The following is a 67,420-nucleotide window of genomic DNA, read 5'->3' on the forward strand; positions in this document are numbered from 1 at the left end:
CCAGCAGAGGGTAGGGTCGGTTCCAGGGGAGTACAGAGCTTAGCCCCCAGCCCTCCAGAAAAGCTAAAGGGACCCCGTCAGCTTTGCAAGCCCGCTACCAAGGTGTGGATCTCCTTTCTGATGTGGATATTTGTGGGGACGGCACCAGAGATTGTACTTACAGATCGCAACTTGTCGATGTTCACGAACTGAGTGTTAAAGGCCTAGGCAGAGAAGAGGGATGTCAGAAAAATTGCTAAGGAGCACGGAGGTGAAGAGATGGGGACAGACTCACGGCTGGAGTGTGGGGAAACGGGCCTTTACCTCGGGTCCTGCCGCGTAATTACCAACGGTGGTTTCTTCCTGGAAAGCGAAGGGGAGAAAGGAGCCCAATGACCACGTGGCAGCAAGTCCCTCTTCCCAAACCCTGTCAACTAGCTCTGCCCTCCCCCAGGGGCCAGCCCACGCGCGTATCAGCCGCTCCCCACCACGGGCCCCAGCTATCCCGGTCTGTCCCAGCGAGGCAGGTGGCAGGTGGCAGACAGAGGAAGGGAAGTGAAAACAAACCCAGGCCCTCATCAGGTGGGAAGGGTGGGGAAAGAGGGCTCCTCCCAAGAAAAACGAGCTAGTGTCGTTCTGCAGTTGACTTGGGGTGTTCCTGAGACACCCACACTTAGCCCAGAGAGCTGGGTGGGGAGACTAGCATGCCAGTGGAAGCCAAGCTGCTGAAGTGCCCTCCCTACCTTGAATTGATTGAGGTTGGTTTGCTTTGTGACATTACTGCCACCAAAGCCCCAGCCTCTGTTTTCATCTCCGTTTGGTAGCCGCCCCCCAGACCTCAGCTCGGCCCACCCTGCTGCTCTCCCAACCTGCCCGGCTCATGGTTTCTCACGCCCTTCCCACAGCAGAGGCCGCAGGCAAGCAGCCTGCAGGCCAGACCCCGATGTTTAGATCTCATAGGAGTTCGACTGGGTTTTATCCTATTTTAAATTAAACATTTTTAATTACAAAGAATTCATCAATCAGATTTCCAGTTTCAGATTTCCTGAAAATTTTAAAACTCTGACCACACTGGGTCCCTCTTCCCCCTTAGCAGCATTTAGGCGGAACACAGACTGTCCCCTTCCAGACTGGACAAGTTCACTCCACCTCCCCTGAGGCACCACCAGCCTTTGCTAGTCAGCATCAGTTGCTTGGATGCCAAGCAGTTGAGTTTGTGACCCCATCACAGGCTTTTAATCCAACATGTGCATTCTGCCCCCACCTTGGGGTGAGATGGGCATAGAGAAGCCTCAGGGCTCCTCCTGCCTAGGGGCTGGCTCATAAGGATTTTCGCCATGGCCTAGGCTCCAGAGAGAGTAGGGAGCTCCCAGTCACCTGGAAGCCATTCCCGGGACATGCGAGTGAAACCAAGGTGAAGCTGAACCCAGACGACCAGCCTCAGCCCCTGTCTCCTCCCAGGAGTCAGCCGTCCAGCCTCCACCCCATACTCCACCATCCCTTCCAAAAATATAAGCATCTCCATTCCTACAGGTCTTCTCAGGAATCCTTTGTTTCCTTCCTCCTTCCTTCCCTTCCTCAGAGCCCAAGCTTCTCATTTAGCCCCTGATAATAATCAAAAATAAGAACCACTGATCCAGGAATGGTTAGAAGGTAAAGAAATTGAAGAGCAGTGAGGTAGTAGGCACAAGAAAAAGAGAATCCAGGTGATGCGCTCACCTTGGAACTACCCAGGGCAGCCCCCCTCGCAGAGTGGAGCGCCAGGAGACAGAGGACCACCGCAGGAAGCACTGGGATCTTCATGGTGTCAGGTTTGGGGTGCTCTGAGGCGGGGCCTCCCCGCTCGCCCTTTATATTCCCAGCAAGGCAGATGTGAGCAGAAATGGGGACCCCACCCCACTGACTCACCCCCAGATCCTGTCACTTAGCCCTGGGGCTCTAGGAGGGGAGGTGTGGACTTCTCCCCACTTACCCTGCATTTCTCAATCCACACTCTGCCCTAGGCAGTAGGAAGGTGAGATGGCAATGAGGCGCCTCATGCAAATGGTGCCGGGATGGAGACAGGTCGGACCTGTCCTTCCAAGGGATTGGTCATGGCACCCAAGCACCTCTCCTTTTGTCTGTCTCTTTTCCTTACATCCTTCAGTCCTCTCTTATAATCCAGGCCTTTTCCACCTTACCCAGTTCTGCCTAAACCCCTTAGACTGGCGTTGAAGGCCTCCCATGCTCTGGCCTCACCCCGCCTTTCCAGCTTTTTCTCCTCCTGCGGCCTTTGCGCATCCCTTGCATTCTGGCCAAACTGGACTTCATAACAAATGAGCGCTTCTCTCCCCCTCCAAGCGTCTTCCCCTGCTGTTCCTTGTGGCTAAAATGCCCTTCTCTCATCTCCAGTTCTCAGAACCCCACAGCCACCTTAGGTGAAGCCTCCCTGATTTCTCCCATCGTCCCCTCTCCCCCCCCCCAGCCTGCCCTTCTTGGGACTGCCACTGTCAATTCATTTGTGTCTCTGACATTGCACCTACAGTAGCTTATGTTCTCTTATTTCCCTCTTTTTTTTTTTAAATCCTCACCCAAGGATATTTTTTCCATTGCTTTTCAGAGAGGGTGGAAGGGAGAGAGAGAGAGAGAGAGAGAGAGAGAGAGAGAGAGAGAGAGAGAGAAAGAGATCAGTTGACTCCCTCACGCACCCCAACCAGAGCCTAGGATGGAGCCTGCAACCGAGTACGTGCCCTTGGCCGGAATCAAACCTGAGACCCTTCAGTCCGCCGGCCACGTTCTAACCACTGAGCCAACCCAGCCAGGGCTCTTACTTCCCTCTTTTTTCTTTTTTTTTTTCTTTTTTTTAATATATCTTTATTGATTTCAGAGAGAGGAAAGGAGAGGGAGAGAGAGATAGAAACATCAATGATGAGAGAGTCATTGATCGAGCCCGCAACCCGGGCATGTGCCCTGACCGGGAATCGAACCCCGATCGCCTGGATCCTAGGTCGATGCTCAACCAATGAGCCACGCCCGGCAGGGCTCTTAGCTCCCTCTTAGAATATTAAGGGGTCGGGAACTACATCTTGGTCACCTTTGTATCCCCCGCACTGCGCCTTGCGCAGGGTACAGGGGGAGCCAGCATTTGTTAGGCTGGAGACGTTGGAACTCGAGCAGCCTCCCACCAAGCTGTACCCTTTCCTCCCCTGCTCGTCTTTTACTCTCAAGCCTTCAGAGGGGTGACTGTTTTGAGCTAAGACAAGGAACAGAGAAAAAAATGCAAAACATGTCTTAGAGCCAACCAGCTGGAGATGGTATCTAGTCCTGAACGTAGAGCGCCTACTCCAACTCGTTGACTTATCCCACCCCCTTCACTCCCCAAGCTCCGGAGCTGATCACCTCAAAGAACATAAACATCCTAATCAAGCACCCCTCCCCACAATGAGGTTCAGGTGGCCCGACCGGTTCCTGGCGTAACAGGGAGGTGCTGGGACGGGGACTGGCGCTGCCAGGACAAAGCAAGGCCTTATTTAAGAGCGGGCCTCTTTGTCCAACCTGATGCAATGCCCGCAGATGGCGGCCTAGAGTGGGAGGGCGACAGTCACCCATGAACAATCTTTCTGAACCCCAGAAGCACTTCAGCTCAGTTCTCACCCCGCTCCCTGACACCCTGTCCCTCTTTAGCCTTAGGAGGCCTCCTGTGTTTTTATAGAGCTGCCCGAGGAGACAGTGCTTAAGGGACACTCACTAAGCACAGATGACCTGTGACAGTGGATGTCATGTGCAGTTGGTGCTACTGGAGGGGACAAGCGAAAAAATGACTGCCGTGGGTGGAGCACCTCCCAAAAAGTTTTCTGGAGGACATAGTTTTTATGTGTAATGAATTCTTACTAATTAACAGTGATTGAAGGAGCTCGTTAACCACCATTCTGTCAGCATAAAGTCAACTCCAGGAGCAAAAGGAATGAAGAATTGACAAAAGAGACCTGCTACTATAAAATCATCCTCAATTACACATGCTAATGCAGGAACACTTCGGCATCTAAAGCAGCAGATGATCCAGACACCCCCAAACACCATCATCTGTTTGGCTCTAGAGTCTTTAGCAACAAACTGACTTTCCTGTTTTCCTCTCCACCTAATACCAACGCTGCTAATAATAATGTCAGCCGATTTATTGATGTCTTACTATGGGGCAGGCCTTGCACTAAGTGCTCTAAACGCATGATCTCACTGAAATGTCACAGTGATTCTGTGAGGTAGACACTATAATTATCCACATTCTTTAGGTATGGAAACCACAGCATAGAGAGGTTAAGTAATTTACCCAAGGTCGCACAGTATGGCAAGGCCAGCGTTCAAACCCCAGGATTCCAGAGCCTGCACCTGTATTGCCTCTTTGCTATCCTGTGGAGTAGTGTCCTACAAAGGGCCTCGGCCAGCCCAAGTGCCAGCTTGTGTGAATTAGATCCAAGCCCTGAGAGCTGGGGGGCAGGCTGCATTTAGTCCCCATTAGCCCCCTTGACCAGCTGTCCTTTGCGGTGTGCAGCCTGCACAGCCATAGGTGGCAGCTGTGAGTACTGTGTATTAATTTCAATGACTTAAACTGTACATTCTTGGCAAAATGAAAACAGAACTAAGGGGTTGGTGGCATCAATGAGCATATGCCCCAGAATGAACCTGCAATTGCCTCCGTTTCCAGATGCCTCATATAGTATGAGCATCTTGCCACACCAAGCATGTATTTAAAAATATTTCTAGCCTGACTGGGTGTGGCTCAGGGGTTGAGCATCGACCTAGGATACAGGAGATCGGGGTTCGATTCCCGGTCAGGGCACATGCCTGGGTTGCAGGCTAGGCAGCCTATCAATGACTCTCTCATCATTAATGTTTCTATCTCCCTCTCTCCCTCTCCTTTCCTCTCTCTGAAATCAATAAAGATATGTTTAAAAAATATATATATATTTCTAGTTCTAGTGTTTAAAGTTCTAGTGTTGAGAGATAGGTGCTTTTTAATAATGCCTCTAAACACAGGCCAGCTACTTCATGTGCACAACCAAAGAAATTCTGTTCTTGTACTGGAGAAAAAACTGGTTGTGCTAGACTTAGGTATTGTTTCAATTCGATGCCTTCCTGATGGAATTTTAAGGACAGTTTTGGCTTACATGACATATGCTGTAAGTACTGACTAGGGTGTTGGTATTTCCTGAATGTCCAGTGTCCAGTGGTCAGGCAGGTAGGGGGATTCTCACTGGGAGAGGATCCCAGTAATTCAGGTGATGGCTGGCAGAATGGTCCCAGGGTTCAGCTTTGCTTTGTATATATCGCATCGGGTTAATGGTCAGGCAGAGCCACAGAGCTGGCTCTGCACCCACCCATTTCCAAGTCTGGTTGATCTCCTAGTCCCCTCTCTGCGCGTACCAGTAAACCCCTGGTTTCCCACAGGCCTGCCCCCACCTTACCTCAGACTCTGCCAGAACTTGAGTGTGGGTAGGAGGTGAGGCCCAGCCCTGATTGCTACATTACGGACACACCTAGGAGCTGGGAGCTAGCCTCCTGGTTTCAGGAAATGAATGGGAGTTTGAAAGGATGAATGGGAGTTTGAAGGGATGGACACTGGGGCGTCAGGGCCCAGGTGACAAGCCTTGGAGAGAAAGGGGGCCGGGAAGTGGGGTCCTGGGGTACGTGGGGGTTGGCAGGCAGAGCTCAAGGCCTCCCTGTCCCGGCCTTTTCTCCCTGTGCCAGTGTATTTATCACACCCAAGAAAGCAGCCACATTGCCCAGCAGGTTTTTTCCTTTGCCACCCACCTTTTGTCCCTGTGTACCCTTTGCTTAAACTTCTCTCAGAAAGACTTCCTGGACTGATCCAACTTACTTCTGATCCCTCCTTTTTTATTCTCTAACTTGTGAATATTTATCGAGCAGCCACTTTGGCTCTTGGCGCTGGGAATTGAAGATGGACATGATACCTGTCCTGTGGAGCTTATGCCCTGGTGGAGGAAACCGATCACAATCTAACAAAAAAATTAGGACCCAAGATAATTTCAGAGAATGACAAAGCCTGTGAAGAAGTTAAAATAGGATGATCTGTTGGTGCTCATGTAGGTTTCCTTGGCTAAGCTGGCTTGGGGAGGGCATCTGAATTTAGACCTAAAGCTCCAAACTTCTGAAGATCCTGGGTTCCAGGGGCAGATAACAGCAGTGTCCCCAAGGGCCTTTCCCAGCAGGTCTGGGATGACACTGGAGAAGGGAGCCAGAGCCAGGTCACCCAGAGCCATGCCGAGGAGTTGGGGTTTTACTCTAGAGGTTCTGAGCAGGGGATCCTCCCTGGCTGTCATGAGAGAACGGATTCTAGGGGGAAAATGAACAGACATTGGAAAGCTGCTTCAGAGGCTGGCCCAGGCAGGAGAAAGGGGTGGCCCAGTCAATAAACTCCTTACACAAGGGCCTGCGCCTGCTTCAGGTGGTCCTTTAAACTGTAAAGGGGTGCTTTCAGCGCCAAGAGCCCAGAACCAGGTTGCCCACGTAGGCTTCCCCTCAGTCCTTCAGGGACCGGCTCCAGGAGACCGGAGTTCCAGCTATTTCTGAAATCTCGCCCACACTCCAGGAAGCTAGCTGTGGGCCTGCCAAGGTTGAGTGTTGGCCCTGGGGCAGCTGCGTTCTCCCCCGTGTGGCCGCAAGGAGGTACCGCAAGGCTGTCCCTGCACAGTTGAAACCCAAGACGAATACAAAGCAGTAGCCCCAACTCAGGGACATCAGTGAGAAGAGGGTGCAGAGCGAAGGAGCGAGTAGCCCTCCTCTTTCTCCCAGTCTGATGGATTTGATCAAGCCGGTTTCCCCAAGCCCACTCTGGGCATGGTTTCTTTCATTTTTTCATCAATACTTGAGGCCTGCCCTCCCCTGCAACCAGGTGTTGTGCTAAGCACTGGGGTAGGCGCAGGGAGCAAGGCAGGCAGGCCATGCCCTCAGAATACTTGCAGTCTCAGAGGGAGTCACCTGGGCTAGCAGGGTGTCTCATGCCCTCCTTCTACTTCCCGGGGTCCTGAAGGGATGTCAGGGATGGGCGATGGGGGCTCCTTAATTTGGACACACAGTGTGGCTTTGATGGAACTTTGGCTCAGAGACTAACTGGTGACTCTCCAGCCTTGTCCTCAGGGCTCCTGGGCTAATGGTGAGCCTGGCTGAGCCTGTGCCCTCTGCCTGCCTCATTGGTACATTACTGGGGTAGAGGTGTTCTCCTGCCCCCCTGCCCTCCTGGAGACACAGGGCCACCGCATGTGAGAAGATGCTGGATATGAGCTGCCCCCCATCTTCTTAAATGTGGCAACCCAACCGTCCCCTCATTCACCCTTCAGTGCATTTATGAGGCTGGGGCATATTCTGTACACACCCCTTGCTCTTGTTCATGCCCTCTCCCTGACCTCTGGGGCCTCTCTCTTTTCTTGATATGTCTTTATTGATTTCAGAGAGAGGAAGGGAGAGGGAGAGAGAGAGATAAAAACATCAGTGATGAGACTCATTGATTGGCTGCCTCTCTCGCGCCCCCTGCTGGGGATCAAGCCCAAAATCTGGGCATGTGCCCTGATCTGGAATCTCCTGGTTCAATCATTGAGCCACGCCCGCCGGTCTGGTCTCCTCTCTTTGAACAGGCTCTTTACTCCCACTTTCTGGCTTGAATAGCCCCCTCGTTGCTTGTTCAGGCTAGCAAAACCCCTATGGCTGCTTCAAGGGCAGTAAGCATGGTATTCCGATATAAGTTGGGCAAAGGTCATCTTTTACAGATGGGAAAACCGAGGCCCAGTGAGATCAGCTAGCTACTTCTTGTCAGGGCTGCCCAGGTCTTATCTCTCTCAGCCCACCACTGTGTATATCAGTGTCAGGAGGAAGGCAGGTTATCTGCCCCTAAATCGCTCTTCCATCCTCCCTGGTCCAGGCCATAAGTATAATGCTAAAGAATAAAATTTGCAAAAGTCTTAGAGAAGCAAGATTCATGTTTTATTTCCACAGAGAAACTCAAAAGTGGGAAGCTCCTCCTAAAAGACTGTCAGTGACTTCAGGTCATGAAGGGGGTAGGTAGAGGAAGTGGCTGGTTTATTTGATGAGGCTGGTGGTCAAGGAGACACCACACCGGGTGGGGAGAAACAAGGGACAGACAGACCAGGTCCCCAACCTAGAAAAAGCAGGTGTCAACACCCAGACTAGGCCTGGCATGGAGGGAGAGCTCGGGGAGGGGAGCAGTTGGGCTCCTTGATGACTGATGTTTTTCAGGTCCTCAGGCGTGGCTGGGAGCAATTTTCTAGAAGAAAAGAACAGAGCAAATGTAGCTGTGACTACTCCCCAATCTGTTGAAACCAGGCGTCCCTTCATCCAGCTCCTGCGATCCCCCAGTTCCTTTGTGTCTCACCTATTTCACCTGCCATCCCTAACTTCTGCTGTCCCCTAAAGCAGGTTGTGTGGTTCTGCCAAGTTAATCTATTACCTCTCCCCGAATAGGGACTCACTCCTGCCTCCTGTCTCCGACCCTTTACACCTGAAAGGCTCACCTCTCTACAGTTGCCTTGCACAGTTCCTGTCCCAGTCTCTCTCCTTAACCTAGTGTGCCACCTCCATGGTCCCACCTCCATCAGGCTTCACTCAGCAATCACGGGTGCTTTCTAAGTAGATCATATCTCATGAGTTTTTCGCCACACCCCCACACTGGGCTCACCTCCTCGATACCTTTAGAGTATCCATCCAGAGCAAAGCAAATGCCTGCCCCTGGGTGGTAGCGCCCCAGCTCTTGGATGCAGCCGAGCATGGCTCCCTAAACACTCACCTACCAGAACTTCACCCACTGCAGCAGGCCAGGCCGTGCCCGGGAAGCCTGCAGGACAGGGAGAATGTCTGAGTGGACATCGCACTATCCCCAGCACAGCCTCTGCCCTCACACCCTATCTCTCACAGGCCGGATTTTCTTTGCCCCAGAACTTACCGAGGAAGAAACTGTGACTCCCCCCTGCAAAGAGAAGACCAGAATAGGTGATATGGGGCTACAGTGACCTCTCTGGACTGTGCCATGTCCTTGGGCCTCAGGAAGGGCCCTGTGAAAGGAGCAGGCTTAGACCAGTTTATCTCAAAGGTCCTTCAGCCCATGGAATTGTTTTTCACAGCAGAATTTATTCTCTGAAGCACATTTCACCCAAGATGATGCTGAAAGTGGCCCCTTAGCACGCACTGCCCACAGGGAATGAATGAGACTAGGCAGGTCTCCCTCCGCCCGCGAGGTGGATGGAAATTGGCCACAAGTAACTGGCGAAGTGGACGCTGCAGGCAGTGTGAGCGGCCTCTCCTCCCATCAGCAGAGTTTCTGATCTGGTGGAGGCCTCTCCTTGAGCGCAGGGCCTTACTGTTCTGACCGGTGGGGGGAAATACCACCTGCTTTTGCCCCACCAGCCCAATTAGTATTTAGCACATTTACTTACTGAATTTGTAAGGTTGCTTTCTTTGCAACCAAATGCAACCAAATTCTCAAATGTCCTTCCTTTTACTTCCTTTGTGGAATGAAGCATCTATTTCCCACCAACCAAGAGTTCCCAGGCTGGCTTTGCCTGTGTGTCCATGTCCGCTCCCCCCCCCCCCCCCCAGCAGGCCAGCAGTTAAAGAGAGAGAGCGGATGCTGCAAAGGAAGGCTGCCTGTTCTACCACGTGTCATGTGACTTTCTGAGGAGCATATATTTCTCTTTGAGAGGATAGTGGTTCCCAGTTTTCTCCATGATGTCGCCACTGCTCCCTTGCAACCTTTTCTGAGCGTGAGTGTAAAGAGCCATGAACTGTCTTCCCTCCCCTTCCAAAATGCTCTTAGGGAGTAGAGGATACGAGGCATGGAGAGACATGACTTGCAGAGTGAGCAGGACTTGGCCTCAGCTAACCCACGGAGAGGACCCTGGCAGCGAAAGGCTCCCCCCACCTCATGCAGAGGCCCCAGTGGGAAACCGGGGCGGCTGCAAGGCTTACCTTAGCGGGCATCTTGGCTGGGTACTGCCCACCGGAGGCAGTAGGATACGCCTGCTGGTTGTAATTGTAGTTCTGCGGAAGAAAGGGGGCGGTGGGTAGTGGAGAGGGGCAGGGGCAGGGCAGGGGCAGGGCAGGGGCAGGGGCAGGGGCAGGGGCAGCACAGGAGGGATGAAGGCATTTTGCTCTGGAATAAACACCCCACCTCCCTGCCTGGCTGGACCTTTCTCAAAGCCCCTGCCTCCCCCCCCCCCCCCAAGCCTGGTGTCATGTGTTTTCCTTTCTAGAATCTCCTTCAGCCATCCACAGCCCACGGGCACACTCCTATGGCCCTAGCCCAAATGGCTCGGCCTCCTTCCCTCTTCCAACTCAAGCGTTACTGGGCGGTGAGGGGAGACCAAGGAAAGAAGTGAGGTCTAAGTCGGGTGGCCACGTGGCAGATTTCTTACCTTAGAAGTCACAGCTGCTGGCTCTGACCATTCTGCACCAGGCTGAGAAAATTACAGAACAGAGCGAAGGAGAAGTTAGATTGGCCAGAAGGAGGGAAAGGACTGAGAGGGACCCAGGGCCTCCAAGGTCAGCCTGAGGCAGAGCCTTACCTGGCCAGCACTGCCTGCCCTCTTCTGGAGTGATGATGATGGGTAGTCATCCTGTAAGAAAGAGGGAGCCGCAGTCAGAGCGTCTCGGTGGTCCTCGGGCCTTGCAGATTTGCAGGACTCCAGCATCCTGCCGCCTAGGAGCCCTCCCTTCAGAGCACCAGCATCCCACCTACCCCCCCACCCCTCTCAGTGGTCCAGAAGTGCTGCCTCCGGAGAGGGCAGTGAGCCTGGAGGCAGCTGATGGCCCAGATAGATACAGGCAGGTTTCCACACTCGGTGCTGGGGAGTGAGCGTAGAGAACTGGGTTTAGCAACACCATCCCCACCCAGGCACCTGGAACGCTGGCAGGCTGGCCTGAGGCTGACCTAGAATGACAAGTGTGTGGTGCCCACGCAGGCTCCCATGGGGGCAGACCCAGGGCCCTCCACCCCAGCCCACCTTTTGGTGACACCAAACCCTGCTCCCCTAATAGGCCCTTTATCCCTGTTCACAGATGCTGTTCCCAAAGTGGAGTGTGCAACATTAGCTCTGGGTCAAAGAGAAAGAAAGGAGGGAAATACAAGGAAGGAGGTGAAGCTCCTATGACAGGGGGCAGGCGCACCTGCCACCTGCCCTCCCCGCTTGAGACAAGGGGTCGTTTCTAAGCAGTGGGAGAGAAATTAGTTCCTTCCATCATCATTTCTCTCCTAGCAACACCACCACCCCCTCACACACACAGGGTTAGCATGTTCTTCTGAACTCTGGCTTAACTCTACCTTACCCTCCCCTGACTGACCTTCCACTCCACCATTAGCCCTAACACTGAGGTCGCAAACTGGTTGACCACAGGCTTCCGGACATTTTTTACTTGGTTTGCATCTTTTAAATTAATTTACTTGTGAGCAATTAAAAATCAGATTTCTAACTTTTCTTGAAGAACCAGGTGTCACACTGATGCTGCCTGGGAACATGACAATGCTCAGCTGGAAGGCCTTGGCCTCCTCCTTTGCATGGCCCCACCTGTCCAGCTTCAGGCGCCTGGCCCATGTGGACTAGTGAGTGGGCACCCTTGCCTCAGTGCCTAAGGGACCTGGTTCCTGAAGGCCACTGGTCATGCAGAATTGAGGTGTGGCTTTCTGGGAGACCCAGAGGCCCTGCCTATCCTTCCCGGAGCCCAGATAGTCAGACCCTGTGCACCTGCCTGCAGTTGACAATGACCTGACCCCCTCACCCTCATACCTACTCTTACCCTTTAACCTTCTTCCTTACTGCCCCCTTTCCAGTTGAGGCCCCTCCCTCTTCCCCGCCTCACGGTCCCCAGCACCTGCTCACCCTGCAGAGCCCACCCAGCTGTGGCTCCCCCGGAGCCAGGCCAGGCCCAGCAGGAGCAGCAGCGGAGCAGAGACAGAGGCCAGCTTCCTGTTCCTGGGCCTCTGAGGGCCCCAGCCCCCGGCCTGGGCTTTTATCCTAAGGAGGACTCGCCACTCTGCTCCTTTTTCAGTGACTTAGGAAAGTGGGAAAGGAGGGAGGCACCCTCCCTCAGCAGAGAGGATGAGGAACTGGGACAAAATCTGCCAGCCATTGCCAAGGACCCAGAACCCCGCATCCCCAGAGCCGAGCTTCCTGACCCCAAAGTATGTTTTGCAGCCCTTACCTCGATAATTGCTTTCCAGTTCAAGAAAGGGGTGTTGTGTTTGAAATCCTGGAAGGAGAGGGAGAGATGAGTGGGCCCCAGGGAGACACATTCAGAGGGTAGAGTGTGCAGCTCACTGGGAAAGTTTCCAGACCAGCACAAGAATGGGCTTTGGAGACTGGATGTGGTTGGGGTTAAATGAAGATAAGCTCAGTGAGGCTGTTAGAATTTCTGATGGTATTAGTGATGAGATTTGGGTGAGATTTCTCATCTCCAAAATAAACGGGGAACTCTGTGCCATGTGGGCTGGAGCTGCGGGTTGGCTGCCTTAAGGGAGGGGGAGAGAGGGATGACCAGGCATGACCAGGACCCCAGCTCTTCAAACAGTGAGAAGAGAATTGTCCTACCTCCCAGAGTCGACTGAAGTAGAGGAGGGCTCGGGTGCTGGGGGTCGGGACTTCACCCTGTGGATGAAAGGTGGGGAGCAGGTTAGCAGAGAGCCTGACCCTCTGGTCACCTAAGCCCCTACTCCAGCTCCCACCATTTCTCAGTCTTCAGAATTGCACTGTGACCAAAAGCTGGGTGTCTTTAAGGACCAGAAGACTGTTTCTGCGAGCAGAGGAAGAGAGAAGCTAGATCTCTGGAGCCATTAACCGTCCTCCTGGCCCCTAGCACACAGAGAGAACAGTTCTCTGCCCTGTTTCCCCTTCCTCTGGCTGAACACAACCGCAGCAAAACCTCAGGACCGAGACCTGCCGCATGGCTCCCTGACTCTTTCACCTGCCGTGCCACCTCCAGCCCATTTCCCAGAGCTGTGGGGCTCAAGTCATCCCTTCCAAGGCCCCCGGGATAACAGCTGAGACGGAAGAAAGGAGCAGAGACCAGGAGCGTGGGGTAGCTGAGGTTTATTTCAAGGGCAGGGGCTGAGATTAGTGGTAAGATAGTGCTGTTTTAAGAAGGGGTGGGGGGCTCCCATCCGTCTTCTTAAGCTCCTTGTCTGGAGGTCATGGGATGTGAAAGCTCCTCTCGTCCTGGGCAAAGAAATAGGTTCTAAGAGGGAGCTCAAGGAACAGGACTGCAGGGAGTGATGGACCAAGTCAAGGTTAGAGTGGACCTCTGCTCCAGAAGTCTGCAGGGGCCGTTTTGAACCACGGCTGTCGTCTAGTCAAACTCAGATATTTCAGCTTGGGCTATAACCTCACACCTCTCCAGGAATGTTATGTATAGCCCCCCATCTTCACTCCTCACAATGGAGGAAGTCCTCAGCCCCTCCCCACACTGTGAAGAAGCTGGGGCTCCCCATTCTCCTCTCTGCCCAACTCTGTCCTGCCCCTCTTCTGAGATCTGCTCCTCTGGGAAGTCACCCCAAATGAATGCTGCCTGACTGCAGGCACTCACTTCACTGCCCCCTAGAGGTGAGGAAGCACTCTGCTGTCCTGTCTGTCCTGGCCCTCTGGGAGGTGCCTGTCTGTGCCCTGGTTCCCCATCAGACCCCAAGGGCCCCATGCTCGGGGGCCTGGCCCCTGTGGTTCACAGTAAGGAGTCTTGTCCGCCAGAGACTATTCTCCTGAAACAGACACAGTCTCTTTGTTCATTTAGTTCGTGCAAAGCACACTGTGCTGCATCTGGGAACATCTGCATCTTCTATCTTCCACTCCTCCTTCCCCCCAAAGGGTGGCTTTGACTTTCCTGAGGTCTGGGCTGCCTCTTTGCTTCCCTCTCCCGCCACGCCCTCTCCCACCACCCTCTCTTCTGCACAAGGTTTGGGGGCCAGGATCCTGGTCTTCATTTTCTTGTTTTCTTTTTAATTCTCACCAGAGGACATTTTTCCCATTGCTTTTCAGAGAGTAGAAGGAAGTGAGAGAGGGAGAGAAGCACCGATGTGAGAGAGACACATCAATTGGCTGCTTCCCGCACGCGCCCAACCTGGGCCAGGGATGGAGCCTGTAACCGAGGTATGTGCTCTTGGCTAGAATCAAACCCAGGACCCTTCAGTCCTCAGGCCGATGCTCTAACCACTGAGCAAAACCGACCAGGGCTAATCTTCAGTCTTTTAAGTTAAGGATTAGAAACTCAACTGAACATAGACCAGTCAGGTGGCTAGAATGACTGATGGGCAGGGGAAGTCCGGCCACTGGAAAGCAAGTCCCCATGGCAAGAAGCAGCTGCCACTCAGCTTCAGTTTATTGTAGCCCCATGGAAAGGGGCTCCGTGTTGACAATTTTTTCAAGAGAAGTCAGGAATCCAAGTCATTTTGTGAAGTCTATCCATTTTTAAACTTTGGCAACTAATTTACATTGGTTGTTTTGCGTGTGTTTTTAAGTGTATCAAACAAAACACATAATTGGGCTGCCAGCTGCAGCTTCTGCCTGTGGTATTTGTTTGGGCCGTTTGTCTGCCCTCACCCTCTCCTTCCAGCCCACTCTCTCTACTATTCTGGTGTCGAGTCGGCCTGGCCAGGACTTTCCCTGAAAGAGGAAGGGGTGGGCAGGGAGGAAGAAGAAAGGGGTCCTGGGTTCCAAGCGTCCCCTAAGATTACGTATGTACAGGGCACCCACCAGGCCCTCAGCAGATGTGGCTTTCTCCTTCCCTTCTCTCTCCGTGTCAGGCCTCGTGTGGCCTTTTAGCTCCACAGGGCTATTCAGTCCACCTCCCCACCCCGGCCTCCCCTGCCCCTCTGGTTTCCTGAGGATTACATCTATGTACTCTCCCGTTAACCTCCAGGTCTCGAAGGGGAAAGTGAGGTTCAGACCTGTTGAGGTTGGCATTTTAAGGTATGAAAGAGGCCCATTCATTTCTCATCCCCAACTCCCAACTGTCTGCAAAGTCTCCCTCTCTTTTCAGATGTCTACTGTCCCTCCTCCTTGTTTTCGTTTTTTTTTGTTTGTTTTTTTGTTTGCTTTTAGCACTGGCCGAAATGCTCTTCATGGCCATCATCATCACGTCCCTGGCTCAGAGCTTTCACTTTCTTCCCTATCTCCCTCTCCCACAAAGATCAAATGGCATGGCTTTCCAGCCCTTACCTTGTTTATGGCATCCCAGTTAATGAAACCCAGCTTGGCTTTAAAGTTCTGCAGAGAGAAAGAGAGAAAGGAGACTGACCAAACTGGATCACAATAATGTAATTGGCTCAGGGCCTCAGGATGAGAGAGGTCAAGGGCCACCACTGACAGCTGTTATAGAAAGAGGACTTCATCCCGTGGGGTCAAGGGACAGGGTTTTTGTTTTCCAAAGAAGAATGAATGAGCAGAGCTGTCTTACTGAACTCACCTTCCAGAAAGTGTCGAAGTTGAAGGGCCCAGGAGATGTCTGAGAGTTCTAAGGAACCAATGAGAAATGGGGTGAGAGTAAGAACCCACTTTGTGAGCAAGAGGCATGGGTGTCTGGAGGATCCTAGCCCAAGGTGGGGTAATGCCTCCACTCACCAGGTTATTGATTCCACCGACAGCTTCACCTCCCCCACTGGACCCTTGCCCCTGGGTGGGGAAAGGGGGGCTCATGTTCAAGGCTTGTGCATCTTGTCATGGGTACCACCCATCAGCCTGCTCCTGGCCCCCTCATCTTTGCCTTTGCTCAACACCATGTACCCTCTGTAAAGTCACCTCTCTTCTTCTTTATGCAATACCTAAGAACCCCACCTCCAGGAAGCCTTCCTGGAATGACTCATTATTTGCTTCCTAGAATAACCCTACCCACTCCCTAATGTGTAGTCTCGCTGTGTGCCAGGCACTGTGCCTTATCCTGCCATGTTCCTTTGTGGAGACGTCTCCATTTGACAGATGAGGAAACACACTTAGAGCTGTCCAACAGCTTGCCTCAGATCTGTCTCCGTGTCAGACTTCAGTGTCTGCGCCCTGAGCCCCCTGGGTTGGGTTGTGATGCAGAAAACTTTGCAGTTACTGTGGGGGTGAGAAAGTTAGGCTTCACTGTCCCCGCCTTACCCAAGAGGAAGACCAGGCTCGTGGAGGTCAACTGACTTGCCTGAAGATTCACAGATGACAAATGACCCAGCTGGTGTTTGAACTCCCATTTCTAACTCAAAGTTCACTGCCTCCCTGCTTCTCAACACTTCCTCCTTCAGTATGATTTTTAAAATTTCCCCTTGGCCATTCTTCTGTTATTTTCATCTGCTTTTCCCTCACAGACATAATAGGACTGTGACTGCAGTTGGAGCAGGGAGAGAATGGATGGATCAAGGAGGATGCTGGGGACCCCGGGCCCCTGTCAGGTCCCCTGGTAGTCACCTGACACAGGTTCAGAACAGCTGGTAAGAAGAAACTGATATTTCGCTTTCTTTTCCCAGGCCCTTTGCATTCTGTCCCCACACTCTACCATCCCTTCTCCAAAAGCCATCCCTGCTCACCTGATAATTGCCTTGGGAGCCCCCAACGAAGTGGCCACCTTCCCTGTTTATTCCCTGAGGAGAGAAAATGGAGAAGAGTTGGTGGGATGTGAGGTGAGATGTAGGTGAAGGATTCCTGAATCAAGACTGAGGCAAGAGCATGACCGAGGACTTCCCAGGACCCTGAGACAGGCCCTTCTCTCTGGGCAGCTCTGTCTTCCCTGGTGAATCTTGTTTCACCTCCTTGTGGATCGGGCTGTTGCTCACTCATGATGCTCATGGGTACCATAACCATCTGTTTCTACTCCTGTCTGCAAGCTGTCCACAATTCACTAGGAAGGCCCTTTGCCACCAAGGAATTCTCCCCTGGGGTTGAAGCAGAAACCAGCCAGGCTGTTGAACTGAATTAATTCAAAATGCAGGACCCAGCGTGGGCTGAGGTTTTGCACTGGCCAGAAAGGTGATGCTAGCTGAGGATCGGCGGGAGCTGAGGTGGCACAGGAGTAGACTGCCTGCTCTCCTCCTAGGTACAGGTGAGTTCCTTTGAGTCCTGCTTCCACTCTTTGGCGTGGATCCCAGACCTACTGGCCCCTCTTCATTCCCAGAACTAAGCTCTAGACCAGGCCGGGAGGTGGGACTGTCTGCCCTGTTAGTATTGCTGCTGCAGAGCTGACCTCCAGCCCACTTCCTGCTGCCATAGTCCCTACTCTCAAGACCAGTCGTCTCCTTACCCTGATGTCACCAGAGCCACTGGGGCCTCTGAAGCCTTGAAGGACAAGACAGTGAAACCCAGGTCATTGTTTTAAATCCTAGGTCCATCCCTGAAAGTTTATGTATGATTTAATACGATCCCTCTTAAAATCCTAATGGAATTCTCTTTGGAACTTGTCAAAATCCTCTTGAAGTTCATTTGGAAGAACAAATGTCTAAGACTCAGCAAGAAAACACTGGAAAAGAGAAGCAGCAAGCGGGGACTCATACTGCAGATATGAATGTACTATAGAGCTACCATGAATAACACGGTATGGCTCCTGGCCCAGATCAGATGAATTGATTTAACAAAACAGAACTCCCAGAAGCTCTCCCCAGAGGTATTTATAAGTGATGCTTTAAATCAATGATGGAAATGATTCCATGCACAAGGCTGGGAATACCAGTTAAGGTTTTTGGGAAAAAGTTATCTATACCTGCCTGGCCGGCGTAGCTCAGCAGTTGAACATCCGAAACTATGATGCAGGAGATCTCGTTTCGACTCCCGGTCAGGGCACAGGCCCAGATTGCGGGCTTGACCCCCAACAGGGGGCGAGCAGGAGGCAACCAATCAATGACTCTCTCTCATCATTAATGTTTCTATCTCTCTCTTTACCTCTCCCTTCCTCTCTCTGAAATCAATAAAAATATATAGGTACTTTAAAGCTATCTGTCCCTCACCAGTTTCCTCCTCCTGTTTTTATCTGGCTGTCTCCTCCTAAGAGAGCACACAGATCTGATCCAAAGGGCAGGGTCTGCCTCGTTGGATCTAGGGGTGGACTAGACAGTACATAGTGAAATAACACCCAGATGGGTTAAAGAGTTAAATTTGACAATGAAATTACAGAAGTACTAGTAATGCTAGAAGAAAATAAAGACCATTATTTTCAAAAGCAGAAACCCTAGAAAAGGAGACTTTGGTGTGAAAAAACTAGAAATAAAGTTACAGGCTGGGAGAGGTTTTCTTGAAACCTGCCTACCCGTAAAGGGTTAGTATCCCCAATATTTTAGGAGCTCTTCAGAGAGCCTTGTCCATGTAGCACCACAGGGTCATGCCGCACTCACATGAGGACACAGAGCAGCAGTACCAGCCTCGCCCAGAGCTCGTTAGAAACCAGAATCTCGGCCGCACCTAGAGCTGCTGAACCAGACCCGCGTTCTCACCAGGCCCCAGGCGATCCGGGTGCACAGTGGTGTGACACTTCTTGTCAGCGTTACGGATACTTGACAGAGAACCCAAATTTCCAGAATGACTAGGAGGGGGACATATGCTTTCAAAACACCATTTCAAATTCTGCCAAAGGGGCCACCAAATTATGCTCACAGCCAGGTATTGAACTTTCAAAACAATTATGGCTCTAAAAGGACTGGCTCTCATACGATTTTTCACAGCCCCATCTGTGGGGTATGCCACCTAAGGATTCATTACTCCTTTGGAGATTGTTAGTAATTTTATGCTCTTGGTCTCTTCCCCTAAACTGTAAATTCCCCACAGACGGGGCTGGGGTGGAGATTAGCAGTAGGAGGGTGGCTGGACAGAGCTGAGTTAAAGGAACGAGGTCGAGGCACAGTGATGAAGTGTGGTCACAAGTTTGGCTCTCACCTGACCCCCAGGCCCTCCGGACACCCGGACTTCGTTTCCTGGGTTGTCACACTGTGGGAAAGAGAAAGCAGATTGCTCTCTGTCCCTCCCCAGACCCAGTTCCAGCCCTCAAGTTGCAGCTCTTTAACCCTGAAGCTAAGCCAGGCCAGCCCAGTTGTCACTCCCATCACCAACACCAGCAGCCCAGCTGGCTCCCTCCCGTCACCCGAGGGGCCTCCCCTTTTCCTTCCCGGGCTCAGGGCCACCGTGCAGGTGTGAACACCAGACACTCACCCCGGGTTTGCTCCCTCCACCGCCTCCTCCTCCTCCGCTGCTTCCCGAGGAAGAGCCAGCATTGTTTCCCTACAAGGGAAAGCAGGAGCCAGCGGGTGTCTTAAAAGGACCGAAGGGACCAAACAATTCCCAGCCACCTACCCCCGCCCCAACCTCCACACCTCCGGTCCTCAGCCAGTCAGTCGGTCACTGAGGGAAGCTACTCAGAGCACAGGGAAGGCCAGGCGTGGCCACGTGTGCTAGGGAAGGTGGGACAACTGGGGGATTCTGAGCTGCTGCTCCCCACTTCCCAGCACGTGCCGGGGGTGGCCAGGCCTCTGCAGCCTAACTGCACACAAGCCCCCTGACACCTGCCCTTGTCCCTCCTCTCCCCTCGCCCTCTCCTGGAACCTAGAAAAGGGAAAGGGTCACTGGAAGGGAGCCTGATCCAAATTTCTAGAATTGCCTAACGGTTGCCCTTAGCTGGAGTAAAAGCCGGTGGTACAAGGAGCAGTAAGTTAAAGCAGCTTATTGATCCGCTCGTTCTCGTCGCTTCCTTCCTCTTGCCTGACGCCTTTCCCTGACTCCCAAGGAGGCCAGCAGTGCTGTCTCTCTGCAGGTCCCCTCTCAGGCACCTCCCCCAATCCAGCTGCCAGGTTGCGGTCCCTTCCTGGCCCCTTCACCCATGGGGAGGGGACGCGTGTGCAGCATCTGTATCAGTTCATCTGCACCACAGCTGTCAAGGTCCCTCAGTCCCCACGTGCGCGCTTGTCCCAGACTCCCTGGAGCCTCCCTAAGCAGCGCTGTGCCTTTCCGCCCCCACCTCTCTTCCATTCGTCACCCCCAGCTGCTGTCAGATTTGCCAAGCGCCCCGACTGCAGGAACAGGGGTCAGATGGGACAGAAAATACCCCCCCACCGCGGAGGGGGCAGGGAGCAGGGAGCAGGGCTGGAGGGAGCAGGAATAGGGAGGGCACCCCTTCTGGAGTGTCGGGGCGCATACCTAAGGAACCCTGCTTGGGGGGGCTGGGGAGGTAGGGAACAGAAGCTGAAGGAGCCACAGGGTGCCACCTGCCAGTGATGCCACCTGCCAGTGATGCCACCTCCCCAGGGCTGGCAGCACTCAGGAAGACCCTGGAGTGCATCGCCTCGCCCGGGACCACCAGGGCCTCAGCCCCATCTCTGCCTTCAGCCGAGGAGCAGAACTCACCCAGCTGCCCCCAGAACTGCCGCCACTGCCGCCGCCACTGCCGCCACTGCCACCGCCATAGTGGTCACTGCCCCCACCGCTGCCCCCACCGCTGCCGCCGCCGCTGCTGCCACCGCCACTGCCTCCACTGCCGCCGCCACTGCCGCCACTGCCGCTGCTGCCACTGTTGCCGCTGCCACTGCCGCTGCTGCCACTGTTGCCGCTGCCACTGCCACCGCCACCGCCACCACTGCCGCTGTTTCCCTGAGGGACCAAAGCAGGACTAAAGAAGAGAACACGACGACTGCTTTGCCCTGTCCCCTTCCCCTCTCCAGGCGCGTCCCTGCCCAGCCCTGGGGGGCAGATCTGTCTGCTCCCTGTGCCGGGCGCCTCGGGTGGCCCATGGTCTTACCCAAGAGCTGCTGTAGCTTCCACCAGAGCCAGAGGGGGGCGGGTTGGTGCACTGCAGAGGAAAGGGGCCGGCGAGTGCTGAGAGGGCAGCTGGGCCATCGCCACGCGGGGCTCTCCTCAGGGCTTGGCTCTCTTTCCCAGGCCTCCCGCGTCCCCACGTCATTCACATCCTGCTCTCCCTTGCCTCCTCCCCCGCCCCTCTCTTCCTGGCCAAGCGTCCCCTTAAGCCCTGCCTCCCCATCTCGGTCCCTCTTTGTCTCTCCTACTTTCAGTCACATGCACCCTGCACCCCGACACCCTCTTCTTCCCCGGCTGTCCTCTTACCTCGACATTTGGGTTGCCATTGCCCCTCACTAAGCCATAACCGGGTTGGGCCACAGCTCCCTGCAGGGAGGGTGAGACTGAGTATGGGGCCGAAGGATAGGGGAGGCGTGGAGAGTGTGGCTGGAGGGGAGGGAGGTCGCAGGATCGGGGCTGGGCAGCTTCCTTTACCTGAGCATTGGTCCCCGGGTTGTATGGCCCTCCACTGCCTCCTTGGCCCCAGGAGCTCCCCTGAGAGTTGGTCCCAAAGCTGCCGCCTGGGCCTCCAGGGTATCCATGGTTCCAGGGAGTCCCTAGACCTTCAGGATTGCCCTGGATGTGGGCTCCATGGCCACCCTGAGAAACAAAGACGCCGTGGCCTCCAGATGGAGGCTGCCCATTGGTTCCCTGCAAAGACAACATGCGTGCACTTAGTGTGCGTGACCTTATCACCCTGTGATGAGGCAGGGTGGGCAGAGCAACTAAGACAGAGAGGAGCCAGAGCAGGGCATGGGGGAGGCAGGAGAGACCCCAAGGTGGCAGAGGAAGGGTGCAAAACATGGAAGGACACCGCCCCAGACAGCCACAAATAAGAGACTCCATCCCTTCAACTGATTCCCAAGATTCTCAGCCCAGCTGCCCGCAGTCTCCCATCCCCACTCCCAGCTTCCTTCCAGCCACTCACCCAAGCACCGTTGCTGCCAGGCATCCCCTGCCAGGAGCTGTGCGCACCATCTATTCCATGTCGAATAATATTCTCAGCCTGTCTGCCAGCCTCACTCCCAGGGTTTCCAAGAGCATGGGCTGCTTCCTCAGCCCCCCGGTGGATGGCCTCCCCAACCCTATGGTCGAAGGCATCACCCATCCCCGGGCCCATGGGCTCCCTGATTCCAGGGTTGCCCGCCTCTCTGGCCCCTTGGCTGATGGCCTTGTCGATTCCGTGACTAATGGCATCTCCCACCCCGCGTCCAATGGCTTCTCCGATATCTGCCGCAGCGCCTGCCCCTCCGTTTAGCAATGGGCCAGCCTCCCCACCGGCCAGGTACAGGGCCAGTAGGAGGCAGGCCAGGGCCCCCTGGAACTTCATCTCTGCCTGGCTCCTCCTCTCCCCTGAGTGTCTCCCCCCCCAAGCCTCCTCCTGGCCCTTTCTCTTCCTCTGAGGCTGTGCCCCCTCCGATCTCTTCTTCCTTCTGACTTCTCCTTTTCCCTCCTTCTAGGTCTGCAGCCTTCTCTCTCCTTTCCCAGACTCCCCTGCCTTCCCAGGGTTCTCCTCCCTGTCACTACTCCTTATACTGTAGCTTGGGAGAAGGTGACAGGGCTGGGCGGCCTGGAGTCCCTCCTCCCAGTGACTCAGGGCCAGCCAGCGATAGGGTAATGAGCTGTAATTGTGTCTGAGAGTCTGTGTTGAAACAGAGAGGGCCCATGCATCAGGGAGGGAGGCAGAAATGGAATGAGATGGCTGCAAAAGTGTCCCAGTTACCCAACCCCAGGAATTTGGGGCGCAGGGTGGGGATGGGGGCATCTGAGGAGATCGTCTATTGGTGTCTCCTAGAGGTGGTAGGTGGAGGGGAACCACCGGCCGGGCCCCACCAGTGGGGCAAGGTGGGGAACTCAGAGGAACAGGACCCAGCCTAGGTGTAAGCCAGCCAAGATAGGGGGCATCGGAATGGCAGTCAGGTGCCTGTCCTTGGCCCTTCGCTGAGTTTCATTTGGCCCTGGCAGCTCCCATCTCTCTGCTCTCCCATGCTGCCACCTAAAGGTGACTGCCCTCACCCCCCTCCACAGAGGGCCAGGGAGCTATGAGACTGGCCTCGGGTCTCAGTAGGGACCCCAGGCTTCCGGGAAGGAAGTGGCCACGACCCTGAGGGTGGTCATCAGGGTGTCTCAGTTAGCATCCTGGTGGCTCTTGGCTGAGAAAGCTGGGTGTGGAGCAGGGGAGCTGGGCGGGCCGGCCACCCCCAGGGAATGAGTGGGAGGGAAAGACCTTGGGAGGGAGCCGCTGACCCAGGCACCCATCCTGTTTACCTGTCATGGAAGGGACATGAGTGTGAGTTCATGGCCTCCTGGGAGAGCTAGGGCTGCACCAGCTCACCCCACCCGCCCCCTAACCTCCCCCAGGGGCCAGGATGGCATTAGCAAGGGAAAAGGGGTGAGCACAAGGGTAGGAGTCTTGGGTCAGCAGCATGACGCTCTCTGCTCTCCAGGGTCCCAGCTCAGGATGCAGGACTCGGGCATCCTCCCCAGGTCCCATCCCTGTTTAGCAAGCATGGCTGCCTCTGTACTCCCAGGAGCCCCAGCCCTCCCACTTGCCCCTGTCTCGTCTCGTATCATCAGGATTCATCGCCCAGCTAGGAGGGGCCAGTTTCCATGTGCCTTTCTCAACGCCTCACAGTCAGTCTCTCTCTCCACCCCAGCACCCACACCCCAACCTGTAACATTCAACACCTCTTACGGTGTAAAAACAATCCCTGTCTGTCCTCAGCAGCTCCTGCCTCCCTGTTATCCCATCTCTGGCTCTTTAATGATGATAATAAACGGTGGTGGTAATAACAATAGTGATGATGGCAGCTCCAGTCTGCCAGGGGCTTTCTATGTGTCCAGCCCTGGACTAAGCACCTTAAGGCTCAGACAACCCTGGAGGTCGGTCTTACTGTTACCCCATTTAGAGATGGAGAACTTGGGGTTCCGAGAGGACATGTGAATGTGTGGTAGGGCCAAAGCCCAAGCCCAGCCCACCCCAACCCCCAACGTTTTCTGTCACCTCTGTGTCTCAGGCCTCCTCCTGCTTTTCAAAGCCCCCCCGATCGACTTGGGTTGGGTTTTGCCCTGGCACCTTGTGGGGGGTGGGGAGCAGCAGTAAACTGAGGCTCCAGGCTTGGGGATGGAGACTGCTGCCTCCCACCTCCACAGGACAGCGCCCACTGACTCAGACTCCTGCCCACAGCTTCCTTGTGGGACGCCACCTTCACAACAGCACACACATGCCCTCTCCCTTCTCTATGACTCTGTTTTTCTTTAAGCTGGCTAACTTTCTTAACATATTTTAAGAGAATATTTTATATTGCTGCTGGAAGTGGAAAGCCAGAATCACTTGCCCACAGATAGAAAGTACCAGAAAAACATAGTGAGAAGCAAACAGTGGTATTCATTATAGATGGCTGCAGTTCCTCCATCCTCTTTGTGAGAAAGGGAGGTTGGCAAGTGTGAGCGAGCTGTTTAAGGCACACGGGCACAGAAATCGAGTCGTCCCCTTTATCATAATCAGAAAGCTTCAAAGACAATGGAGAAGTTTCTCACTGGTGGCTCAGAGTGATCACAGACCACCTACATTTCCCCTGCCACCCACAGGCTCATGTTCTACCTTCTGAGAAAAACTGCCCCCAGACATCTCTGGACTTGAGGGGTCACCTCAAAGCAGCCGTAAGGCATAGTTCTTCTACACCCACCTGATAGAAGCCAGGGTGTTTTTCCGTGCACGGTCTCATTTAGCCCTCACTGTAACCTCACGAGGGAGATATTATTCCCATTTTACAGTTGAGGTAACTGAGGCCTAGAGTGTAAACACATACACAGGATCACATGTGAAAAGATTATGGTAAAATGGAGTTGGCAGGATTTGACCAAAGGCTAGCTGACTCCAGCTTTTTCCCTATGTCACCATGCTTCCCTTGTTTTGTACCCACAAATGCACCCACAAATCCGACATGCCCACGTCATGTCTAAGACCCTCAGATTTCAGCTTTTCTCCCATTCACTACTTTATTCATTCAGCAAATATTTATTGAGTGCCTACCCTGTGCCACGCCTATTCCAGGCACAGGGGATACCACATGAAACAAGATCATCAAAATCTCCTTCCTTAGGGAGCTCACATTCACTGTGGGGACAGTTGGACAATAAACATGTCGGGCAGTGCTGAGCACTATAAAGAAAAACCCAGGCCCAGCCGGGCGTGGCTCAGCGGTTGAGCATCGACCCAGGATGCAGGCGATCGGGGTTCGATTCCCGGTCAGGGCACATGCCCAGGTTGCGGGCTGGATCCCCAATCGGGGGCATGCAGGAGGCAGCCGATCAATGACTCTCTCATCATTGATGTCTATCTCTCTATTCCTCTCTTTTCCTCTCTCTGAAATCAATAAAGATACATATTTTTAAAAACAATAAAATTTAAAAAAGAAAAACCCAGTAGAGTGAGGGAACAGAGAAGACAGAGTGGGTGTTTTAAATAGAGTAGTCAGGAAAGGGCTCTTTGACATGTGACCTATGAACTGAGACCCAAAGGAAGTGAGAGACTGAGCCCTGAGGCTATCTGGGGATAGCAAAGGCTCAGAGGCTGGAGCAGGGGGGAGATGGGAGGAGTTGAAAACAAAGAGGTGACCATTTTTTAAATTAAATTTATTGGGGTGACATTGGTTAATAGGGTCATATAGGTTTCAAGGGTACATTTCTATGATACATCATCTGTATATTGCATTGTGTGCCCAATACCCAAAGTCAAACCATCTTCTGTCACCATATATTTGACCCCCTTTAGCCTTTACCACTCCCCACCCTCTTCCCTCTGGTAACTACCATACTGGTGTCTGTGTCTATGAGTTTCAGTTTTATCTCCCACACATGAGTGAAATCATATGGTTCTTAGCTTTTTCTGACTGACTTATTTTGCTTAGCATGATATTCTCAAGGTCCATCCATGTTGTCACAAACGTTAGTATTTCATCTTTTGTATGGCTGAGTAGTATTCCACCGTGTACATGTCCCACATCTTCTTTACCCAGTCCTCTATCGAAGGACACTTTGGTGTTTCCATGTCTTGGCCACCGTGAATGATGCTGCAATGAACATAGGGGTGCATATATTTTGCAAATAAATGTTTTTGAGCTTTTTGGGTTGATACCCAGAGGAGGGATTACTGGGTCATATGGTAACTCTATTCTTAATTTTTTGAGGAACGGCCATACTGGTTTCCATAGTGGCTGTACCAGTCTCCATTCCCAGCAGCAGTGAATGAGGGCTCCTTTCTCCCACAGCCTCTCCAACACTTGTTATTACTTGTCTCATTGATAATAGCCACTCTAACAGGTGTGAGGTGGTATCTCATAGTAGTTTTGATTTGCATTTTCCTAATAGCTTGTGAAACTGAACATCTTTTCATATATCTGTTGGTCATTTGTACGTCTTCTTGGGAGAGGTGTCTGTTCAGGTCCTCTGCTCATTTTTTAATTGGATTGCTTGTTTGTTTGGTGTTGAGTTGTATGAGTTCTTCGTATATTTTGGAAAGAGGTAACCATTATGAAGACTTTGACTTTTACTCTGAATGAGGTGGAACCAGCCGAGGGCTTAGATCTGAGGAAGGCTGTGATCTGACTTGGTTCTTACCAGGGTTCCCCTGGGGAACAGGCTGTTGTGGGGAGAGGGGAGCACAGAGATCAGGGAGGAGGTTTGGTGGGGGGTGGGTATGGAAGTTAGACTCAAGTGTAGAGAGGAGATGGGGCCTTGGGTCTGGGCAGTGTCTCTGCTCCCTCCCAAGGGGTCCTGGGCCTCAAACTAGCATCTACTGGCTCAACCCTTCCACAGTGCCTGTCCTGGAGTCTAGGCTGAAATCCTAGCTCCACCACTAATTAGCCATGTACTAATCCATCTGTTCGGCAATTTCCTTATCTGTAAGAGGGGTGAATGTGAGGGTTAAATGAGGTAATAATGCAAAGTGCTTAGAGCAGTGCCTGGCGCACAGGAGCACTCGATGTGTGTTCTTGCTAGTGTTGGGCATGTTAATGCTGTTGGAATGCTTTCTCGGCAGTCGTTTCACTTTGAGGCATACACAGGCACCTCCTGAAAGGGCCAAATGTAGAAACGTATTTTTAAAGAGGACTTACTTTGAAGCAGCCCGCTCCCCACGGGTCCCAGGGAAGCATGTCACCTCACTAGCAGAGATCACCAGCAGGGAAGTGGTCTTGGATAGAGCCCGGCTGTCACCACTTACTACTAGCTGGGTGGCCTCAGGCAACTCGCTCCCTTCCCTGAACCTCAACTTTATCATCTGTAAGAGGGGTAATCAGGTACTTGCCTCATGGGGAGGTTGTGAGGATGGCGTGAATCATGTCTGTAAGTGCCCAATAAAGATGGCTGTGCGGTCCCGCCCAAATTCCTCTCCCAGCTCTTCCCCATCTGCAGAAACTGGGCCCTCCCGTCTTTGTTACTCCCTGGCCTGGCCCCGCCTCTGGTCTCAGGGCCCATTCTTGCCGACACTTACTCCACAGCCCTTGCCAAGGCGGCTCAAGCCTCCCTCTACCAGTTGCCAGCTGTTGGTACCTAGCCTTGACCTCTCCCTTTGGACCTCTTAGTCTAGGGGGAAACTGGACAGGAAACAAGTAAATATATAACTACAAATTGTCATAAGGGCTATGAAGAAAAAAATCAGTGCGCCACGGGGAAGAGTAACAAAGGTGGCCCTTTGTTCACTGGGTGGTCAAGGTAGCTGAGACCTGCAGGGCGAGGAGCCAACCTGGGGGACAAAAGGGACGTGGAGGTTTGTTCCTCTAATTCCCCTTCACCTTTTTCACCCTATGCTCCCACCCCACCCCCTCGCAACTATCAGTTTGTTCTTTGTATCTATGTGCGTTTGTTTGGCTCATTCATTTTGCTTTTTAGATTCCGTATGTAGTGAAATCATACGGTATTTGTTTTTCTCTGACTTATTTCGCTTAGCATAACACCGCGTAGGTCCACCCATGCTGTTGCAAACGGTCAACTATACTTTAGTAAACAAGGGGAGGTACAGAGAATATTTCTAGCAGAGGGAACAGCACACAGGGCCTCGAGGCAAGAACGTGCTGTGCCTCTTTTACTCTTCGAAACCGGCTAAGGTCCTTTCCAGAAGCCTCCCAGGGTTGACTCCCAGTATGTAACACAATGACTTATCCCATAGCTCTTGGGCAAACAAATCCAGCAGGAAAATGTGCATACATCCCCTTTTCAGAAGGGAGTCCTCCAGTCCATATGATACGACGTCCAGCAGAGTGGACTTGCAGTAACGTGTGCTATATGAATGAATGCTTCTTTATTAAAAATGCAGGAAAAAGTCTGGCCGGGTGTGGCTCAGCGGGTGAGCGTCAACCTAGGATCCAGGAGATCGAGGTTCAATTCCCGGTCAGGGCACAGGCCCGGGTTGCAGGCTCAATCCCCTGTCAGGGGCGTGCAGGAGGCAGCCGATCAATGACTCTCTCATCATTGATGTTTCCCTCTCTCTTTCCCTCTCCCTTCCTCTCTCTGAAATCAATAAAGATATATTTTTAAAAATGCAGAAAATAGATGTCTGAAATTTACTTTGAAATACATAATAATGTATTGATATATGGCTAGATGTAGAGATGTGTGATGGATGGATGTGTGATAAACCAAGCAGAATAAAATGTTAGTGGTAGACTCTAAATAGTGGATATGCAGGTATCCACTCTAAAGTTCATCTTTGTGCTAAGGTTGAAATCTTTTCAAAATAAAATATTGCATGGGGAGTGAAGGAACATAAGTGATAAAAACAATGATATTCTATAAGTAAGGGAAGATGCAATGAATATAAAGTGTCAGGAACATCACCTTTCTTGTGCACACCCTCCCTGGTGTGTCATTTAGTTCTTACTGATGCATTGCCTTGTATTTGCTTTCATGTTATGTGTATATGCCTTGTCTCCTCAGGAAGCCTGTAAATTCCCTGAGGGCAAGAACACTGTCTCTTTTTTGGCCCCACGATTGAGGGAATTTTGAAGCTGGAAGCCATGTTTATAGTCCTCCCCTGCCGACACGCATCCTGCTTTATATAGGAGGAAACTGTGGCCCCTAGAGGGGAAGTAAGCTGCCTACAGACACACGATCCTGATGGGAATGCAGGTCTCCCAGCAGGTTCTGGCAATAGAAAGTCCTGCTGCTTTCTCATGGGCCCCTCTGAGCCTCAGTTTCCTTATCCATACAATGGGGATCATAAGAGGACTTCTGCCTTTGGGTTGGGGGAGGTTTAAAAGGCTACAGAGCATGAACAGCTCTTCACAGAGGACCTGGAACCTTGCAAGAGCTCAGTGTACAGTAGTTGCTATGACAGTTCCACGGGCTTTGAGTCATCCACAGATCTGAAAGCTGGGCCTCCCGAGTCACCATTCCTGTCTTTGTGAAGCTCTCTCCTGTCATCGGTGTGCCTTTGGTCTTCCTCCCCGAGAGAGGGTCTCGAAGGTGCCTCTCTCCTCTCTTCTTATTCACCGATTCCCACAGCTACCGACGCCAACCAAGGAAAGACCTCTTTGTTTCCAGAACACCCCTTGCGGCTCTGAGGCTGTTTCTCCCTCCAAATACCAGCTATGTGACCTTGGTGATGTTTCTTAACCTGTGTGAGCTTCTACATGCTTCTCAATAAAATGGGGCAATCAGTCTTACCTAACTGCGTGGTTGGGAGGCTTCAGCGATGCCATGAGCGAAAAGCCCCCGTCAGCGAGCCTGCAGGCCCAAATTGCGGAACAAGTCCAAGTAGTTTATTGTTATTCCTATGGTGCAACGCCCCAAATGATGATGCTATGAGGCGGTTCCTGCCATCTCTCCCCTGGTGTTTTGCCCCCACCACTGGCCTGAAGTGGCTTTCCCTTCATGATGCTCCTCCCAGCGCTGACCACGACCCTTCACAGCAATGAAACTTGGTTTGTCCCTGTCACCACCTTTAGATCTGACCAGCCTGAAACCTCCAGCCCACCCTCCAGCAAAGACGCAAGAAAAGACAAGCCTCCCCGTCACGCCTCTCCTTAGGGAACATGCGGACCATGGTGAGAGTATGTTGTGTCACATTTATTCACAAATCTCAATACAGTTCCCTTAAAGGACTCCTGAAACCTACAACCCTCCCCCCTCCCGCCCCCCCATCCCCATGTCCTCCAAGTCATTTCAGCTGATATGACAACCAGAAAGCCAGTCTGCTCAGCAAGGCCAGTGCATCAGTTTAAGGAATGATGTTGGTGATGCTCTGGAAGAGAGGAGATGGGGAGTGAGTGCAGGGTGTGCAGTCAAGAGGGCACCGAGATCTTAGCCCTAACATCCCCCTCTTCCCCCCCCACACCTCCCCCCAGAGAAATGAGAGAGAGACTGGCTATATTGGTCTGGGAATTGCCTGTGTCCTGGAGAATATCTTAAGGAAGGTAGAAACTAGAGTGAGAAAGAACAAGGAGCCAGTACCCCCAGGCAGAGGTGGGGGGGGAGGAGCTCTGTAGGAACAGAGAAGCCTTGTCTGCTTTGCCTCAGAGAATCCCCTGCCACCCCCATAGCCCAGGGGTGGAATAAACAAGGTGTGCCTTTGGGTTCCAGGAGCAGTCTAAAGAGCTGTTACACCCCTTCCCCTTCTGCCCCAGCATCGGGCAGCTGAGGTACTCAGTCCAAAGAGTAGAGCTAGGGCTTTACTTTGGACCAGGACCCCACAGGAGCCTTTATACTACGAGGGGGGGGGGGTGCTCAGTCAGGAAGAGGACGGGGCTACAGGTTCCTGCCGCCCAGCATATTGCTGGGAGCCCACTGCAGGGGTGTTCACAGTGGGCTGAGGGCGAGAGGAAGTCACAGGGGAAATGAGGAGGGACAGTGGGCACATGGAGGGGGCGCTGCCGGCTTGTGTTTGCTTCAGTGGGAATGGAAAGCACCCAGAAGATGAAGGCAGGATGCGAAGGGCACGGAGCAGGTGAAGAGAGGGCCAAGCAGAGCTGGGAAATGGGCCGGCTGGTCGCCAAAAGGCTGAGAGTCTGTCCACAGGGAAGCTGACGGAAACTAAGCACCGGGGAGGGCGGTGCACGAGTATCTCCCAAGACTAGGGCAGGAATCTGAGACTGCGGGCACTCACCCTCCACAGAGCTGGAAAGCTGATGAAGGGCTTGTTGACCGAAGCCTGGAATTCAAGGACAAGACAGTCAGTGCCCAGCACCCACCCCACCACCGTCCTAGGAGGGCCTCCGCGCCCCCACCCGAGTCCACGCTTTGCTCCTGAGACTTACTCCAGATGTTAAGGTAGTGGTTGCGCCCCCTCCGTGATGGCCGGTGGATACGCCTGGGCGACCGCCCTGTGGACAAAGCCCAGACCATCATTACGACCCCTCAGACCTGAGGGTCTCCCAAGTTCTTTTTCCCTAGTTACCTGCGACCCCCTAGGGTGACTAACATCCTACCCCCTCACTGTCCAGAAGAAAACCCAAAGGTCATGTTGCTGTGGTAATTCTGTGGGAGGTGGGAAGAAAAGCCAGTAAGGATATCTGCTCCTACTGCCTGGTCTTCCCCTAATACCCTTTCATTCCAGTTAATGACATGCTCTCCGTCACTGAGAAGGGGCCTGACTAGAAAGGGAACCCAGGGGACCCATGCAAATACCGGCCCTGACCTCATGTCTACCCCTTTTACACACACTTGAGCCTGATCCCTAACTCGGGTTGATCCCTGACTTTAATCCTATCCCCAGACACTCAGCAGCGCCACCCTGCTGCTGCTGCCGGCCTGGAGTCTTATCACCAACCTCCCTCTCCTGGCCTCTACGTGGTGAGAGCTGCGGTCTATCCCAGAGCCCTTTCCCCTGCCCTGCACGCTTTCTACATAGTCCCCTCCTTCCCGCCCACCTGCCTGGCTCCCTGCGTGGCAGTCAGTGTGGCCATGGGCTTTGAGGCCTGGGCCAGTCCTCAAGATGCTGTCCCAAAGACTCCTGACAGATTGGAGAGTGGAGAATTGAGGCAGGCGGGAGCCAGCCTTCTATTGCCAAGTCCCCTCCTTGGTGCCTGTTCGGCTGTGTGTGGTGCCGCTTGCCTCTCCTGTCCTCCAGTCTCTGTTCCCTCTACATAAATGGGGATCAGAAATCCTCCTGGAGACCTGCTCTGATGGGGCAGCGTGGAGGAAGAGGAAGACCCCGGATCTGTGATATGCCGAAGATGTGTGCTAGCCACACGGCCCTAGCAAATCCCCTTAAAGCTCCCTGAGCTCGTTTCCTTATATGAAAATCAGAGTCAGGTCAGCCTCCTCGCCCTCACTACCTCAAAGGCTCATTATGAAAATTAAGTAGAAAAGAGCTTATCTCCAAAGCTATTGCTCATGCTCACACTCTGATGTTCTGCATGTTCTCTTTCTGCTCCCACTGTACTAGATCTTGGCTCAGTAATTGTTTCCTGTTCCCCAGGAGAGGCTTCATGTTCCTCCCTCCAGACCTCCTTAACTAGGAGGGCAGCTCCCTGACGGTGGGGCTGGGTCCTATTCATACTGTCTGGCATAAGGCTTTGCAGATAGGATGGCTTGGTCCAGCTGACCAGCTGACCAGCAGCTCCTTTGTAAAGGAGAGGAAGGAGGACACGGTCATATAGCTGCCTAAGCTTCTTTCACCACGTGAGGGCTACCTGGGCTCCCCAAATGTCTCAAGGGTTTACCCTCTCCCTCCCCCAGCCCCCTTCTCCCCACTTCCCCACCCCTGTTCACCTACATTCAGCAGCTGGTTGGCCTCCTTGCCGTCCTGGTTGACCCCATAATGAACATTCTGCTGCAACCTGTCCACCTCCTTCCCGGCCTGGCCAGCAGCATGGTGGACACCTTGGCCAAGTTTCTCCGCTTCCTTTCCAGCCTGGCCAGCAGCGTGGTTGACCCCTTGGCCAAATTTCTCTGCCTCCTTCCCGGCCTGGTTGACCCCATCGTGGATCCCTTGGACTACTTTGTCTGCCTCCTTTCCGGCCTGTTCAACGGCATGGTGAACTCCCTGGCCAAAATGTTCCACAGGCTTCCCAGCCTGGTTGACTCCATTGTGGACCCCTGGGATCACTCTGTCCCCCTCCTTCCCAGCCTGCCCTGCAGCATGGTGGACCCCCTGACCAAACTTCTCAGCCTCCTTCCAGGCCTCATCAATCCCATGGTGAACCCCCTGGCCAAACTTCTCTGCCTCATTCCCAGCCTGCCCAGCAGCATGGTGGACACCCTGACCAAACTTCTCTGCCTCCTTCCAGGCCTCATTAACCCCATGGTGGACCCCTTGGCCAAACTGCTCTGCCTCCTTCCCAGCCTGGTTGACCCCAGGATGGACACCTTGGACTATTTTGTCTCCCTCTTTTCCAGCCTGTCCTGAGGCATAATAAACATCCTGGCCAAGCCGCTCCACATCCTTCCCAGCCTGGTTAACTCCATGATGGACCCCTTGGACTATTTTTCCTCCATCTTTCCCAGCCTGCCCAGCAGCATGGTGGACCCCCTGACCAAACTTCTCAGCCTCCTTCCAGGCCTCATTAATCCCATGATGAACCCCGTGGCCAAACTTCTCTGCCTCGTTCCCAGCCTGCCCTGCAGCATGGTGGACCCCATGACCAAACTTCTCAGCCTCCTTCCAGGCCTCATTAATCCCATGATGAACCCCGTGGCCAAACTTCTCTGCCTCGTTCCCAGCCTGCCCTGCAGCATGGTGGATCCCCTGGCCAAACCTCCCTGCCTCACTCCCAGCCTGCCCGGCAGCATGGTGGATCCCCTGGCCAAACCTCCCTGCCTCGTTCCCAGCCTGCCCAGCAGCATGGTGGATCCCCTGGCCAAACCTCCCTGCCTCACTCCCAGCCTGCCCGGCAGCATGGTGGATCCCCTGGCCAAACCTCCCTGCCTCGTTCCCAGCCTGCCCAGCAGCATGGTGGATCCCCTGGCCAAACCTCCCTGCCTCGTTCCCAGCCTGCCCAGCAGCATGGTGGATCCCCTGGCCAAACCTCCCTGCCTCACTCCCAGCCTGCCCGGCAGCATGGTGGATCCCCTGGCCAAACCTCCCTGCCTCGTTCCCAGCCTGCCCAGCAGCATGGTGGATCCCCTGGCCAAACCTCCCTGCCTCACTCCCAGCCTGCCCGGCAGCATGGTGGATCCCCTGGCCAAACCTCCCTGCCTCACTCCCAGCCTGCCCGGCAGCATGGTGGATCCCCTGGCCAAACCTCCCTGCCTCACTTCCCGCCTGGTTGATCCCATGATGGGCCCCCTGAATCACTTTGTCTGCCTCCTTCCCAACCTGTCCAGCAGCGTTGTTGACCCCATGGATTAGCTTCTCTGCTTCCTTTCCTGCTTGTCCGGCGCCACTGTTGATCCCATGGGATACCTTGTCCAAGCCGTGGTTGAGCCCCTTGTCCAGCTCCTTGCCGGCCTGGTTCCCCATGCTGCTCAGTCCATTAAAAACTTTTTCCACTTCCCTTCCAGCTTGAGTGATTCCGTTATTGATGCCTTCCAGGGCCTTGCCCACCTCTCTCTCTGCATTGCTCAGCCCTCTGTTGATCCCTTCAATGACCTTCTCAAGGGGGTCATCGCTGGCCGCCCATCCAGGCAGGGCCCCCAACAGCAGTAGGAGGGAGCAGGAACTGACCACGCTGGCAAGATGCATACTGTTGGGAGGGTGGGGAGGATGCGGAGAGGAGCCAGTGAGCCAAGCTGCTATTTATCCTCTGCCTGCTCCCTCTTCTCCACCCCTCATGACTCAGCTACCCCCGAGAGGCACTGACTCGGTCTCCAGTCAAGGAGGTATTTCCCAGGAAGATTTGAGGTTGAGCAATGAAGAGGAGGAGGAAGAGAGGGTGAGTCATGAGTGGAGAACACTCACATGGCATCTTTGCTCCTTGCCCAGCTCTGGCCCTCCACCCCAGAGCCTAGGTGTCTGCCCTTCCACCTACCTCCTCGCTTCATTCCTCACCCACTGGCCATGCCTCCTCTCTCCCAACCCCACCTTCAATCACCCCCCACCCATGGTTCCTCAGCATCTTCACTCCTCTCAGGGGATCCAGGATCCAGCTTCCCGGCACTGAGATTCTAGAAAGATGGAAGGTGCAGTCAGGGGGAGGGGCACACTCTCAGGAAGTCGAGGGAATAATTCTTATTGTTCTTGTTGACCCCCCCACAACACACACACGCTATGTTCCAGCCACACAGGACTTCCCCTGGCCCTTAAACACACCAAGCTCATTCCTGCCTCGTGGCCTTTGCACATGCTGTTCTCTCTGGTACGCACAACTCAGATCTCCATATGGCAGGCTCCTCCTCATTCTGTTTTTGGCTCAGATTTCACCTTCTCAAAAAACCTTCCCTGGCCATCCTGCAGTTATACTCTGTAATATCATCCTTTGGGTTTTATAGCACTTACTATGATCCAAAATTTCCTTTTTTATTGTCTGTCTCACCTATCAGATTGTAAACGTCTAGAGGACAGGGCCTTTGTCTGTGTTGGTTACTGCCATATCCCCAACTTCTAGAACACTGCCTGGAGTTCAGTAAATATTTATAGATTGAACAAATGGATGGATTAGAAGAAGCCAAGGTAAGAAAGGCTGGGGCTGAGCCTGAGTCTCAGAGGGTGCTGGGGGAAGGGTGCCTAGGTCCCCAGAGCAGCCAAGGGTCCTTTGGGGCCGAGGAGGGGGGATGGTTGCAGATTTTGGAGCCAGGTCACATTCTCATCACAGAACCCTAGGCTCCTGCCTCCCAGCCCTTGGGCAAGGGCAGGGGGCTGATTGCCATGAGCTGGGACAGGACGCAGTGTCTCCTGAAAAGCCGGTTGAGGCAGCCACGGGGAGGGGCTGAAGACCCAGAGCAGCAGGAGACTGTCAGCCAGAACCTGGGCTGGGGGCCAGGAGCTCATTCTTCCTGATCTCCTCCCCCTGGAAACTCATAAGTTCTAACCTGAAGCCCAGGTGTTGACATGACAGCATGGGTTGAGGGGGAAACAGCTGAGAGCTTGCTTCATCGGGGGAAAGGCAGGTGATGGTTGTTAGATCTGTGGCAGAATTGTCTATCTGGAGCTAGTTTAGAGGGAGGCAGAGACCAGAAGGACCAGAGCCAGTGGGTGGGTACAGTTGGGTGCAGGGGTGAAAGATATTTGGGTTTTGGTGCCAAGGGGAGAGAATGAGAGAGGAGGTGGAGGTGGGATTGCTAGTGGGAAGGCCAGGCAGGAAGGAATGTGCAGGGTGTGAGCAAGTGGGGGTGAGAGAGTTATGTGTGTGGGTGCCCAGGTGTGGTGAGAATCTTCACATGTGTTCAGGCTTTGCTCAAACAAGGACAAGGCCCACTCCCCTGGGCAGATCCAGGGTTCCACCCCAGATCCTGGACACTTGGCTCTACACACTCCCCTGGGCAGACCCAGGGTTCCACCCCAGATCCTGGACACTTGGCTCTACTCAGAACCAGGCATCCCAGACCCACAGGCCCAGGAGCTTCTGCCTTCTCTGTGCTCTGCCTATCGAGGGTGACTAATTGTACTACCTCTCCATACTTGAGCTCATCAAATCTGTTTCCCAGTTTCACGCTCCAGGGACAAAGCCAAGTCCCTGGGCAACCTCAGGCGTGGCTTTTCTGCCCTGTCCAGTGCCTAAATGAGGGAGTTTCCCATGCGAGGAGATTAGTGGGTGGGGAGCTCCAGAATCCTAATCCTCCCTGAGATTGACAGGTGGGGTTTTTCCATTTCTCTTTCCACCCCTCTCTCTGCCCCACTCTACCATCTTCCGTCAGCCTCAGTCCCCCCTCCTCAGTGCCCCATTCCCATTGGTCACTATTTGGTTCTGGACTTTGGCATCTGTCTCTGTGAGATTGGCCTGCCATCCTCCACTGGTTTTGGTAACGTGGCTGTGCTGATTTCCTAGAGTGAGTGGAGTAGCTTTCAGTCACTCAGCCATCACAGCTCCCCCAAAGCACTCCCAAGAAGTTTGCCATGGAAGTACACACAGTGTGACCCAGGCGGTGTGGCTCACTCAGTGGTTGGGCATCTGACCTATGACCCAGGAGATCACGGTTTGATTCCCGGTCAGGGCACATGCCTGGGTTTCGGACTCGATCTCCAGCAGGGGGCATGCAGGAGGCAGCCGATCAATGATTCTCTCATCATTGATATTTCTCTCTCTCCCTTCCTCTCTCTGAAATCAATAAAAATATATTTTAAAAAAGAAAGTGCACATAGCGTGCCTGCCAATCCATGGGGCCCCTGAGCATCTGTCCTGCCCGGAGCCTCTCCAGCCCTGGTTAGGATCTGCAACACTTCCTTTGGACTGGCAAACATTTGTTCCTGATGCTCTGGCAGATCTTGCCATGAAATCAAAATCCGAAGCAGGCTTTGGGAGGATAGACCTTCACTCTGTCTCTTGCTATTGGCCTACTCGGATTTGCCATTTCTTTTCATATCAGTTTTGATCCTTTATGTCCTCTAAGAAATATTTTAATTTCATTGAGCTTTTCATATTTATTATTGTAAAGTTGGACAAAATCGGTCCCTTTTCTGTCCTGGTTTCGTTTATATGCTCTTTCCACCCCCCTTGATCATACATGTAAAGTTTGTCCCCCTTTGTTTAATTACTATCTTTTTTTGGTCTAGGTTGATTGAAATCTTCCTCTCTGTATGTACACCCAATTTAGTTTCAGTTCCACCTCTCCGGGGCCATCCAAGCAGGAAGGCCTCACCCTCACCCTGTCCCATGGCAGTTGCTTTAGCAAACTAAGTTCCTATGGAGGTTTGGGGAAGAGGTTATGTCAGTCACTGTGCCCCTTCTTGCTTCCACACCTTTCTCTGGGATGGTGACTCCTTCCTGGCCCAAACCCCTACACCCCTAAGTCTTGGTCATAGCTGAGTGTCAACTGGCCCTGCAGGTGAAGGTACCTGCCTGTGAGTCACAGGTGTACGAGCAAGCCCCCACCCTCGGTGCTTTAGAGGGAGCCACCTGTGCATTTGGTCTTTCCCAAATGTATATGGAAGCTTGCTGTGTGCCAGGCACAGTTCCAGGTGCTGGAAGACAGAGGGGACCCCATGCCTCGTGGGAGAGACACTGAGCAAGTAACTCATAACTAGACCATGGCAGGCTGCGTGGACGCCCCACGGAAAGGAGTTCTGAGAGAGGGCATGGCTGGGAGGAAGCTTTAAGATTGGGGGTCAGAAGAAACCTGAGGAGGGGACATTTATTCATTCATCCTGGTATTACTTATTGAGTGGGTACCTTTTAAGTGCCAAACATTCCTCTAGTCAATGAGGTATAAAACTGATGAGGTAGATGAGCACTCTGCTCTCCCAGAACTTGGTCTAGTGGGCAGACAATTGGTAAGACAACAAATGAACAAAATGATTTCTTAGAGACACATGCTGTGAGGGGAATAAAAATAATAGAGTGTAACCCTGGAGTAGTTTTGCACATTTGAACATCTAACGCAGGATGGGAAGTCAGACAGGCTTCCTGAAAGGTGAGTACATCGAGCGGGTGAGGCTGATGGCAGGTGGTGACTGAGAAAGGAGAGGACTTCAGATGGGGAATCAGGAGGATCTCTTTTAAAGGGTAACACCTGCCCTGGAACGGTGGGGCTCAGCTGGTTGAGCGTCAGCCGGTGCACTAAAAGGTCGCCAGTTCCATTCCACATCAGGGCACATGCCCAGGTAGTGGGCTTGGTCCCTGGCAGGGGGGGTGCGTGCAAGGCAACTGATCCATATTTTCTCTCTCCTTCCTTTCTCTCTAAAACCAATAAAAACATATTTTTTAAAAAATTTTTAAAAAGGGTAACACCTGAGGGAAACCATGAAGCAGCCAGCTGAGAGGAGGCCTCCAGGGCTCCCAGGCATAAAGGAACAGCTGGGGTAACTGGGGGGTGGGGGGGAGGTGTCAAGGCACAGCCCAGAGGCAGTGCGCTTAAGGAGAGAGGGAAGGGCGTTGAGGACCAGAGTAAAAAGTTGGATTCCACTCTAGTCGCCCGCGGAGGTCTTAGAATGCACAGCGCGGGGAGGGACGGCACACGCCGCCCCTGGGATGGGACGGGCTCTTGGAGCCACCGCCTCTGTGACCTCACGGTACTGTGACATCACGGCAGGAAGCTCGCGCGCCCCGCTGGCCCCCGCGCCCCGCGTCGCACTAACATCTCGGCCCCGCGTCGCAGTAACATCGCGGCCCCGCGTCGCAGTAACATCGCGGCTAGTCCCTGGGCTACTGGGCCATGAAACCTTAGGAGGCCATGTCGAAACGCGACGTCGTCCTCACCAATGTCACCGTTGTCCAGCTGCTGCGACAGCCGTGCCCCGGTGAGGGAGGCGGCGGAGGGGCCCGCGCAGGGGACGAGAGGGAGGCCGGGGAGCCGCGCTCGCAGGGTCGGAGCCCCCTCCTCCAGCGTCCGCCAGAGAGGGACCGCAGGCGCGGGCCGGCCGGCGGGGTCCTCACCCAGAGCCCCTTTCCCCCGCCCTCCGGCCGCCCCTCTCCCGTCGGCCACCGGAGTTTGCTGGCAAAGTGGTTTCTGTGGCCGTGGAGGAAGGGACGGGGGCCCCCAACCTGAGGGTGGGCTGTGCGCCTCCCGCGCGGCGGAAGGATAGGAGCAGGGGCCGCACCGAGGCTGGAGCGAGTTTACAGGGGGGCAGCTCTGATGACAGCCGCCGGGGTTAAGCAGCTCAGCGAACGGGGTTTCACATAAAACTGACGCTCCTGCCGACCAGGGCGGAACGGCCGCTAGAGAGTTGATGGGCTTTGTCCCTCCCTGTATTGCGCGAAGATAGGACATCTGCAACCTGCCAGGGCTGTGCCAAGCGCCTGACAAGCGTGCACTCGTTGAAGCCTCACAACCACCTGCTGAGGTCAATGTATTTACTGCCCCCTTTTCAAAGATCGCAAACCACGTCCCTTAGGTCTCTCACACTGGAATAGTGGAGTTGGGGCTCCGAGCCCCTGCTTGCAACCACTGGGCAGCCCTACCTCGCCCAGCCAGAGGTGCGCGCACACACCCCCAAGCGACGAACCCAGGTCTCCGGAGGAGGTGGGAGGGGCGCAGCAGGGAAGCTCCGCCCCACGGGGCTGGCCGTGGCCGAGTCTTAGGCTTGGCTCGAGCCGGGGAAAGCCTGCAAGATGCAGCAGCAGACAACGTAATGGCTGTGGGCCTTAACCCCCTCCCTGCTCGGCACCAGCTCTGTGACTCCGGGTCTCAGTTTTCCCTCTGTAAAGTGGATTTGTAGCGCATATCTCACAGGAATCTGTGAGCGGATGCACGTGGAGCTCAGCACAGCACCTAGTACTTAGTGGAACCCAGGTAATGGGAGTGTCATTGTAGTTGGGAGAGCCCGCTTGTGCGTGTTTCACCTACCAGGTGATGCTCCATGGATGAAGCTCCTCTGGGCTCCTCCTTCACAGTGCAGCAACTTTTCTACAGCCCATGTAACCCACCCCCTAGAGGAGAGGGGAGGGGAAGCCTGAGGGAAGTTGGGAGAGGAAGACTATCCAAGTTTTCCGGTGGTAGAGTGGACTCATCCCTACTCTTACCCCAGATGGACAAATCTCCTTTCCATTATAGCAGAAACAGAACCCCAAGGAATGCAAACATCCTTAAGGTCACCAACAATCACAGGGTCTCTGCCACCAATAAACACTATTACTTTTATGAACTTGTTCTGCTACTATAAACACCCACAGCCCAGCCTCAGGCCACGAGGTCTGTGGCAGCCCAGAGAGTTCAGGGAGACAATAGGCCAGCTGGCCCCTGGCATCTAGCCCCACCACCTCCCAGGCGCCTTCAATTCTAGTGCCAAACCCAACTCCCACCTTCATCCTCAGGCCTCTCTCTAAACCCTGCTCTCTCTCTTTCCTCATGAATACTTCGTATCGGACTTCCTCCCCTCTATTAAAATCAGCACCTACTGGGCCTTGAGATCTCAGTGAGTCCTCACAGAAGTCCCCAAGTGGAGGGTCAGATGTGATGACAGGAAACAAGCCAGAGAGGTTCATTAACTTGCCCAAGGTCACACACATGTCAGGTAGCTGAGCCAGGGCTAACCAGGCCTGATCCCCAGTATGAACCCTCTGCCAGGCAGGCCCCCGACTGCTATCTCCACATCTCCCCTCCTCTCAAGCCTTCACCTGCAACTCAGGTAGCACACCTCCAAGCACAGCATGGGAGTGGGAGTATGTGTTTAGAGAGGTGGAAGCTAATAAAGGTCTCCATCTGTTTCATGTTATAGTACCCGGTATTTTCTAAACTTCTCTGAGAATAAAAATCACCTGAAGTGCTTGTTAGAAACACTGGGGCGTCAGAACAGACCTATTCAGTCAGGTTTTCCTAGGAGAGGGTTCCTGGAGGATGTTTATCAGAACAGTTTGGGGATCACTGGGCTACATGAATTATCAGATCATTCAGGAAAAGATCTTTGAAATACTAATGTATGTGGAATGTTCCCAGACTCTTGTCATAAGCACTACATATATTACCTCATTTAATCTACACAGTGACCCTCTGAGAGAAGTACTACAGAGAGTGTCACCCCAAGCAACTGTTAAAAATATATAGTACCCACTAAATTAGAATCTCCAGGGAAGTGGCCCTGGCATTGACATTTTAAAGCAAGCCCATCCCCTGCTCATTCTGTGGATCAGGTAGGTTTAGGAAACACTGGGCTAGATGGTTGGCCACTAGGGGCCAGAAGCCAGCAACAGGTCCTGGGTGGCAACAGGTCCTGTGATGGTGCAGTTCATTGCTGCCCCTACTCCCTCCAACAGTGGCCAGACCACCACCCCCGCCACCACCTCCGCCACCACCCAAAGTTGAGTCCCCGCCGCCATCACCACCACCACAGCCTATCAAGGAGGAAGTCCCACCTCCTCCGCCTCCTCCACCTAAGAAGGTTCCTCCGAGTCCCGAACTGACTGTTGGCATCAATGGGTGAGTCAGCCCTGGCCCCTGAGCCTTCTGGAAGCCATAGGACCCAGACTTTCTGCTAGTTACTGGATGAGGCATCTCCACATTTCTCACCATCAATGCTTTCATTCTGTCCACCCTGGAGAAAGAGGGAAAAGGTACAGGGCATCACCTGGAACATTCGGTTGGGTGATGTGTATGAACAGCATGGAGTATAGTAAAACTGGAGAGGCCAGAATTAGCTGGGGTGTCAGGAAAGACCTCTGGGAGGTGACACTGGAGTGAAGCCTGAGTGGCAGCTGTGCAGCAAGCACTGGCTGTGGGGCAGAAGGGGCAGCTCAATGCGCTGGTGTGGAGCAAACAAGGCAGGAAAGGAAGGAGTGTGGTGGCATGCAGACGGGGGCCTGGTGGGCCCTGCTAAGGAGTTTGGATCTGGTTTTACTGATAGAGCTGTGGAGGTTTTCAGGCCAAGATAACAGGACCTGAAGTTCTACAGGATCTGTCCAGCTACACAGTTAGGAATGGGATAGAGGATGGATGGGTGAGAAAGCAGGTAAATCAGTTAAACTGGCGAGGTCATCTAAGCAAGATGACAGCGGCCAGCACAGTGTTGGCTGCCTTCTTCCCCCAGACTGAGGAGTCCCACCCAGTCCCCTTGAGGAGCCTCCTGTTACCCCTTCTCTCCCGTCCCCTCCTCTGCCTGCTGGCTGAGGATTCTGAAGACAACCCTACAACCCTTGTCCCTGGACAGATTTGGACGCATCGGTCGCCTGGTGCTGCGAGCCTGTGTGGAGAAAGGCGTTAAGGTGGTGGCAGTCAACGATCCATTCATTGACCCAGAATACATGGTGAGCAGCAGGTAGAGGGTGGGAGCGGGGTGGGAGGGCTCATGGGGGCGCTCTGGGAGGCTCCCAGCTGCAATGTGGAACCTTCCCCAAGGCAGGGATTCCTCAGGGATACCCGCTCTCCCAACCATGCCACCCCCAAGATAAGGAGCCATTCTGTCTCCCGCAGGCGTACATGTTTAAGTACGACTCCACCCACGGCCGATACAAGGGGACTGTGGAGCACAGGAGCGGACGGCTGGTTGTGAATAACCAGGAGATCAGTGTCTTCCAGTGGTAAGGGCAGCGGGCCGACACCCGCATGCAATGCATTAATGGAGGGTGCAAAGAGGGCAAGGACGGGGGTCCAGCCTCTTTCTCGAGGAAAGGGCCAGAGTCCCTGAGGTGCCAACTCTTTGCCCCATGACAACTTAACAATTGCTACAGAGGAGTTTGTTGAGTAGCCCTCTTCCCCAACTCAGAAGGCAGGAAATGGTGGGGGGGGGGGGCCTCAGAGAAGAGCTAGTTGAACCAGATGATAAAAAGTGTGACCCGACAGAGCAGATGACCAGGAAAAGAGTCATGTGGTGGCCCAGGGAGAGGATAGGAAGCGTCTCATTCATTCATTTATTCTGGCATGCGGCCAGTACAGATCCTAGGCCAGCCTGCCTGTGCTCCCAGCCAGCTCTGCCTCCTGCCTCCTACCCCTTCACCTCTGCCCTTGGCTTCTCTGGAGAATGCCAATGAGGCATCTAACCCTCCTCAGGTTTTGAGGGTTAAATGATTCAGTAAAGGTGAAGCACTTAGAACATGGGCACATGGCAGGTGTTCAGTAAACATGTGTGGGCTAGCTAATAAAAAATCAACCCACAAACACTGTCTGAACCCCTCTGGGGAGAGCAGACTCAATGACAAAGGAAAGAGACCAAGCCTTGTTGCCACAGAGTTGTCTAAAAGACGAGGCAGATGCTAAGAAAAAAATCACAAAAGCAAATACTGCAGTTGTGATAAGCCCTGTGAGGGAAAAGACTCCTATACAAGTAGAAAACAGCAATAATGTTTAATGTTTCCAATGCAAACGTTTGATAAACTAGCAAGTAAAAATAAAAATTTATAAAACATCAAACAGAAAAGGTCTTACCTTTCTAATGTAAACCACTAACCACTGCTGACCCCAGAGGGGCCTCAGGCTTTAGTCATATCCCTCTCCCCCATTGCTCCCAGGATGTAGTGCCTGTCTTCAGGGACTTGCCCAGCCTCTTGCAGTAGGCTCCCTGTTGTAGAAGCTGGGTGGTAAAGACAAGAGAGGCAAGGAGGGCCATGGTGAGGTTGCAAGGGCAGGGAACCAGAAGCAGTAAAGCAGGCCTCACTCTCTTGGGGTCTACATTCTGGGCAGTCTATGTAGAAAGGGCCTGACCTGGTTGGCAGTAGTCAGGGATGGGTCCCTGGGCACAGGGGGTGAATGAGGCCTGAGGAGGTAGCAGCTTGTATATACCTGGGCATAGCAGGGGTGGGGCAGGGCACAAAGCAGTTTTGGGGTGAGGGTCAAAGACCAGCAGGGTCAAATCTATCTGGGATAGCTAAGTATGTGTGGGTGGGGAGAACAGATGGCGGCAAGTCAGGTATGAAGGTGTCTGGTTAGCCTTTCAAACAGTAAAGGCCATGGACTATGAAGGCAAGACCATGCAAGGGAGACTGATGCACAGCCCTGCCACCCCTTCACAGCAAGCAGCCCAAAGATATACCCTGGAAGTCTGTCGGGAGCCCCTTTGTGGTAGAGTCCACAGGCATGTACCTGTCCTTGGAGGCATCTTACGTAAGTGGGGGAGAGGTGCCCAGGGCTGGCCAGGGGGTGTGACACTCGAATCTCATAAATTAATGACACCAGTGCTCCTTCCTCCTTCCCTAGAGCCACATCGAGGCAGGTGCCTCACGTGTGGTCATCTCCGCACCCTCACCAGATGCACCTATGTTTGTCATGGGGGTGAATGAAAAGGAATATAACCCTAGCTCCATGAAAATTGTCAGGTAACGGGCAGCAACATCCTGAAGTTGGTGAGGGGAAGGGATCAGACTCAGCCTCCCCACCCTCACTCCCACTGGTGCTTCTTTCACATCCATCTGCTTCTCCTTCCCAAAGTCTTAACAGCCACCATTTTAAAGTTCACCTAAAACTGTTAGAAATGCACAGCTTCTGAAGAACATGCTTGGGGAGCTTCCCCCAGCTATTCCTCTGGTGCCTCCTTCAGTCTGAAGGCATCGCCAGTGATCTTTCTCATCCCCATCCTGCCTCTTCACAAAACCACGCCTATAAGCATACCCCCCAAATGAAGTACGGGTGGTAGGGTGGTTCTGACACTCACCTCACAGTCCCCTTGCATACTGGGCTGTTTCAGCAATGCATCCTGCACCACCAACTGCCTCGCCCCCCTTGCCAAGGTCATTCATGAGCGATTTGGGATCGTGGAAGGACTGATGGTGAGTTCGGGAGAGGGCTGGGCAGGATGGATGGCAGGGAAACTATACCTCCTCCTGTCAGGACTTGCTTAGTGTGTGAAGTTAACAGGAAGAGACTGGTTTCAAGAGGAAAGGCCTGCCAGTGGTGAAGTCTTTTAAGACACTGTAACTCTCAGGCAAGGCTTGACCCTGGCTTGCAGGTGCCCCTCCTATGGTCTGTGGTGGTGGCCCCACCAACCTTCACACCTGGCTCATCACCCCAAGCTTGGAAAAAAGAGGCATGGGAGCTTAGGAGCAGGAAGGCCTCACCTCAGCCCCCTTCTTCCCAAGACCACAGTCCACTCCTACACGGCCACCCAGAAGACAGTGGACGGGCCATCAAAGAAGGCCTGGCGAGATGGACGAGGAGCCCACCAGAACATCATCCCAGCCTCTACAGGGGCTGCCAAGGCCGTGGGCAAAGTCATTCCAGACCTCAAAGGGTATGAGGGAAAGAAGCTGCAACCAGCATGGGGGACACACCCTGGGAAGAGCAGACTGGTCCCAATCCTTGAGGTTCTAATGAGAGGAAAGTGGAAGGTGAGGGGGATGGATGGAGAAGTCTCTGGTTCTGACTCCCACCTCGATGTGGTATTCTCCAGGAAGCTAACAGGAATGGCGTTCCGGGTGCCAACCCCAGACGTGTCTGTCGTGGACCTGACCTGCCGCCTGGCCCAGTCCACCCCCTACTCGGCCATCCAGGATGCCATAAAAGCAGCAGCCAAGGGACCCATGGCTGGCATCCTTGCCTACACCGAGGATGAGGTAGGGTCTGAAAAGAGACCCTGAGAGGAACCCTTTGGGGGGAGAGTGTGCCTTCCCACTTGCCAAGGAGCTGCTCGCAATGTATCAAGATAGGAACTGCAGGGCTGGGAAGATCAGGATCTCCCTGCCTCGGACACTCTGCACTTGCTGCTCCTTTGGTCTAGAAAGCTTTTCCCCCAGGTGGCCATGTATGTCCTCACCTCCAGTTCTTTACTTCAGCCTCCCTCCTCAGCAAGATTTCTTTTTGTGGCCCTTTACCTCAGCTGAAATTTCATTTCATAATCACTGTTGGTCCTGCTAGCACATATACTCCAAGAAGGCAAGGATTTAGGGACTATGTTTTCACTTCCATAGCTCCAGTCATCTTCCCAGGGCCTGGCACACAGCAGGTGCTCAATACATGCTTCATGAACAAGACAAAAGATACCATTTTTCAACATTTGCTCAGGGCAGGCCATGGGCAGGTGCCTTCCTGTGAGGAACAGATATCACTGTCCCTTTGCTCCCAGCAGTGCCCTCTCTGGTGCTGTCTCCCTGCTTTAGCTCCTGCAGGTCCACCCTTACACAGCCACCAGGACCTCTTGTTTTAACGAAATTGGATCACATCACCCCGCACTGCTGGGAACCTTCCTGTGACCTTCCACCACACCAGGGACAACCCCCTCAGAGCCTGTGCTGCAGGCTCCTTCTACCTCAGAGCCTGCTGAGGGCCTGAGTTGGCCAGACCCTCCTAGTCATCCAGACCCAGCCTGGCTGCCTCCACTTGGGGCCCTCTGTGCCAGCCCATTCCAAGTACCTGAATTATTCCCAGGAAATTATTTTTTTTTAATGTTTTTTATTGATTTTTCAGAGAAAGAGGAAGGGAAAGGGAGGAAAGAAATATTGATGAGAGAGAGAATCATCGATAGGCTGCCTCCTACTATGGATCCAGCTGAAACCTGGGCATGTGCCCTGATGGGAATTCAACCAGTGCCTTCTTGGTGCATGGGAGGATGCTCAGTCCACTGAGCCACACCAGCCAGGCAGGAAATGATATTTATTGGTACAGCATCAGGGTGTTTATGGTCTGTGTCCTTTGGCCAGTCCCCCACCAGCAGAGCCCCCATGTGCCCTCCTCATATCCCATCCCCACACAGTAGGATTCCATCCAATACTGTAAACCAATGCATGGCCAATACGCCTGAGGCAGAACCTGGACTCCTGGCCATCTTTCCTCTGCAACCCAAACTTACCTTCAAAATTCTGACACCCAGGTTGTCTCTACGGACTTTATCGGCGATACCCACTCGTCCATCTTTGATGCTAAAGCTGGCATCGCGCTCAACGACAATTTCGTGAAGCTCATTTCCTGGTAAGGGGGAAGGGGTCGGAAAACGTAGGGGAAGCCGGAGGTGATGGGGAGGGATCCCCTGACCCCTCGACTGCCCTCCTCAGGTACGACAACGAATACGCCTACAGCCACCGGGTGGTGGACCTCCTCCGCTACATGTTTAGCCGAGAGAAGTGAAGTGGGAGAGCCCCTCCTCTGCTTCCCTGAGCTCCCAGTCCAGAACCATTCCATCCCTCGGCTCCCCAGGGGAAGTAGGGCGCCCTGCGCGAGAGACTCGCGCCGCTGGGCCACCAGAAATAAAAACAGAGCGCTCACAGCTGCGCCCCGTGTTTCTGCGCGGTTCCCGGGGGCCGGGGAGGGGAGGGGAGGGGGTGGGGGCGGCGAGGGGGACAGTCCCTACGTCCTCCAGCAGCGAGCGCCCAAGGCCCGGCGCCTGGGCTCGGCGGCGACTCCGGGCGAGGGCGGGCCCGCGCAGGCGCTAACGGCCGCGCTCCGCACCGTGTCGGCGCTCATGACGTCAGCGCGCCGGCGCCGTGGCCTCCGCTCCCAGGAGGCCGCGCGGGCCTCGGCGGAGGCCCGGGCGCCAGATTCGGGCACGGGCGCCAGGCGGGCGAGGTAGAGTCCTGCGCTCCGGCGGGCCGGGGGCGGCGCCATGACCTTGTTTCACTTCGGGAACTGCTTCGCCCTGGCCTACTTCCCCTACTTCATCACCTACAAGTGCAGCGGCCTGTGAGTGCGGGGCGGCCGCGGGGCGGGGGGCGCGGGCCCGGACGAGCCCTCACCGCCCGCTCCTGCAGGTCGGAGTACAATGCCTTCTGGAAGTGCGTGCAAGCTGGGGTCACCTACCTCTTCGTGCAGCTGTGCAAGGTGAGGGCGCCCGGAGCCGCGCATGTGGCCCCGGGCTCGCCGGACCCAGACCTCCACCCTGTCCGGATCCCGCTGTGTGGGATGGTCCTCAACACTGCATATAGAAGACGGACTTTGGAAGGGGGGACCCGAAGGAGAGGCCTCCAAGCAGCTTTTGCATAGCTATTTTTGTAAAATGGAGAAGACTCTGTTATATAGTTCTGAGGGGTTTTGTGTGGTTGAAGACCACTAACCAGCAGATGGAGGTGCAGATGCTGCTGGTGGGTGCCAGCCTGGGCACCTCCAGGTCCGACCTTGATCCCCTGTGGTCACCATAGAAAAACTTCCAGGTCTCTACCTTCTATCTCCCTTGGTCCTGTAATCTTGGCGCCCCCTCCCCTCCCAATCTGGTGGTCCTTCTCCACATGGGAACCCTAGAACCATGTACACACTAACTTCCCACAAAACCCACACAGTTTATCCCCCTCACCTTGAGGTGACCTCTGTTTTGTGTTCTCAGATGTTGTTCCTGGCCACTTTCTTTCCCACCTGGGAAGGTGGCATCTATGACTTCATTGGGGTGAGTGGGGCAAGGGAGGGGGGAGGGAGTGCAGAAGTGAGGCCCCCTGGCCTCTGTGCTTACTCAAGCCTCAACCTGACCCACAGGAGTTCATGAAGGCCAGCGTGGATGTGGCAGACCTAGTAGGCCTAAACCTTGTCATGTCTCGGAATGCCGGCAAAGGGGAGTACAAGATCATGGTTGCTGCCCTGGGCTGGGCCACGGCGGAGCTCATTATGTCCCGGTGTGTGCAGCAGCCTGAAACCCAGATTCCTGAGAAAGGACACCTAGGTTTCAGGAAGGTTCTGGAGGGTGGGGGCTGATTCTGGGTGCTGAGGGTTTCTGGGTACTGGAGAATCATTCCCTTTGCCTTTTTCAGTTGCATCCCTCTCTGGGTTGGAGCCCGGGGCATTGAGTTTGACTGGAAATACATCCAGATGAGCATTGACTCCAACATCAGTCTGGTATGCAGTTCTACTCTCCCTTACACACCTTTTTGCTGGTGGCAGTACTCATCCCCAGGGCCTGGCCCTGACTTCCTGCCTCCCTTCAGGTCCATTACATCGTTGCATCTGCCCAGGTGTGGATGATAACACGCTACGACCTATACCACACTTTCCGGCCAGCTGTTCTCCTGCTGATGTTTCTCAGCGTCTATAAGGCCTTTGTCATGGAGTGAGTTGGGTAGGGTTCAAGGCCGGGACCAAATGGAGATGGGTTATCTGTTTTCCTTCTTTCATTGTAATGTTTCCCCATAGGACCTTCGTCCACCTTTGTTCCTTGGGCAGCTGGACAGCACTTCTGGCCCGAGCAGTAGTGACAGGACTGCTGGCCCTCAGCACCCTGGCCTTGTATGTCGCCGTTGTCAATGCGCATTCCTAGACTTGGTGTCCCAGGCATTCACATACTTTTCCTTGTCTACAGGTTTTAGTGAAGTAAACAGTATTTGGAAAGTTGTTTCCGCCTACATCTCTCTCTGGAACTGTACCAATACCACACTCACTTGCATCCCAGAGGCCCTTGTTCTGGCTTTGGAGCCAAGTAAACAGCCTGGCCCTGGTTTGTCCTGTGTTCCTGAAGCCATTTCTCAGCTCCTTATTTTCCCAGGGTAGACTGAGGGCTTGAAGTGTATATAATCTTTGAGCAGTGGCAAATCAGAGAACAGGTGATAGAAAGGAGCTAGAATCCAAGAGAGGGTCCTTGAGGACTTCTCACAGGCTTAACCTGCCCTTTCCCACACAGGTCCTTCCCTCGCTGTTCACCTCCTAGACACCTGTCCCTAATCTCCTTTGATCCACCCTTTCTATGGCATCCAAGGGGATCTATCTGAAACCCCAGTTTTACTAATTCACCCTCCTTACAGCTATCTAGAGCTCCCCATTGCACACTTCTGGGGCAGACTTCTGTGATTCTGAGCTCCTCAGTACTGTGGACCTCAGATCAAATCCTGGCCTGAGTCTTCTTAGGATGGAGTTCAGAGACAGCTGCAGCCAAATAGAGCTTTTGAGCCCCTCAATTTGGATGTTGTCCTGGATGCCACCCTCCCCATCCCCAGCCCTTCCTTGGTCCAGTGGGGTCAGCTTCTTGCCCCATTTCTTCCCCCTCCCTGAAAGGGATGTCAGAAACAGGGCTTTTAATCTCATGTTTAATCTCCACCTTGATGCAAATCCTGCTCACCCAGGAAAGTGCTCCCCAGCCCTGGTATTCCCAGTGGAATCCCCCAGGGTGTGGGATAGGGCAGTTGCCTGCCCCCTCACTCTACCAGACTGTGGAAGTCCTGCCATAATGTTATTTAACCCTGGGCCTAGGAAAGCACCATTCACAGCTGTGTTCAGCTCTGCTGTGGCAGCCTTGGTGTTTTCAGAGGAAACATACAACCATTATCTAGCCCCACCCCCTCCTTGCCCCTACTTAAGACAGGGTCCACAGGTGTCTTGGGTGAGGAGTGGGGAAGTAATTGATTGGTCACCCTGACTTTGACTTGGAAAGGGATTAATGCAGACACTCCCGCAGCCCAGGTAGGCAGATACGTAATGGAGTCACTTTCTCCCATACCTTTATCCAGTACACCATCTAGCTCTTTATACGTATTGGGACAGGTGAAGTTTGCAGAAAGTATTTGACAACTATTCGCTGAGCAGGGACTCTGATTCAGGCCCCCTTCTGGTGCCAACTGTGAACTAATCCCAGCTTTCATGGGATACAAACAAACCAGAGTGGTTGGGGTGGAGGTGAGGGGAGGTGGGAGAGGGGGGAACACAGGCCAGAGGGATCGGGGCTTTGATGGGTGAAGCCTGGTTGGAGTGGTAGGATTGATGAGCTAAACTACAGTGATTAGCGCTGTGATGGCCCAGAGGAGCCAGCTGATCCAGACGGGCGGGCTGGCTTCCCTGGAAGAGAGATGTATGGGCTGAGACCTGAAAGATGAATTAGTGGGGCAAAGAGGAGAAAAGCAGGTGTCAAGGACTGTGTAAAGGCCTTGAAGTCAGGGCCTTCCCTTTCCAGCAAAACATAACTGATTGGAATAAGTTCAAGGGGTATTGTGAGAAAGAAGTCAGCAGGGTCCAGATCCCAGAAGGCTCTGAGGGTTGGGCTGAGGAGTTGACTAGGGGCAGTGGGGAACCACAGAGAGTTCTAGGTAAGGGGAAGACAGGGTCAGATTTGGCTTTGGGAAAATCTCTGTGACCACTGTGGGTGGGGAGACAGGCCGGAAGACCAGGACTGGACCAGGACAGGGATGGCAGAAGTAGGAGAGTAGCTATAAGCAAAGTAGAGGTGGTGGTGACCAATAGGCTGGGGGGGGTTTCCCCCATGTAGTGGAGGTTTGGGGAGATGACAGGTGAGGAAGGAGTGAAGAGCCCTTCCCAAGGATTCATCACATTTTCCAAGGAGAAGGAGCCCACCGATGGAACAGTGGATGGGATCAGGTTTGGAGGATGATATAGAGACCTTGGACATGCCAGGGGAGGCTAGAGACAGATGTGGGTGTCACTGCAGAAACAGAACTGAGATGTGGGCAAGGGGGTACTGTGGTGAAGAGAAAAGCCAGAGCCCCAGCTAGAGAGTCATTAAAAAGGGAAAAGAGGTGAGAGGGTGTGGCCAGAGGGAGGTGGAGGGCACCTGGCGGGATTTTCTGGCAGTTGGAAGCTTGTCAGGTAAGAGTGTAAGGAGGAGCCTGCTTCGGCAAAGGAGTGAACAAGTGGAATCAGAGTGGAGACACCCGTGAAGGTTGGAAGGTGAGGGCTGCCTGAGGTGGAAAAGATTTTGACACTGTGTCAGGGAGCCCAGAGGCAGTATAATTAGAGGAATGGTTAACGAGTGCTCGAGGGTGCCTATAGTCACATTCATCTCACCTTTAGCTGTAACCCTAGACCAAGAAATGGGAATTCATTTCCCCAAGGAAGGGTTATTGAGTACCTACTGTGTGCCAGGCTGTGTTTTAGGAACTGAATAAATAGCCACTAAATTGTAGGATTGTGGAACCAAAGGGGCTCTTGAAAACTACAAGATGGTGCCACCAAATTAAAAAGCAGTCACTGTGAGCTGGTTTATTACTATTATACAGACAAGTGTGTTTTAAAGAATAATCCCCAGGCACCCCACCTCACAGGAGCCACTAGTTCCTACTCCCCATCAAACCGCCCCCCCTCAGATGGGGGCTTCTCCAGGCCAGCTCAGAGGACTGGGCCTAGGAACTTTCTCCAGAAAGTTGGGCCCCTTTTGGATGGAGGAGGGGAGTAGGAAGGGTCCCTCCAAGGTTGGGGTGCCGTGGGCTATAGGAACAGACACAGGTCAGGCTAGGCCTCTTGATTGCTGAGATGTTTTGGTGGCTGTCCAGACAGTCCTATGAGTCTTGCCCCCATCTGGCTGTGGTGGAGCAAGGATGACTTGAAGGCAAGGGTCCCTCTAATAATAGAGTTCCTGGTCCCACCAGCCTGGGAGAAAGAACAAAGACTGAGTGCTGGGGCAGGGGGGAAGCGGGGGGGGGGGGTTAGGAGATGGGGCCAAGGTCTCAGAGGTTATGGCAGTTTGACTTGGAGGTCAAGTGTTGAAGATCAAAGGTCAGGACAGCTGCTCTGAGAACATTTCAGCCCCCCATCCCCAGGCCCCCAGTCTCCACACTCACTCCCTGGGCAACAGCGAACTCCAAGTTTCCGAATCTCATCATAGACGAAGATGAGGAGGCCAAAGGGCATGGGGACCAGCCACCACTGGAACCTGAAGGCACAGGGGAGGTGACAAGGTGAAGGCTCTCTGCAGGTCTGCATCCTGATGCCCATCCTTCTATTCACACCTCATGACCCCCTCACCGAATGGGCATGAAGTTGAAGATATTGGGCATTCCGGGGCAGTAGCACAGGAAGCAGCCGATGCAGACCTGGAACACGATGGCAAGCACCAGGATCTTGTTCCTGCAGGTGGCACAGGGTAGAACAGGCTCAGACAGCCATCAGAATTGGGAGCCAGATAGAAATAAGGTACTGGGTCAGAGGAGGTCAGATGTCATTAGCAGCAGGGAGATGTTCTAAACATTTAACATGGGAGTGGCCTGCACCTCTGCAATGGGATGCTGGCCCTGCCAGCATCATCCCTTTACGTGATGAAACCTGGAGCGGCCAGTTGAAAGGCACATGGTGGGAGCTGCTGAACAGCTATCGATAAAGAATATTAGCACCTGGCACCGGCACATCTGCACATTCGGTGCTGGTGCTTGCTGGCTGCAGTAAGCCCTGGTTAGGACATGATGGAAGTTGGGACTAGGGCTTGAGGGCAGGGCTGGGGACACCTGAAGAAGCCCTGTTGGAAGGCAGAGAGGCGGCGTGTCTTTCGAATGAGAACGTCAGCGATCTGGCACATCTCGATGCTGATGAAGAACACGGTGTAGCAAGTGTACTGCTGGTACAGGCGCTGCCCAAATGTCTGTGGGACGAGGGAACAAAAAAGCAGCCTGAGCTGAGATGGAGAGCCTCTGCAGCCAGCCGGGCACTCAGGTCCTGGGACCAGGAACCCATATCTGCTCTTTCCCCTGCTTCAGAGCCTAAGGTGGGGGCAAAGGAGAGGTGCAGGGTCTGCCAGGTTTGCAGGACCCCATAGTGTGAGGCCCAGAAACAGTCTAGCAGAGCTTGGATGTCAGTGCGTGGGTAGGCAACAGGTCAGGCCAGGTGCTTTCATAATGAAAGAAGGGAGGGAGAATTTCCTGGGTGCCCGAAAGAAGGGACATAGGAAAAAGGAATTGGAATCCCAAGGCAGGATTTGCAAAGTTCAGTGATTCCAGGGCCCAGGCAGATGGCAAAAATAAGTGAGGTGGACCAGGTGGGCCTATGGGGAACAGGGCACTTAAAGGGGCAGTGAGTATTCAGTTCATTTCCTCAATATAACTATTTTTTTATACCAGCTAATTGTGTAGGAAACACTTCCTATGCTCCAGGTACCAAGTGTTTCACATGTTTTATCTCATTTAATCCAATATTGCCATGAGGTAGATTGGTGGTACCCAAACTTCAGTGTACCTCAGAACCCCAGAAGGGCTCATTAAAAGAATCCAGGCCCCACCCCCAGAGTTTCTGACCCCAGAGGTCTGGGGTGGGAGCTGATAATTTGCATTTCAAGTAAGTTCCCATGTGATGCTGATGCTGCTGGTCTAGGGGCTACACTGAACATCACTGAGGTAGACATCAGTGTTCTCTCCACTTTATAGGTGAGAAAACAGGCACAGTGAGGCCAGCAGCTCGCGTAGGGTTACACAGCAGTGAGGAACCATGACATACCATGAATCCAAGGCAGCCTGGCTCCAGGGTCTACATTCTTAACCTTGGAGTAAATGTTTAAGGGGAATATTCTGATCTGTAACTCTACAGGGCAAGCTAAACACACCTGCCAGTCAGGTCTGGCCTCTCTGTGCTCCAAACCTCCATTAAGGTCAGCCACAAATGCATGTACTCTGTGTGATGCAGGGAAAATAACAGAATGAGGGCCTGGTTTCACACCTGAGATGATGTTACTGTCAGGGCAGGGAGAGAACCCACCTGCAGCTGGGATCATCAGAAGCAAGAGTTTGGAGCTCAATACGGTAATAAAAAAGGCCCTTTGCCCCAGAACTGGCAGAGAGTCTGTGTGTCTGGGATGCTCTTGCTGAGCTCCGTTTGCATGTGTACCACAGTTTAGATAGGTAGCATTGGAAATGAGGGAGTCATGGGACTCACCCACTCCTGGCCATAGCTGTCCTGCAGATCTTGTAGGTGGTGGTTCTCCCATTGCGGCCGCAGCCCCACACACAGCAGTGGGAACCAGCCCTCCTGGGCCATGGCGGTGAAGTAGTCAGTGAAGCCAGCAAATGACTGGATGGCACCTGGGAGAGGCAGGGAGACATACATAGTCAGGGACACAGGAACAGTGACATGAGAACGGTAGGAACATAGGCAGTGACAGACACAGAGAGACAAGGGCCCCAAGAGAGATTGATAAGGACACTAAAGACAGGGTACAGAGTGACAGAAACACCCGGAGAAGTAAAAAATTCCAGAAGAAGGCAACAACCCAGATAGGGTCATGGAGAATAGGGCCAGAGACAGAGAAGGGACATGGGAACTAGAGACCATTATGTACAGATAAGAACTCAGAATGACAGACACCCAGGATCAAATGCAGATGCCAAGATCCAGAACAAGCCAGAACCCCAGTTAGAGACCCCAAGGCAGGTGAGCAGCCCCATGAGACTCACCGATCTGGAAGTAGGAGTAGGCAGCCAGGGGTTCGTTGACTAATCGGTCACGCTTCGGGTTCCGTGGACGCAGATGCATGATGTCACTCTCAGCCTTCTCATATGCCAGGGACACAGATGGGAACTGCCAGAAGCAGAAGGAGCCCGGGTTAAGGGTTTGCCTGGGCCCCTGTCCCCTACTCCCTGGAGCTCTCTCCCCCCGCCCCCGCCCCCCGGTGGGCAGGGATAGGACTGAGGTTAGGAAACAGGACCTGCAGTGACCACAACAGCCACACCTGCCTGGACAGCCTAGGCCCAGCCGCCCGTCAGGAGTGTTGGCACATCTCCACATCTGGGTCCACATATGTCCCGGTGTCCATCTCCATCAGAACACCTGCATTTATCTACATCTGCGTGCTCCTTCCCCGCCTGTGCCCTCCCTTGCTGCTGCCTCCTCCGCTTCCTCCTCCTTTCTCCGTCTCTGTGCTTTTTTCTCTGGGGTACTGTAGTCTTGGCCCCCCTCTTTCTCTCCTTGCTTTGTTTCTTTGTCCTGTCTCTGGTCTCTTTCTGTGTGACTGTGTCTCTGCTTTTGTGTCTCTGTATTCCTGTCTCTATGTCCATCATTATCTCTCTCTGTATCCTCCCCTGCCCCAGCCCATACATGTGTGACAGCAGAGTGACAGCAGAGTGTACTGATTGAGAGCACAGACTCTGGGGCAACTACCTGCCTGGCCTCCAATCCCAGCTGTGTCACTCGCTCATTAGCCGTTGTGACCTGGGGCAAGCTACTCAACCTACCTATGCCTCAATGAGCTCATCAGCAAAATGAGGGTGATGAAGCCCACGTCATAGAGTGGTTATGAGGGCAAAATTAAGTAAATTAATGTGTGCCTGGTCCAGACTAGGCACTATGTAAGTTGTTGAATAAACATGTCAACATGGCCAGGCTCTGGCTACATTTGTGGCTGTATCTGTGGCTCTTTCACATCTCTCTGCCTTGGGTCTATCCGATGGTATTCATTTGCCCATACCTATTGAGAGATGTCTGTCTGTGAGCCAAATTTAGCCAGACGTCTGTATCTATTAATATCTTTGTTCATCTGAGTGTCTGTATCTCAGTCCATGTGTGTCCATGGGTTTTGCCCGTGCCTACTTGACTGCCACCGGTTTGTCCATGTTCATAGTTCTGTCTGTGTCTACCTCCCTGCCTGCCTGTGTCTCCACATCTGGCTGTTGTTCACATGTCTTATCTGTGTTGATCTGTGTCTAAGAGTATCTGTGGTGGTCTTTGCCCACTGTGTCTGTCTATGGGCATACGTCTATGGCATACGTATGTGTAGGTGAGGGCATTGGGGCTGTAGACTCACAATGTCAGTGCAGAGTTCTATGAAGAGGATGGTGATGCACCCGAGGGGCAAGGGCACACTGACAGTGATATAAATGAGGTATGGCGTCAGTTCAGGGATATTCTTGGTCAATGTGTAGGCAATGGACTTCTTCAGGTTGTCAAAGATCAGTCGGCCTGTGGGAGTACAGCAGGCACCTCAGCCTCCTCACAGCCCACTTCCTTCTGTGCCCACACTGCCTGCCCTTATCTCTGACCCAGCCCTGACCCTGCTCCACTCCCGTCACAATGGAGGCGAAGTTGTCATCCAGCAAGATCATGTCAGCTGCATTTTTGGCAGCATCTGAGCCGGCAATGCCCATGGCCACACCAATGTCTGCCTTCTTCAGGGCTGGGGAGTCATTCACTCCATCCCCTGTCACAGCCACGATTGCACCCTGCAGGGAGTGGGTGGAGGTGGCAGGTGGTCAGTGAAAGGCCATCCGAGGGCCAGCCCAGCCCATCTGCCCACCTCCATCAGCAGGGCCGCACCAGTCGCTGGCAGCTCTCCACAATCACTAGCTTCTGCTGGGGACTAGTGCGAGCAAACACCATCTCAGGGTGGGTGCGCAGCACCTCGACCAGCTCGGATGGGTCCATGTCCTTCAGCTGCATACCATTGATCACACAAGCACGGGCATCCCTGGGGAGGAAGGTGGGAGGGCACCGCTGGGGGCTCAGTCTGTGTAGGGTGTGGGAAGAACCATGAGGAGGACTGAAGAGGGCTTACTTCCTATTAACCTGCTCCACAGGCACACGGAGGCGAGCAGCGATGTCCTCCACTGTCTCGCTGCCTTCCGAGATGATGCCCACGCTGGCCGCAATGGCCTTGGCCGTGATGGGGTGGTCACCTGTCACCATGATCACCTGTGGGAAGGACCAGCAGACCCTTGACTCCTTCAGATCAGCCCAATTGCACTGTCTTCCCTGGTGATATACTCATTCATTTATTCAATGAATTGTGACCACCTGCTATGTGCCTTGGAAGTAGCAGGAACAAAACAGACAAAAATCCCTGTCCTCACAGAGCTGACATTCTGGTGTGGGAGACAGAAAAATTTTTAAATTAGAAATAAATGACATAGCATGTTAGAAGGAGGGGGAAATTAAACTGGGTAAAGGGGATTGCAAGCATTGGGTAAAAAAGTGGTGGTTCAATTTTAAGTGTGTCCAGGGAAAGCCTCATCAAGAAGGTGACATTTGAGCAGACACCTGGAAGAGGTGAGAGTTGTCCACATGGAAATCTGGGGGAAGAATTTTCCTCGCAGAGGAAACAGCCAATGCAAAATGAGAGAGGTGAGAACATGCCTGAACTATTGGAGGAACAACAGGCAAGTCAACATAACTGGAAAGGAGTGAACAAGAGGTAGAGAGGGCTAAGGAATGAGCTTAGGAAAGTAACTGCCAGATCTTATAGGGTCTTACAGACCATGGGAATGACAAGGGTGATGCTTGCTCAGCATTAGCTCCCCCACCCTCAGTTTGTCTTTGGGAATCACCCCTCCCCTCAGCTTCAAGTTGAGGTCCCTGGCCAAGATTGGGCAAGTAAGCCCAGACCTGGTCATCCCCCAGCCACAGTGACTGGTTCAGGGATGAGCATGTGACCCAGTCTAGTGTAACTGCAGAAGAAGCACAGAAAGAGTGAGTGGCTAAACAGGTAAATTGGAGCTGCTGGGGGATGGTCACCTTTGTCTACCAAAAGGGGGGACTGCTTGAGAATAAAGCCAGCAGAGAGAAAGGCAGAGCTGACACATCACGGCAAATTCCTGCCACTAAACATGAATCCAGCTATATCTGAAGCTTCATTCCAGAACTTTGTAGTTTCATGAACCAATATATTCCCTTTTTGGTTCAAGCTATTAGATATTACAGGGTTCCTCATCCCCAAATACTGCCATCCTCTGTTCTTGCCCCTGCCTGGTCCTTTCCCAAATGGCATACCCGGATGCCTGCTGTGCGACACTTGAGCACAGCATCAGGGACAGTGGCACGGGGTGGGTCTATCATGGATACAAGTCCCGCAAAGCACAGGCCACTAGTTGGAAAGTTCATGGCCTCCACGTCGAAGGCATAGCCAGGCGGGTAGTCCTTCTCACTCAGGTAGAGCTGGCAGAAGCCTGATCAGAAAACAGGAAAGTCAGAGAAGAGCTCTGGGCGGACCCTTCGCTAGCAAGGTCAGGTGATAAAATAACCAGGCCCCTTGCACCAAGCCCTGGTGGATGTCTGACTCTCCTGAATCCTTCATTCACATTATCTGAATCCATCCTCACACCCACCCTATGAGCCTACTAATGTCCTCACCTTACGCATGAAAAAACTGAGGCTTAGGGGACAATTCTTGCCAGTAGTCATACAGCAAGTAAAATGAAAACTCCAGAATTGGACCACAGGTCTTTGCCTTCCAGGGTTGAGGCAGGGGTTAGGGAAGTTTAAGGAGTCAGGACAAAATTGGAGGAGGTGAGAGGTCAGGACCAGGATTGGGGAAAGAAGTCTTGAGTTCAGGCAGGGACTGGGGAAGGTCAAGGGTCAAGAGGACTCTGACAGGTGGAGGTGAAAGCAAAGGCAGATCATCAGTTGGGGCAAGAGCTGGGAAAAACAATGGGTCAAAGGTCAGGTCAGGACAAGGAAAGTCCAGGTGAGGACAGGTCTGGAGAGGCTGAGTCAAGGTAGGAATTGAGGATGGACAGGGGTCAGGATTGAGATAGAGAAAAACAAAGGTGAGCGTGGAGACTGGGGCAGGTCATCAGTCAGCCAGGGATGGGAAAGGGCAGGGCAGGGCAGGGCAGTCCCGGGAAGATTGGCCTTGGTCTCTGCTAGCTCCTCACACCCCGGTTTACCTCTCCCCGGCCCGCCCTGGGTCTCACCCAGCACGCGTTCGCCCAGGCCTCCCAGGCTGAGATACGCAGTCTGGAAGGCCTCGCGCCATTGCTCGTCCAGCGGCAGCTCCTGGCCCTTGATGAGGATGGAGCTACAGCGCTCCAGCACGCGCTCGGGGGCGCCCTTCATCACCAGCACGTGCCGCGGGTCCCGCGGGTCCTCCAGTGTGTGAATGGACAGCTGTGGGCGGGTCAGCGGACAGCGTAGTGGGCGCGGTCAGGGGGCGGGCGGGGCTGACGGCGCGGGGCGCTGCCGAAGAGCCTCGGGGGATAAGGTTGGGGCTGGGCAGGTCCTCGCCAGAGGCCGAGGTTTGGGGCGGGGCTGTCGTTCGGGGCCCGGGCGCGGGGAACGGACTGAATTAGCGCCGGCGTGGGCTCGCGGGATTTGGACTGCGAGCTGTGACCCACCGAGGGCCCGACGGAGGGAGCTAAGGGGCTGTGGGGCGTGGCCTGGTGCCGCCTGTGGGCGGGGCGGGAGCTGTGGGTGGGAGGAGACTGAGCGCGAAGCCCCGCCCCTAGGCCAGCCGGCGTGCGGGCGGGGCCCGCGGTGGGCGGGGCTTGTGTGGGCGGGGCCGGCCCCCGGGCTCGCACCTGGAACTTGTTGGTGGAGTTGAAGGGGATCTCGCAGACTTTGGGGAAGCGCTCGCGGTAGCCCATGGCGTTGCCCAGCGTCAGCTCCGAGAATTTCAGCAGCGCCGTCTCGGACGCGTCCCCGATCACGATGCGCTGGGAGCGGGGCCAGCGTCAGCTGCGAGCCAGGCTGTACCAGGTCCCCGTTATCCCCCGAGTCCCCCGCTCTCACCTTTGGCACGGGCACCGCGTCCTGGCCGGACTTGAAGGCAGCTCGGTTGCACAGGGTGAGCACGCGACACAGGGCCCGCCATGTCTCCGAGGACTGGTCAAACGTCTGCCCTGGAGGACAGACGTCCAGGCTGGGGCCGGGAGGCGACTACACCAGACTGCGCCAGAGCCAGAGCGGCTCTCCCACGCCACAGCCGAGCCCCGAGCCCTAGATTCAGGACAGGATCCCCCTCCCGGACTAGTGTGAGACCGAGCCCTTCCTTCACACCTGGGACGGAGCCTTCTGTCCAGACCCAGTATCGAGTCTCCTAGGAGAGTCCTGCGAGGCTCCATACCAAGCCCCTCCCGGACTCTGGACCCATCTGGACCCCTCTCCATTGATGCAAAGCCCTCCCCGGTCCCCTTCAGTCACTCAGAGCTCCCACCTCAGCCTCCACCACGTCCTGCCCCGGCGCGGGTCTCGTCCCGCGCCCAAACCTGACTGATCCTCCGTGGTGTCGGCGGAGTGGATGTGGTTGTCGAACCACAGGTGGGACACAGTCATGCGGTTCTGAGTGAGGGTCCCCGTCTTGTCAGAGCAGATCACTGACGTGGAGCCCAGGGTCTCCACCGCTTCCAGGTTCTTGACTACACAGTTCTTGCTGGCCAGCCTCTTGGCTGTCAGAGACAGGCAGACCTGCCGGGCGGGTGAGCAAAGCATGCGGGGGCCAGTCTTTGCTTCCAGCCCCAGTTCCCTCCTCTCAGCACTGGGGATCCTTTCCCACAGTACTGATTATGCAGCATTTCTCGGCAAAACCCAGGCTTTTCTTGCCTCCACCCTTTTGCCCAACCTGTGCTTCCTACGTGGGATGCCTCCCCAATTCCCCCAGATAAATGTAGCCAGGCCCCTCTGTAAGCTGTCCTAGCTAAGGTTCTGTGAGTTCACTATCAGCACAATTAAAATGAGAAAACATGCCCTGGCCGGCATGGCTCAGTGGTTAGAGAGCCGGCCTGCGCACTGGAGAGTCACAGGTTCGAGTCACGGTCAAGGGCACATACCTGGGCTGCAGGTTCAGTCCCTGGTGGTCCAGGCACATGTGGGAGGCAACCCATCGACACACCAATGTTTCTCTCTCCCGCCCTCCTTCACTCTCTCTAAATCAGTGGGGAAAAATATATCTTTAGGTGAGGATTAACAAATAAATGAGAAAACGAACATTCCCTCAGCCTCCTCTGAGCTGACAGTTGAAGGCTGTCCATACCCTGAAGCCTCAGCCTCCTCCAGTCAAGGACCCTGCCCCTGCGATTCATCTCTGAGTCCTCAGCTGTGGCACAGGACATGGCCCCAGCAGCCTCAGTGAGTGTCTGCTGAGTGGATGGATAGGTGGGGAGATGGGGGGTGGGAGGGAAAGATGGTGAGAGGGTGGGTGGGAGGTGAATGAATCGATGGACAGATAGGGAGGTGGGGACGTGGGGAGGGAAGCCTGGATGAATGGGCGGACGGACCCCTCTTCTGCTTCCCCAACTCACCGTGACAGTGGCCAGCAGCCCCTCAGGTACATAGGCTACCACAATGGCCATGAAGAAGACCATGGCCCGCAGGAAGGTGTAGCCGATGCACATGGCCACCACAAAAAACGTGGCACCAAAGAGGATGGCCAAGCCCGCGATGATGTCCACAAAATGTTCAATCTCGATAGCAATGGGCGTTTTCTCGTTTTCTACTCCAGATGCCAGTGACGCGATGCGCCCAATGATGGTGCGGTCGCCCGTGTTCACCACCAGACCCTGTGCCGTCCCTGCAGTGGGGCAAGAGGGTGACTCAGGGCTGGGCGGGCAGCAGCGGGCCGTGCACAGCAGTGTGGGCCGAAGGAGGCAGTGTGACCTCGGAAGAGGGCAGCATGGGAGCTGGAGGGGTAGGATGGCCTACAGAGGTGGCAGTCGTGAAATGGGAGGCAGTGTGTCTCGGAAGGTGGCAGAGCCAGCGGTAGGGAGGGCTGAGGCAGTGTGGTCAGCTGGGCGGGCAGGCAGGGGCCTCACACACCCTCAAGGCACATGGTGGAGAAGAAGGCGATGTTGCGGGTCTCCAGTGGGCTCTCGTGTGTACATTCGGGGGAGCGGGTCTGTGGCTCAGACTCTCCAGTCAGCGAGGAGTTGTCCACCTTGCAGCCCTGGGCCTGGAGGATGCGGATGTCGGCTGGCACTCGATCGCCACCTTTCATCTCCACCAGGTCGCCCACCACCAGCTGATCTGCATTGATCTGGAACTTGTCCCCATCTCGGATAACAGTTGCTTGCTGTGAGGCAGGGGGACCAGAGTTGTGATGAGCAAAGGGTGGGGTGGGAGTTGCTGAGTGCAATGGGGATGTGGGGAGAGGAACAAGGGGTGAGTTGAGGACCTGTGGGGAGAGATGGAGGCCAAAGGCAAAGGGCAGGCTGGGCCCGATGGGAGGGGCCACACAGATGCCGGGAGCCTGCCTGCGCTCATGTGGGCGCTGGAATCTGGAGTGGTGCAGGGCTGTGGGACCCACCTGGGGCACAAGGTTCTTGAAGCTGGCGATGATGTTGGTGCTCTTAAATTCCTGGTAGTAGCCGAAGCAGCCGGTGACCACGACCACAGCAATGAGGGCCAGTGCCAGGTACAGCTGGGGAGGAGGGGAGGGGGCCGCTTATGAGTAGGGGCTGGAAGCTCCCTGTACAGGGCCACCTGCCTGCTACGGGTCCCATGGCGTTCTCAGGGTCACTTCCGCCATGGTTTTCCCCACTCTACTAGGACCCTCGCACACTATTCCCTGTGGCCTTCGTCTCCTATCCTCATATCCCTCATATCCCACTGCCCTGTGTTCTCAGTGTCTTGTGTTCCTGTGTCCCTGTATCCCATATTCTCGAACCCCTGAATCCAAAGTCCCCATATCCTATGACTGTGCCCTATGTCACCAAGTACCTTGGTCCACATGTCCCCTGCCATTTGTCTCCTCATGCTCCCATGTCCTGTATTTCCTGTGCTCCAAGTTTCATGTTCTGTTTTCATAATCTGCCTGCCATCCTCTGTGTCCCCTATGGGCAATTGTTCCTGTGCCCCCGTGTCCCCGTTTCCATGGGTCTGTGTGCTGTCGATCCTGTTATGCTTCATGTTCATGTTCTGTGAACTCCACGATCAGTGTCTCAGGTTCCAAGTCCCAAGTCCCTATATCCCGTGTCTTCCATGTCTATATAGTTCTGAGTCCCCATCCTATGTCATACTCAATGTCACATGTCACATGTCCCTAAATCCCCATCTCTTGTTCTGGCCCCTGTCATATATCTAATGTCCTGTGTCTCTGTGCTTCCATGTCTGATGTCATGTCTCTCCATGGACTGTGTCCTGAGTCTTGTCCCTTATGTCCCTATGCCCTTGTGTCCTATGTCTGAGTCCCAATGTCCCCTGTGCCCTCTGTCCTTGATCTGTCCCATGTCCTCCATTTCCCAGGCCCCCTATCTTAAGTACCGCATTTCTTTGTCTTTGTGACTCCACCTATGTCCCCCATATCTGAGACGCATTCTCCTCTGTGTCTCCTGTGATCTTGGGTCTGTCCTTCATCCCCACCCCATGACCGTGCCTTGGAACTGCATTTCTGTGTCTCTGTATCCCCACCCTATATCCCTGGTGACCTGAGACCCATGCTTAATGTCCTCTGGCCTCCAGGTCCCTGTGTCCAGTGTCTGTCCCCCAGCACCCGACACTCACATTGTCGTCAGTGGTGAGGTCACCCTCGCTGGCCTGGATGCCGAAGGCAATGAGGCAGATGGCAGCAGCTACCCACATGAGGCACTGCAGACCGCCTGCCAGCTGCCGCGCGAACTTGACATACTCTGGGGTTCCCTTCGGTGGCCGCAGCGCATTGGGCCCGTCCCGCAGCAGCAGCTCCGCGGCCAAGCTGGCAGACAGGCCCTGGGGACAGGACAGGGTGGCAGTGGCGGCTAAGGGCTTTCCTCTCCCCATCCGCTCTTCAGGGAGGGGCTCTTCTGTCTCTCCTCCCGTTTCCCTCTCGCTCCCCCATCTGCCTCGTACCTCGTCATTTCTTTCCCCCCTTTCTCTCAATTCCTGTCCCTTTCCCCTTCCATCCTGAATGGCTCTGTTTCTCTCCTCTCTCACCTTTCTGTCCCTGTCTCCCTGTTGTCTCTGCCCATTTCTCTGCCTCTCTTTCTGTCTCTTTATCTGCTGCTCTCTCTCTAATGCATTTTCCCTTGTTTCTCCCCCTTCCCTCCCCCTTCTCTGCACCCACTCCTCCCTTGGCCCCCAACTCACCCTGGTCGCACTGGTCTGGTATTTCTGCTCCAGCTCGGCTACTGACAGCTGGTGGTCATTCTGGGGGTCGAGGCAGGACGGTGGGTGCCCAGCTCTTGCCGGCCCCTGCCGCCCCCAGCCCGCCCCCAGCCCGCCCCCGCCCCAGGCTCACGATCTCCATCTCCTTCTTCATGTTCTCCAGCTTCTCCTTCCTCCTGCCCCCTCCACCGCCTGCAGCCTTCTTGCTCAGCTTGGCTGCCATGTCCCCACCGGGGCCAGGACCCAGCTCTACTGAGTACAGCTCGTAACTCTCCTGGGGACAGGGAAGATGAGAGGCATCAGATCCCCCGGAAACCCCAGCCTCCAACCTCCAACGTGCCCCGCCGGGCCCAGGGCCCCACGCACCGCCTTCCCCATGGCTCCCAGCACAGCCTCCCTCCTTCACCTAGACAGAGCCTGGGCCTGGACCAGCCCTAATATACCCAGGGAGGGAGGAGGTGGGGCAGGGCTGGCCTGATTGCAGCTGATTAGGGGCTCCTGGGGGTGACCTCTAGGCTTGCGCAGCTCAGGCATTCTTTACTGGGCTGCCCAACCTGCCCAGACCCCATTGCAACCTGCCACTGAGATCAGGGAATCAGCGGGAACGTCCATAGTAACAAGAAAAACAGCAAACACTGTGCCGAGGACATGCATGTGTTAACCCCTCAACAACCCTTTGAATGATGACTATCTTTACCTGCCTTATAGATGGGGAAACTGAGGCACAAAGGGTGGGGTCACTTGCTCATGGTCCCCAAGATAGGGTGTGAAAGAGTCAGAGCCAGACAGGTTGGTCGCAGTGTCCATTTTTAGAACATATTGCTTGTGCCAGCCCTGGAGGGGAGGGGTGGCTATAATGGCTGTCCTTCAGGGAGCACTTACTGAGTGCGGTGCTTCCTCCAGGTGCTTTGTGCAAACATTTCATTGACTCCTCATAACAGCCCTATGAAGTTATGTTCCAGTGTACAAATGAGGAAACTGAGGCACAGAGAGGTTAGGAACTTTGCCTAAGGTTGTACCACTCATCAGGAAGAAGGTCCCAGCCCACGTTGGACCCTAGGGCCTGGTTCTCACAAGGGATCGCCAATGGAAAACCCAAAATTTCACAACCGCAGTGCCAAGTATGTCCCGGTACCACACACACAGAACCACATGGGTGCTTGCAACAAACCCCTGTGGAGGTGCCACTAGTGTTCCCATTGAGCAGAGGGGGAAACAGGTTCAGAGAGGCTCGCGGAGGATTCCTGGAGGAATCCACACATCCAGCTGTAGCCATCACAGCTTTCGGTCACTCCCGTCTGCACCCAACCTGCCCAGATACAAAGTGGGGAAAAAGTGTGTCCAAGGGTCCTGGCTTGATCTTGCACTTGGTGCTTAGTGCCAGGTTTGAGGTGTGGGGACCTCCTCCCAGTCCCCCGGGCAGGGACCTCTGTGGGCAGCAATGAGAGGCTGGACTGGTTGCATAGTGGGTCCTGATATCTCATGCTGGGGCCTCAGGGGTGGGCATGTCTCCAGGGCCAAGTGTAGGTCTGTCCGATAAGATAATTGCCATGGTGATGTCCTTCTCCTCCAGGGCAGGTCACCTGAGAAAGTCAAAGCTGTTGACCAGCTCCTCCCCACACCCATCCAGCTGGTGACCCCCAGCCTGCTACAGGAAACCCCAAAAGAGAGGGGTGGGGCCACAGTCACATTGACTCCCCTTTCAATGTGTCTCACTGGGATTTCATCTCTCTGGGCCCCACATGGAAAACAGCTTGTGTCACTCCCCTGCTAACAGCCCTCCAGCAGCTTCCCTTTTCTCTCAGAATAAACACCAGAATCATTCCTATGAGATCTGGCTCCAGCTCACATCTTCAGACTCAATGTCTACTATGGTTCCACTGGCACTGGCCTCGTTGCTATGCTTTTTAGAGACCATGGTCATTCCTGCCCCAGGGCCTTTGCACTTGCAGCTTTTTCTGCCTGGTTCTCTTCCTTAGATATCTGCATGGCTCTTTCTCACCTCCAGGCCTCAGCTCAAATGTTACCTTCAGAGAACCCTCATTTGTATATTGCACCCCCATGAGGCTCCATCCACTCACCCTGCTTAACTCATACCCCTTCTCCCAGTGTGATATTGTGTTTTATTTTCATTTATTTGATGACAATCAAATACAGGGTCGTGTCTGCACAGATTAGGGGGCCCCACGACCTACATCACAGATGTAGAGACTAAGGCACTGTCACCGGCAGCAGATGGCTGACCTGCATGCAATACTGTGCAAACCTTTGTCAAAACTCAGGGACAGTCCTTCTCTGGTCTCTGCCTCATTTATTTCATTTCTCATTTCTTTTATTATTTTATGTTAATTTCCAACTTTTTATTTTAAATATTTCAAACCTACAAGTTACAGGAATAATAAAATGACCACCTGCCTACCCTTCACCTAAATTTAATGATCTTACCACATTTGTACCAGATGATAAGAGATTTTTTAAAGTCTTGGTTGAATCCTCTGAGAGTAAGTGGAGACAGGATGCTTATCCATAAATGCTCGGGCATGTCTCTCCTGTGAATAAGACCACTCTCTTACATAACCGTAGCCCAAAGACTAAATTCAGAAATTAACATTGATAAGACATGATTAACTAACCTACTGAATCTACTTGAATTTCCCCAGTTTTCCCACTCAGGTCCTTTTCTCGGTCCAGGATCACACTTTGCATTTAGATTATCACATCTCCTGAGTCTCCTCAATCTGTGACATTTTCTCAGTCTCCCCTGTCTTTTATGACCTTGACATTTTGAAAGAGTATCTGTTATTACGTAGAATTCCCCTCAGTTGGGGTTTGCTGATTCCACGTGATGAGATTCAGGTTGTGCACTTTCGGCCAGAACATACCGTGATATGCGCCCTTCACGGAGCTTCTTGTTGGGACAAACCTCG

The 67,420-nt window shown here is 53.9% G+C and overlaps 6 protein-coding genes across 13 annotated transcripts in view; 2 read left to right on the plus strand and 4 right to left on the minus strand.

Moving 5' to 3' along the window:
• Positions 1-1,793, minus strand: part of KRTDAP (keratinocyte differentiation associated protein) — a 2,979-nt gene extending 1,186 nt beyond the window's left edge. Inside the window, exons 1-3 of the mRNA XM_081118912.1 lie at positions 1,699-1,793; positions 304-342; positions 162-203 (exon numbers count right to left, since the gene is read on the minus strand). Of these exons, the coding sequence (XP_080975038.1) occupies positions 162-203; positions 304-342; positions 1,699-1,782 (165 nt within the window). The 5' untranslated portion in view covers positions 1,783-1,793. The remainder of the gene's footprint in view (positions 1-161; positions 204-303; positions 343-1,698) is intronic.
• Positions 1,794-7,933: 6,140 nt separating this feature from the next.
• DMKN (dermokine) lies at positions 7,934-22,301 on the minus strand (the record flags this gene model as incomplete). Of its 3 annotated transcripts, XM_081119100.1 has the most annotated exons (19): positions 8,169-8,254; positions 8,774-8,821; positions 8,930-8,953; positions 9,952-10,023; positions 10,398-10,439; positions 10,548-10,598; positions 12,181-12,228; positions 12,567-12,623; positions 15,183-15,230; positions 15,430-15,477; positions 15,585-15,635; positions 16,523-16,576; positions 18,855-18,905; positions 19,128-19,196; positions 20,316-20,558; positions 20,707-20,757; positions 21,030-21,089; positions 21,198-21,413; positions 21,691-22,092. In XM_081119100.1, the coding sequence occupies 18 exons, from the start codon at positions 22,090-22,092 to the stop codon at positions 8,774-8,776; spliced, it is 1,635 nt and encodes a 544-aa protein (XP_080975226.1). In that variant the 3' UTR covers positions 8,169-8,254. The 3 variants fall into 3 exon arrangements, with proteins under 3 accessions (XP_080975227.1, XP_080975226.1, XP_080975228.1); XM_081119101.1 differs by lacking the exon at positions 15,585-15,635 and having other exon boundaries at positions 7,934-8,254; positions 21,691-22,301; XM_081119102.1 differs by lacking the exon at positions 20,316-20,558.
• A 7,510-nt stretch (positions 22,302-29,811) lies between these two features.
• Positions 29,812-47,033, minus strand: SBSN (suprabasin). 5 transcript variants are annotated; one of them, XM_081120151.1, is made up of 6 exons: positions 46,945-47,033; positions 34,021-34,387; positions 32,479-32,724; positions 31,019-31,084; positions 30,868-30,912; positions 29,818-30,006 (listed from the first exon to the last, which is right to left on the minus strand). In XM_081120151.1, exons 2-6 carry the CDS (start codon positions 34,384-34,386, stop codon positions 29,983-29,985), a joined length of 747 nt encoding a protein of 248 aa, XP_080976277.1. In that variant the 5' UTR covers position 34,387; positions 46,945-47,033; the 3' UTR covers positions 29,818-29,982. The 5 variants fall into 5 exon arrangements, with proteins under 5 accessions (XP_080976279.1, XP_080976277.1, XP_080976278.1 ...); XM_081120152.1 differs by lacking the exon at positions 46,945-47,033 and having other exon boundaries at positions 29,819-30,006; positions 34,108-34,387; XM_081120150.1 differs by having other exon boundaries at positions 29,908-30,006; positions 32,479-34,387.
• GAPDHS (glyceraldehyde-3-phosphate dehydrogenase, spermatogenic) lies at positions 38,806-47,357 on the plus strand. The gene is made up of 11 exons (XM_081120154.1): positions 38,806-39,036; positions 41,489-41,651; positions 42,379-42,475; positions 42,642-42,748; positions 44,177-44,267; positions 44,361-44,479; positions 44,848-44,929; positions 45,239-45,390; positions 45,550-45,712; positions 46,966-47,063; positions 47,147-47,357. The coding sequence occupies exons 1-11, from the start codon at positions 38,970-38,972 to the stop codon at positions 47,217-47,219; spliced, it is 1,212 nt and encodes a 403-aa protein (XP_080976280.1). The 5' UTR covers positions 38,806-38,969; the 3' UTR covers positions 47,220-47,357.
• A 182-nt stretch (positions 47,358-47,539) lies between these two features.
• TMEM147 (transmembrane protein 147) lies at positions 47,540-49,403 on the plus strand. Its single transcript, XM_081118424.1, has 7 exons — positions 47,540-47,771; positions 47,840-47,909; positions 48,409-48,468; positions 48,555-48,691; positions 48,827-48,911; positions 49,001-49,122; positions 49,206-49,403. The coding sequence occupies exons 1-7, from the start codon at positions 47,695-47,697 to the stop codon at positions 49,327-49,329; spliced, it is 675 nt and encodes a 224-aa protein (XP_080974550.1). The 5' UTR covers positions 47,540-47,694; the 3' UTR covers positions 49,330-49,403.
• A 2,907-nt stretch (positions 49,404-52,310) lies between these two features.
• ATP4A (ATPase H+/K+ transporting subunit alpha) lies at positions 52,311-64,871 on the minus strand (the record flags this gene model as incomplete). 2 transcript variants are annotated; one of them, XM_081117698.1, is made up of 22 exons in its annotated part: positions 52,311-52,382; positions 52,574-52,665; positions 52,758-52,859; positions 53,234-53,367; positions 54,651-54,796; positions 55,169-55,292; positions 56,515-56,669; positions 56,761-56,929; positions 57,051-57,174; positions 57,262-57,398; positions 58,473-58,648; positions 59,396-59,588; positions 59,999-60,133; positions 60,210-60,319; positions 60,686-60,884; positions 61,718-61,986; positions 62,232-62,484; positions 62,719-62,832; positions 63,915-64,118; positions 64,476-64,535; positions 64,627-64,767; positions 64,860-64,871. In XM_081117698.1, 22 exons carry the CDS (start codon positions 64,869-64,871, stop codon positions 52,354-52,356), a joined length of 3,078 nt encoding a protein of 1,025 aa, XP_080973824.1. In that variant the 3' UTR covers positions 52,311-52,353. The 2 variants fall into 2 exon arrangements, with proteins under 2 accessions (XP_080973824.1, XP_080973823.1); XM_081117697.1 differs by having other exon boundaries at positions 57,024-57,174.
• Between the last annotated feature and the right edge of the window lie 2,549 nt (positions 64,872-67,420).

Source organism: Miniopterus schreibersii (genome assembly GCF_964146895.1).
Source record: "Miniopterus schreibersii genome assembly, chromosome: 18".
NCBI lineage: Eukaryota > Metazoa > Chordata > Mammalia > Chiroptera > Miniopteridae > Miniopterus > Miniopterus schreibersii.

Bases quoted from the DNA above. Each gene is read 5' to 3' on its own strand.
- SBSN (XM_081120150.1), bottom strand. From the start codon at position 34,386: ATGCATCTTGCCAGCGTGGTCAGTTCCTGCTCCCTCCTACTGCTGTTG. The intron at 31,085-32,478 runs GTAGGTGAACAG...CTTTGTCCACAG, and splicing joins AGGCCAACCAGCTGCTGAAT to GGCGGTCGCCCAGGCGTATC. The intron at 30,913-31,018 runs GTAAGTCTCAGG...CTTGAATTCCAG, and splicing joins CCACTACCTTAACATCTGGA to GCTTCGGTCAACAAGCCCTT.
- GAPDHS (XM_081120154.1), top strand. From the start codon at position 38,970: ATGTCGAAACGCGACGTCGTCCTCACCAATGTCACCGTTGTCCAGCTG. The intron at 44,930-45,238 runs GTGAGTTCGGGA...CTTCTTCCCAAG, and splicing joins GGATCGTGGAAGGACTGATG to ACCACAGTCCACTCCTACAC. The intron at 47,064-47,146 runs GTAAGGGGGAAG...TGCCCTCCTCAG, and splicing joins TTCGTGAAGCTCATTTCCTG to GTACGACAACGAATACGCCT.
- TMEM147 (XM_081118424.1), top strand. From the start codon at position 47,695: ATGACCTTGTTTCACTTCGGGAACTGCTTCGCCCTGGCCTACTTCCCC. The intron at 47,910-48,408 runs GTGAGGGCGCCC...TTGTGTTCTCAG, and splicing joins TCTTCGTGCAGCTGTGCAAG to ATGTTGTTCCTGGCCACTTT. The intron at 49,123-49,205 runs GTGAGTTGGGTA...GTTTCCCCATAG, and splicing joins TATAAGGCCTTTGTCATGGA to GACCTTCGTCCACCTTTGTT.